Source organism: Papaver somniferum, chromosome 3 (assembly GCF_003573695.1).
Source record: "Papaver somniferum cultivar HN1 chromosome 3, ASM357369v1, whole genome shotgun sequence".
NCBI classification, from domain to species: Eukaryota; Viridiplantae; Streptophyta; class Magnoliopsida; order Ranunculales; family Papaveraceae; genus Papaver; species Papaver somniferum.
This window is the reverse complement of record NC_039360.1, coordinates 25,003,270-25,075,358: the sequence shown is the minus strand read 5'-3', so window position 1 is coordinate 25,075,358 and position 72,089 is coordinate 25,003,270. Positions and strand designations below refer to the sequence as shown.

Below are 72,089 nucleotides of genomic sequence, written 5' to 3'. Positions count from 1 at the left end.
TCCGCGACTAACCAAGACGAGATCTATACAACGATGCTTCATGAGCATTTATTATTTTGAGATGCTTGCTTAAAAGCGATGCTTTATATGCGTCGACTACAAACGATATTCAATAAATATCGGTTTGATGAATAGTTTTTCATTCAACTTAAGAGCATTACATTATATTTCTTGCGACAAGTCTCACAACTCGACTGTCACATATAACTGCCCGCCATCTAGTTTGCACGTGATTGGTCATAATAATTAGGTCTTGCAGGCAAGACCCACTCAGCATCGTGCTGCATATTTCTCTATAAAATACTCGAGACATCAAACATGTCACAAACTGGGGGATGTTCATCAGGGTATTGGTCTGGAGGTTTACAGCGTGCGTCGTGCAACACGCCCATTATGAGAGAGTGTCAGGAAAGGAGAACAGTTAGTGGCAGTAGAGAAGTAGTGGGTGTAACCTACTGTTCTTCCCCTCATAGTAGGGACGTGGTTTTCAACATTACAAGATCCCCACTTCTCTATTACTCAACTACTTCCACTTCCTATGAGATCAAGGTGCGTTCAATCATGACTTGTATAAATAGGTTTTCAACCTATTTCAACAGGGACAAGTGTTTTCAACCAAGAACTGATAGCTTACATTATGCAAGCAAGTTCCACATTCTGATACAAGTCATAAACATCCACACTTTCATAGTTCATCACTCTGATTTCAACACTTTATTCGCTTCCCTCCCTAAGATCAACCCTTGTCCTTTCTTTGTGACCGAATTGAATCTAGAACGGCCATTTCTTGGTTTAGTCCAGAGTCTTACAGATTGATCTCTCGAATCTAAAGGACTCTGATGCAGTAAATTTGTGTAGGTTTAGATTGGTTTCTCGACGGCACACCCAAATTTACTATTTTCAGCAGAATCAGCTTTTACCCTACCATAAGTATATATCAGTATGTACTCTGGGATCATACACAACATTCGGAATAAGGGTTTTAAGCAGTACATACTGATACGTACGATCGTGTAAGGAAGTTGGTATCAAAAATCAACAAAAAAAAATGAGTAAAACATTACATACTCCCTCCGTTCTTTTTTAATAGGCTGGTTTTGTTTTTAGAGAAATTTAAGGAAATTAAGAGAACTAATCATTGAAAGTGGTCCTCATGACACTAGTTAATAAAAGAAGTGAAGTGAAATGGTCCCCATGACACTTGTCAGAAAACGAAGTAAAGTAAAATGGTCCACACGGCACTTGTCATCAAAAGAAGTTAAGAAAAAAATGGTCCCAGAAAATTAAAGTAACATTTAACTTTGCCAATTAGGAAACCGACATATTATTTTGAAACATTTATTTATAGAAACCAACCTATTAAAAAAGAGCCGAGGGAGTATATTTTATTGAATTTATTTAAATCAGAAGTAGTACCTTTATTTGTTGTTGGTTAAGCATCACCAGTCTTCTTCTTCTTCGATGATGTTTCGGAAACAACAAATTTATTCTTTCTCTTTTTTATTGATGTTTTTTCAGAATCCGGAATACTTTGTTTTTCTACTACTCTTTCTTTAATTCTTCTTTCAATTTGTCTCATTGTAACCATTTTCGTTTATAGTTAGTTAGTTTAGATTTCAGTAGAAATCAGTTCAGAGTAAATCTACGCGGTTGAGTCACGATTTCGTTTGATACGTTTTTGTAGATGATCTCTTTTATTTACTATTTATTTTCATCGATATGCGGATTTGATTTTCAATTATTTGGTTTGCAGTTTTGATCGGTGCCCTAATATTAATTTTTTTGTTTTTGATATCAGTTCCAGGTGAGAACCGAAAACTGATAAAAAATAACATTGGTTTCTCCGAGGAATGGCGGGCTCACACGTGAAAACTGATGGGCAATGAAATAAGTTTCATTTTCTTTTTGGTCTTTCGGATAAATGATTTTCCTGGTGGGGTTCTAAATTCATACGTCTACCCGCTTACATACAGAACAAGGCAAAATCTCAGGAAAGGAAATCGAAACGAAACCCTGATTTTTCTAAGAGCTCCAAGAAACCAAAACTCTCTCCGTCAAAAATGAATGTGAAGAAACCATTTCAGCGTTTAACTCAACTTGAAAAGCTTGTTATAGAGGAATGCAAAGCAGGTCGGATTAAACAGCCTAGTGATGCAACTACACACTTCAATCAGTTAATTAATTAGCGTATTCAATCACTTAATTGGATCACTATTGTGAGCACACAAACCTGCGAGGGGGTCCGAACGCTCACAATCAATCATTATCATCTAAAGAGATTGTGATGATGATATCCTGGTGTTGATTCATTGGCTCAAAACCTTCGGGTTTATCATGGCCTCATCTAACAACTCCATGCGAGCCGTTTGCGCATGGGATATCAGTATTAAGGAAAACAAAATGTATAAGTAAACATCCATGGAGCTAAATAAATGTAAAGTGCTGAAATATAAAGAAGACCAAGGTTTACGTGGTTCAGCACTAAGGCCTACATCCACGGGGTTTGTTGTTTTACTATGTTCTTCACGGTTACATGAATAGTCGAATGACTTTTGGATTTACATGTTTCTCTCTTCTAAGTGATTAACTTACCCTTGGAATCTCTCTCTCTCTCTCTCCTTCTCTCCCTGATTTTTCCGATCCCCTTTCCTCTTGGTGGCGATTGGGTATTTATAAGGTTAGAACGTGGGATCCATCTCTGAAGACCGTTGGAACCTTATCTTCTTGTGTCCTTGCGTCCATCCCGCGGAGGTCTGCGTTTGCCCCTTGATCCCGCAGAAGCATCCTCGCTCGTTCCACAGGTTGGTCGACACGTACACTGCTTAGAGTGTTTAATGCGGGTAGTTGAGGGGTCTGCTCGTGTCAGACAAGTGTCTTCTGCCCCTGTCAGTCCGTGTCAGCTAACTTTCTCTCCACCGTTGATCTTAGCTTCTCTTTTGGGGATGAGATAAAGTAACTCCTCGGGGTTTATTTGGTGTTTCGTGACGCATCATGTTTTGATGTTTTGGCCTGCATGCTTTCCACGTATCTTTTTATATACACGTGTCTGATAGTGAGATATATGTGTACACAATTTGCCCCTTTTCTTCGGGCTTGAATGACTAATGGGTGCCTTGAAGAAAAACTATCGTCGCATATTCTTCTCACTCCTAATAACTTCTCCTAGATACTTGGGCACGTCTTTTATTCGTGCATTAACTGCTTATGTAACGGGCACGTTTCCCATTCCTCCCTTAATTTCCTTCTCTTTCTTTCGGGTATTTTAAGGATAGAAAGAAAATTTAATTTCATTCTTCCTAAACGCTCTCTCAGTTTTCATTCTTTTTTCAGCCCTTAAATTTTCTGTCTGTCTTCATTGAACCTGTGACCTTAAATTCTCTGTCAGTCTTCATTGCACCTGTGATCTTAAATTCTCTGTCAGTCTTCATTGGACCTGTGATCTTAAATTCTCTGTCAGTCTTCATTGGACCTGTGATCTTAAATTCTCTCCACCTTAGCATTAATCACGCCCGCTTCCCCTGTTTGTTTCTTCTACTGCTGTTTTTGCCGGTAAGTTTTTCTTTTCTTTATTTCCACTGTTTTACGCTGTGTTGATTTGTGAATTCTCTGCTACTGTTGTTCCTTGTTTGTGATGAAGAACTTCTTCTGATGCTTGCATACTAGTTTGCCCCTGTTCTTCATCTTAAATTAAGGAAGCCACTACTTCGAGGGTGTGAATTTTATGAAATTTTGAGCATGTATACTAATTTTAGGGTTTCTGCGTTATCGTGTGTGTATTGCTATGGATGTGGTTTTTTGATCTTTGGTAATGTTTTTTGATTGTGTGTAACTTGTTCTTGATTTTATTTTTTTCGCAGCCATGTCTGACCGTCCGCGGCTTACTTATCAGACTCCTGATTCTGGGATATCGAGATCTCCTCCGCGTCGAGAGTCTCAAGATGATGTTCTTCGGAGTCGAGTTTCTTCTGGAGCGAAAGCCTCGTCCTCTAGGGAAGAGATTCCTCCGATAATTCCGTCTGGTTCCCGAAGAGTCTTCGATCGCTCAGCGGCTCGTCCTCGTGATGATACTAGGAGTACGCAGGCTCCGCCCCGCGCTGTTGCTTTTGACATTCCTCCTCTACGTTCGTTAGTGCCCGAGCATCATCTGCGGTCTTCTCCAACTTTTAAAGGGAAGAATACGAAGGGTGTAGCTCCTAGGGCTGAATCTTCAAAGAATCCCCCCGTGAAGAGAAAAGCTTCGGAAGCGTTCGTTAGTTCATCCGGCCCCGCCGAGGAGGATGAGGCTGCTCCCTTGATACGCAGTGTCTCTGTTAGTAGGAAAAAAGTAACCTTCAAGCATATCGATCTCGAAATATTCAAGGAAAAGCATGAGCTTCAAGCCTTCGGGGTTCGTTTCTATGCCCCTGAGGATGATATTACGTATGAGCTTATCTCCAAGTATGAGTTCGATGAATTTCATTTGTTAACGACGGTTGGAGCATTCGAAGCTGGTCTTATGCTGCCGTTGTACAAATCAGGTGATTCCTTCTACTACGTGCTCGCTAGTCGTGAGGCTCTTCCACCAATACTCACAGCCGTTCCGTATCCCAACTATCGGGGAATTATCTCCGCGCCCTGAAGGAATGCTATCTGCGGAGTAAGGGGGAAACGTCGATGACTTGTTACGTCCCCAATCCCATGGAGAAGGAATGGTATACTCCTGAGAATTTCAATAACTCCTTCGGTGATTACGTCAATAGTAGGAATCGCAAGCCGTGGAGTGTCAGCCTTCGGAATCTCCCTGCTCCTCGGGGAGATTCGTCTGTTAAATGAGGTCAGCGATGCCAAGCTGAAGTATGTTCCTGGCACGGAGGCGTCCAGTCGTCGGAAACTCTTCCCCGCGCGAGAGAGGATCAAGCGCGATCATGACTACGAGTGGCACGCCACCGTTATCGAGATAGTTGGTCCGTGGGCTTACGGTTGGATTCCTGGTCCCCGCGGTTGGCGGCCTACCGAGAATAGTAAGCCGCGCGAGTCTCCTCCTGTTCGCTATGGAGATTTCTGTCCCTGGCGTCTGAACTTTGCGGGTATGAATTTTCCTTATGCCCTGACGTCGTAGAGGGAGACGAGGAAGGTTCCGGTGCTATACTCCCACCGAAGAATACCTCAGCTGCTCAGGTACGCGATTCTAGCTGCGCTTCTTTTTTAGAACTTCCATCAGTCGGGAAAAATAATTCTTTTTGTGGTGTTGGTTTCAGGTGTTGAAGAAGAAAAAGATTAGGCCGAAGCAGTCTTCTACTACTGTGATGGGCGAGGTTGAAGCCCAAGAAGAGTTACTAGTCCAGTGAACGAAGAGTTTGCTGAGGATGAGATTACAGATGGGGAGGAACGTACTGGTACCTCCCCTATCAATGTCGAAGAAGAGGTCTTCGCTGGTCATGCTGGTGATGAAGGAAGGAACAAAGCGTGGTGGCTGATGACGTTGTTATCGGGGATGTTTCCGTCCCTGCTGGTGATGCGCGGATACCCTTCCCGCTTCTCAAGAATTTTCTTTTGATCGGATGTATCCACGGGGGAGTTCTTTGACGAAGCCCTCGATTTTCCCGAGGACTTCTCTTTACTTTCCCCCAATGATGATTGGGATGTTCTTGGTGGTGATGGTAATGGAGACGCTACTGTAGAAGATGTTGGTGCGGAGGAGCCTGCTGTGCATGTAGGCGCGGAGGAGCATGCCAACATTTGTGCTGAGGGGGTCGTGTCAGAGAAGGAAAATCTGTCATTGATGCGCCTGCTGATAATCTTCCCCAGTCGCCGACGTCTGAGGGTGAGGACGCCATCATGGATTGGTTCAAGGAAAAGAATCTTCTATTTGTCTCTCATCCCGCTCCTGTTGTTGCTGGGGAAAAGGAATCAACCGCGTATACCCGTCGCATGATGGAGATGTCTTCTAAGGCGCGGGTGTCTGAAGCCTGGGGAAAAAGGTTGACTGTTCCCGAAGCTACCCTTGTGCCGGAGCCTCCTACTTCCGTTGCCGATATGATGGCCATCGCCGACGGGTATCAATATGGCTTTCCGCAGCAGCGTGTGCTGGAGGTAAATTTTCGTACATACTTTACGTGACGATCATGCTTCGGTGAAATAATGTTTTGTCATCTTGATGTGTAGATGATGAGGAGAGCATTGTAACCACGTGCTGTATCAGTTCTTCAAAGCGAAATCTCTGAAGCTCGAGGCTAAGCTTCGTCACCGAGAAAAGGAATTATCTGCGGCTGAGGTGGAAATAGAAGAGCTGAAGAAAAGCCTTAAGGAGAAAGAAAAGCTGGGTGAAGCAGAGGCCGTCTTCGTTCAGAACTTGTTGCTGTGCGCGCTGAGTTAGAGCAAACTCGTAGCCAAGTTTCCACTTTCACAGGTTTGGTTCTTTTCCCTCGCCGTATGTCGTCATTCTTTATTTCTTAGTTGTTCTGTCTGAGTCTCCCCACCCTATCTCCAGTGGGTGGCGTCCCCGAGCTGATATGGCTTCGAAACGAAAGAGCTCGGCAAAAATCTCGTATTAGAGATTTGGTTGAGAAAATTAAGAGTGAAGCTAAGAAATGGGATGCTCGGGCTGAGGTATGGCGCGCGCGGCATGTTCAGATGGTCGACATGCAAAATCTGTACAACCATGATCGTGCTTTATTTAATGGCACACTGCTGTGGACCCGTGATAATCTGCGGGAAGCCCGTGAGCGTACTTCCTTGTTGGAATCTAGGATTCAGCTGCTGGAAGAAGAATTACAGACGGCTCGATCCATTCCTCTTTCAGGGGTCCAGGATAATATGCTCTGTCTTGCCAGAGAAAGAGATGATGCTCGTGCTGAAGTCTACGCTCTCAGCAATGCTCTTTCCGCGTCCGTGCCGACGTAGCTCGTCATGCTGAGTCTGAGAGGAATCTTGAAGTGTGCATGTACAGACTCAGCAAAGGGGTCTCAGAGATAAATAAAGAGGTCGACCACCTTCGTCATATGGACTCGATGAAGCAGGTAGAATTAGATGCCTGTCAATTTACTCTCACCAACCTTCAACTAGACTATAAGAAATTATCCGCGGAATATGACATCTTGATGAAGCGCGAGATGCGGTTGTTAATGAGTATGAAGAGGCTTCGGCTTGTGTCGAAGGTATAATCCCATTTCATCGAGTGTGACCTGTTTTTTTTCTACGCTAACTCCGTGGTGTTGTCTTTTTCAGAGCTCGAGGGACGCCTTCGCGTCACAAATGAAAAACTTGAAAAGGCTCAATCTTCCTTAGCGCAGCAGGAAGAACAGACCAATCACTTCAAGAATTTAGCAGCAACCCGCGAGGAGGCCGTTGGTGCTGCTTCTAGAGAAGTGAATCGGCTATCTTCGTTATTATCCCAAGCCCAACAGCGGACAACAGTTATTAAGCACAAGGCTCGTTGTCAATTGGCTGAGGAGACGAACAAGATGCTGGAGAGGATAGAACTTGGCCTAAGGAACGAACATGGTCTCGTGAAGAACTATCCTCGTCGTCCCGTTCCTTCTGCCTTGCCCAGCTCCTCGGGCCCTCTTCTGGTGGGAGCGTCCCATCAAGTCTTCGGAATAATCCTGCCGATGGGGCCGCCATCTAGGTAGAGACCGCAGCATTCTGTAGGGTCCGCGGCATCATTATCCTTTCACCTTTTGTAATCATGTAACAAGGATATTTTTTTGCTGATAATCCTGTAAAAGGAATATTTTTTGATTGTGTATATTTGAATTTGGCCTTTCACTTCTTGTAATCATCCTTTATGAAATGAATCCTCTTCTTGATATACCTTCGTGATCGTCTTGAGACCTGTCACCCCGCTGGCGAATCCTGGGCCAGAGGATTCCCAGACGGTGGGGGCCGGGGCAACGTTCTAGGATATGGGATTAAAATATTCACACACCCATTCCGTCGACCCGTTGCCTTAAGATTGGTTGGGTATCTCTTTCTGCTGGGTGCCTTCCCCCTGGTCCTACACTTATGGACACTGATGGGGGAGCCCTGAGAGATTGTAGATTAACTACTTTCCCCAATATTGTCGGTAGATTCCACTGACTTGATAATTTGAAAGCTTGTTTGATTGATAAGTTGAGGCCTGCAATTCCTCTTCCAGAGATAGAAACATGTGGAGCGGTCAGGCTCCCTTCTTCTTCTGGTACACTCCAAGCAGATTCAAATCTGCGTTGCTCCTATGGGAAGTATGGTTTGAGCCACTTAGCATTCCAGGATGCCGGAGGACCTCGTCCTTTTAGATTACGAAGGTAGTAGGAACCGTTACCCCCGCAACGTCGTGGTATAAAAGGTCCTCCCCATGTAGGTGCTAACTTTCCCCATTTCTTTTCTTGCTGATACCGTGGGATTGTTCTCAACACATACTGTCCTTCTACAAATTCCGTAGCTTTACCTTTTTGTTTTACTCCCTTGCTAGTCTTCGTTGATAATTTTCCATCTTTGCAATGCTACTTCCCTTCTTCCTTCCAAGTCGTCCAACCTTTCTAACATCATATCTGTTGTGAGGTTTTTCTCCAAGCTTCGGTCTTCGTGTTGGCATGAGTATTTCCGTAGGTATGACTGCTTTCAGCTCCATAAGTTAGAAGAAACGGGGATTCCCCGTGGCGGATCTTCGTGTTGTCCTGTATGCCCATAACACATTGTGCAGTTGTTCGCACCATCTTCCCTTATGCTCGTCTAATTGTTTTTTGAGTATAAGGGCGAGGGTCTTGTTGGTAGCTTCCGCTTGTCCGTTGCTTTGAGGGTATATGGGGGTGGACTTGTTTTCTTCTTATTTTGAAAGTATCGAAGAGCATGTCTATATTTTTCCCTGTAATTGCTTGCCGTTATCAGATACAATTTCAGCAGGTATACCAAATCTGCAAATGATGTTCTGGAATATGAAAGTGAACACATCCGCGTCTCTGATCCTGGCCAAGGCCTTAGCCTCCACCCATTTACTGAAGTAGTCCGTGGCTACTATCAAAAATCGTCTCTTCCCTGATCCTTCGATGAAAGGCCCGACGATGTCTACGCCCCATTTTGCAAATGGCCACGGGCTATCGACGGAGTTTAACATTGTTGCCGGCGCGTGGATCTTTTTGCGAAGCGCTGACATTCTTCACATCGTCGGGACATCCTCGCGGCATCTTGTATCATTGTCGGCCAGTAATATCCTTGCGTTTTTGCTTTGTCAGCTAGTGATCTCATGCCGCTATGATTCCCCGCGTCACCATAATGGATATCATTTAGAATTCGATGCCCCTCTTTCCGGGACAAGCAGCGTAGTAATGGTCCAAGGAAGGATTTCCTATACAGGACCATCCCGAAGATCATATCTTCCCACTTTGGAGAGTATCTTCCTAGCTTGTTTCTGATCCGCAGGTAAGCTTCCTTTTTCGAGAAAGGCATGTATTGTCACCCTCCAGTCATCTTCGTTGCTGAAGTCTTCGTCTTGATTTGCTCTTGACAGGATATCCTCTTCGTCAAAGTCATTATGGATGTCTTCTCCTACCTGGTCTTCGATATTTTCTTCCACCGTATCTGATTGGTAGAGAAGGAGAATTGAGATGCAATCGAAGGCTCGTATACCCTTGCTATTTTAATAGCTTCGGCTTTTTATCCCTCAGCATGGATATATATGCTAGGGCATCCGCGTGCCTGAGTCCCTTCTGCATAAGTGCCGGAACTTAATGTTCGGGATTTGATGCCAATGTTTGGACCAAGGCCATGTAAGCTGAAGGTGTCATCGTACACATTATACTCGAGCCCTATTTGCCGTATGACAATCTGCGAATCACTTGTCAGCCTTACATCGGTTACCCCCATCTCTATTATTATACGTAGGGCATGTACGACAGCTTCGTATTCAACAATGTTGTTGGTATGCTCTTTGAATTCCAATCTAAGTGCCTGTATATCCTTTCTCCAGTTGGGGTGATAATGACAATGACTATTCCTGCTCCTTCCTTATTTTTAGATCCGTCGACGAAGACTTCCCATTGTCTTGACTCGCAGGTTCGAGGATATCCATTGGATCCTTGTTTCTTCCTCGGCTTCTGGTATTCCCTTAATCTCTTCGTCGTTGTCAAGGGGGAGGTCTGCTAAGAAATCCCAGAACTTGGGACTTCTGAGAATGTTGAATTTCATGAATGATGTTGAATTGGTCCAGATGGGTGTTCCATTTGGCTATTCGGCCCACTTTTCCCGTGCTTTTGAGGACTGCTTCCAATGGTGCTTTGCATGGTACCCTGACGAGGTGAGTTAGGAAGTAGGTTCTCAGTTTTTGGGTAGCCCATACCAGTGCGAGGATGAGTTGTTCAATCTTAGTATAATTTCTTTCCGCAGAATTGAGTGTCTTGCTGACGTAATAGATAGGTTGTTCTACCTTTGTATTGGTTTTGACTAATACCGCGCTGACTGCGTCCTCCGTTGCTGCTATGTACAGTGCCAAAACCTCATCAGGGTCTGGCTTCTGCAGGATCGGGATTGAAGCTAGATGTTCTTTGATTTTTTGGAATGCTTCCTCGCATTCAGCGGTCCATTCGAACCTGCTCCCTTTTTTGAGAATATTGAAGAAATGTTTGCATTTGTCCGAAGACCGTGCAATAAATCTGCCCAACGCTGCTATAGACCCATTGAGCTTCTGCACTTCCTTTAGATTCTTTGGGGACGGCATCTCTACTATGGCTTGAATCTTTGCTGGGTCTACCTCGATGCCCCTTTTTGTCACCAGATACCCGAGGAACTTCCCCGAGGTGACACCGAAAGTACATTTCTCCGGATTCACTTTCATGTGATGCTGTCTCATTGCTTCGAAGATATTCCTCAGGTCCTGGTGGTGATTTTTACGCAGCTTGCTTTTGACGAGCATGTCGTCCACGTAGACTTCTAGGGTTCCTCCAATCCATGGCTTGAAGATAGCATCGACCATCCTTTGGTATGTTGCCCCTGCGTTTCGAAGTCCGAAAGGCATTCTGGTATAGCAATAAAGGCCATGTGGGGTATAGAACGCTGTGTGTGGCTGATCTTCTTCTGCCAGGGCCTGGTTGTAACCAGAATGTCCATCCATGAATGATAGTTCTTCGTACCTTCTACTCTACTACTCACTGCTTCTACCAGCTGGTCTATGCTCGGTAGGGGATAGCTGTCCTTTGGACATGCCTTGTTGAGATTAGTAAAGTCGATGCATATTCTAACCCCTCCATTTTTCTTAGGAACAATGACCATGTTGGAGATCCAGGTAGGGTACTTGACTTCCTTGATAAATCCTGCGTCTAGTAGCTTCCGAAGTTCTGTTTCTACCGCCTCATGATATTCTGGAGCCACTTTTCGTATTTTCTGCCTGAACGGGGGCGTGCCCGGTTTGATGCGTAGTTCATGTTGGATTACTTTTGGGTCAATCCCCGGCATATCTCCTAACTTCCAGGCGAACACATCCGCATATTCCTTAAGTAATTTGGTTAAGGAATGTTCTCTTCCTTCGTCCATGATGGTCCCATTTTGACCATCTTCGGGTCTTCTTCCGTTCCTATGTTGATTTCCTTTACGGGTTCTACTGGTGTGAACACAGGCTTCGGGTTTCCGAGGACTGGGGCGCTCTTTAATTGCTATTTAGCGTGTTTCTGTCTTCGCTGGTTGTTGAGGTACTTGTTTCCGAGCCTTGGACATTACCATCTTTCGTCAAGCCTTTTCCTGTAGTTTCCTTAAGGAATAGGTCTACGGCTTCTCTTTCGCGGTTTCTTGATTTCTTACTCTTCGGATTTTTCGCTGCTCTTCTTGCTCATTGTTGATATGATCCTGAGTGGCCTGGCACTCGCGTAGATCGATCTCCCTTGATCTCCATTATTCCCTCAGGTGTTGGAAATCTGAGGTATTGGTGGTATGTTGCCGCAACTCCTTTGAGCTTGTACCCATTTCGTCCAATAATGGCGTTGTAGGGGGAAGGGGTGTCCACCACACTGAATCGGGTATCCAGTTTCATGGGCCCTGCGTTAACCTGTAACACGATGTCTCCCAAGGGCTTCGTGGCTGCTCCATTGAATCCGTAGATGGTGTGATAAGAGGTCATCAACTGTTCATCATGGAGCTTCATCCGTTTGAATGCATCATAGAATAGGACATTTACAGAGCTTCCCCCGTCTATGAGGATCTTTTTGAGGTTACATCCAGCTACTGGTAATGTTAGGACCAAGGGATCGTTATGGTCTTCCATATCTTCTTCGATATCCTCGGCATCGAAGATGATAGGAGATTCCATCCATTCTTCGTGTTCGTCCACCGCTATCCCATCGACCTTATATAACTCGCAGCGGTCTTCGAATTGCTTCCGTAACCTTTTTCCAATCTGCGCTGTGAGTGAGGGTCCTGTGGCTTCGGAACACGAGATGGTGTTGATTGTTCGGTTTTCTTCCGGAAGTTGGACTGGTTTGGTTCGTTTGGATCTGTCCTCGGTAACCTCCTTTCGTATGTAATGTTTGAGCTCTCCCGCATCAATTAATTTTTGGATCATTATTTTAAGGTTCTTGCATTTTTCGGTCTGGTGTCCGTTGAAACAGTGATACTCACAGTAATCTTTAGACTTCTCGGATCTCGGGGGCTGCTTTCCCTTAGACCATGGCCACTCTAAGTTTTCCCTCCCTTTGATCTCTCGTAGGATACGAGCATAGCTAGCGTTGAGTTTCGTGTAAACTTGATCTTCGAATTTTCGGTCGCCTGTTCTTCGTTCATCCCTCCGTTCCTTCCTATCTTCGTGAGGTCTCTCATCTGAGCAACCCTTTTGGCCCCATTGGTTTGTTCCGCTGAATTGGTGCGGTGAGACCTCTGCGGATATGCCCTCGGGTTTTCCCGTTGAATTTCTTCAAGTCGAGCGTGCTTTCGATAATTATTCGGAGATCTCCTTCTGTCTTGGGCACGCTCCCTGAATTTCAACAAATAGGGGACTCATTCGGTCTAAGCCCCATTTAGCAGTTGATGCTTACCACTGGGTCCACGCTCCCTATGGCTTGGCAGATCTTGCCATCTGTTTGTGTACTCCCTCGTGGTTTCCTTGTAGCCAATTGCTAGTGAAAAGAGCTTATCCATCCCGGTGTTTACAGTCTTGTTGTACATGTATGTTCTTAAGAATTTCTCTGCGAGTTGGTCGTATGAGTGGATGGAGTTTGGTGGCAGATTATCAAACCATGATAACGCCGATCCCTTCAAGCTTGACGGGAAGTATCTACAGAGTACGGCGTCGTTCTGACCCCATCTAGCTAAGACACGGTTGTAGTACCGAATGTGCAGCAGGGTCGCTGGATCCATCATAGCATTCGAACGTCGGGACAGGGCATTTCAGTGGAATAGGGGTGTTGGCCAAGCGATGCGTTAGGGCGTGGAGTTAGCTTCTCTCATGACCTCTTCTAACCTTCCCCCCTTGTTTATTTTTTAATTGCCTGATCTCGCCATCATCTCATCTCGTAGTTCCTCCATTGCGCGTTGGTGCTCTAAATTCTTCAGCTCATTACCGTCTGACTCTCCATCGTCATAATCCGGGTCGGATACGCTACGTCTCCTTGTCGCGTCTTCATTAGCCGCTAGGACGACTCTACAGTCTTGGTTTGGCTCTGGTGCTTTGGAGCTTGCTTCATCAAGTTGTTGGCTGGTCTTCGTGCTTAGAGCAATCCGCTCCTTTAAATCTTGATTTTCTCTGGCCAACAGAGCTACAGCTTCTGCGTAAACCTGCTGGTTCTTCCTCAGTTCCTCAAGCTCAGCCATTAGTCGGTGTGATTGGTTGGACCCCTGATTGGGAGTCCCAGCGCGTGCCGCTACAGCCGTGGTGCCGCCCTCCTCCATGGTCTGTACTAAAGGTGGCAGGGGTTCAGCTTCGGTTGCTGGTGTTTCCAAATTGGAGTGAGCGCCCCTCTGCGGTGCCAGAGCCGCCGGTATGGTTTGATTCTGATTATTTGTTAGCGGCATTCCAAAGGTTAGAGGTGCGCGGGTTGGAATGTTCTGGATTCATCCACCCTTTCTTGGTTGATTAAGTTGACTCATGGCGAAGGTATTGCTAGCCTCCGCAGCCTTCGGACTACCGCAGCCTCCCCGTACTTTTCGTTGCTGCTCTGAGAGCCGCCGCTGCAACTGAATTAGCGTTCATAGGTGAAGTGATTTCCGCAGTATCTTGCCTTCGATTGGTCATTTTAGTTTTATCTCCTTTCTGCTTGCTTCGGGTGATGATCGGGGTTTTCCTGGGTGTTTCTTTTGACAAAGCTTTGGATTTTCCTGCTTCCTGCGTCTTTTCCATCACGTGCCCTTTTGTTGATAATGAAATCTCGCCGAAACTTGCCTTCTTTACTCACAATGCGTTCTCTCTGCATAAGTTATTTCAAACAACAAAAACAGGAATATCCGCGTGAAGCGGGTTAGTTGGCGAAATACAATCTTCCAAGAGAGAATTAATACACGCAGGCTATAATATACGGGTTAAAGTTTTATTAAAGGAGATCCTTAGTATAAAAACTACGAAAATTGTAAATCCGACGGATTAGAACAATAACTCTTATCGAAGATAAAAGGTGGGTTTTTGAACATAATACAGTTAACGAATGATCTATACGGTCCGAGCTGATAAATCAGAGCAATCATATGCCAATTTAAAATGAAATCACAGGACAAGATAAATCTTTTACCGGGACGAAGTCCCTGTTTCTAGCGCCAAATTGTGAGCACACAAACCTGCGAGGGGGTCCGAACGCTCACAATCAATCATTATCATCTAAAGAGATTGTGATGATGATATCCTGGTGTTGATTCATTGGCTCAAAACCTTCGGGTTTATCATGGCCTCATCTAACAACTCCATGCGAGGCGTTTGCGCATGGGACATCAGTATTAAGGAAAACAAAACGTATAAGTAAACATCCATGGAGCTAAATAAATGTAAAGTGCTGAAATATAAATAAGACCAAGGTTTACGTGGTTCAACACTAAGGCCTACATCCACGGGGTTTGTTGTTTTACTATGTTCTTCACGGTTACATGAATAGTCGAATGACTTTTGGATTTACATGTTTCTCTCTTCTAAGTGATTAACTTACCCTTGCAATCTCTCTATCTATCTCTCTCCTTCTCTCCCTGATTTTTCCGATCCCCTTTCCTCTTGGTGGAGATTGGGTATTTATAAGGTTAGAACGTGGGACCCATCTCTGAAGACCGTTGGAACCTTATCTTCTTGTGTCCTTGCGTCCATCCCGCGGAGGTCTGCGTTTGCCCCTTGATCCCGCAGAAGCATCCTCGCTCGTTCCACAGGTTGGTCGACACGTACACTGCTCAGAGTGTTTAATGCAGGTAGTTGAGGGGTCTGCTCGTGTCAGACAAGTGTCTTCTACCCCTGTCAGTCCGTGTCAGCTAACTTTCTCTCCACCGTTGATCTTAGCTTCTCTTTTGGGGATGAGATAAAGTAACTCCTCGGGGTTTATTTGGTGTTTCGTGACGCATCATGTTTTGATGTTTTGGCATGCATGCTTTCCACGTATCTTTTTATATACACGTGTCTGATAGTGAGATATATGTGTACACAACTATGGAAGATCAATCGTTATACAGAAGCAATTGAGTTGTTTAAGAAGATGTGTAGAGTGTCCGTTAAACCTGACTTAATCACGTTTACACGGTGATTAATTGTTCCGTGAAGTTAGGTGAAGTTGATTCTGGGTTTCCGTTGCTGGCTTGTATCATTAAAACTGGAAACAATCCCAGTGTCGTGACGTTCACCACTCTGATCAATGGGCTTGTTGGTAGAGGAGATTTCGAGTTGGTATTTAAACTGTTCGACAAAATGTCTCATATGGGCACTCCTCCTAATACATACACATGTTCAACAGTCATCAATGGGTTGTGCAAAGATGGACAGGTAGATCGTGCTCTTCAATTAAAAGACATTATGATCAATAAATGGAACTCCAAGCCTGATGCTGTTGCATACAGTACAATAATGGATGCTTTCTTCAAAAGAGGTATGGTTGACAAAGCTTTGCATGTATTCTCTGAAATGCAGAAGGATTCCAATGTTATTGTGGATATAGTTGTGCTCAACACCATACTCAGTGGCCTTTGCAATGCACAGCGATTTAATGAAGCCGACAGAGTCTTCGAGGAGATGGCTATCCCTCCGAGTGTAAGAAGTTTCAACATTATGATTTATGGGTACTGTTTGCATGGCCATCATGAGAAATCAAGAAGTTACTTTGATCGAATGATGGATCGAGGTCTTGTACCTGATACAATCACTTTCAACATATTGATTGATTCCCATTGTAAGGATGGGATGGTAAATGATTCATGGAAACTGTTCAGGCTGATGGAAAAATTGAAAGTTAAGCAAGATGAAATCACTTATGGATCCATGATTGATGGGCTGTGTCTGGTGGGAAGAGTGCAAGATGCAGCAAAGCTCTTCGAATCAATGAAGGAAAAAGGTATCAAACCGAATGTGGTCATTTGTAACATCCTAATAGATGGCTACTGTAAGCACGGTGGAGTCGGTGATGCTTAAAAACTCAGAAATTACATGCTCCAAAACAGATTGACGCCCACAATCGTTACACACAATATGATACTAAGAGGATTGTTCCGCGAAGGGAGAGTAAACACAGCACTTAACTTGTTCTCTGAATTAGAAGCTCTTGGTACATCACCTAACGAATACACTTATACCACGGTCTTGGATGGTATGTGCAAGAATGGAAGATTGGAGGAGGCGGTTAATCTTGTAGAGTCCATGAAGGAGCGGATCGCACCTGACTTATCCATGTACACTGCTCTTCTTAATGGCTTTTTTAGAAATGGCAAGCTAGAAGAGGCGCAAAGACTGTTTGCTGACTTACGGACCAAAGGGCTGGAACCTGATGTGGTGGCTTATACCTCCATGGCCCAAGGTTTGATTGGAAACAAGATGCTCTTAGATGCCAGGAGATTGGTGACGGAAATGGAAGAAAAGGGTTGCCAGCTAAATGCTCAGTTCTACAATGTGCTAATTCAAGGCTTCCTTGAAGCTAAGGATATTGAAAACGGGTTATTGTTTCTTAATAAGATGAGGAAAGAAGGTTTTGTTCCAAGGGATTCCTTGGTTTCCCTGTTATGTCGCACTCTATCAGGGGATGAGCTAAGATGTTGGTTGGATTCCGACAAAGCCTGATGAATACCACTTCATCAGGAGTTTCGCACAATTTAGATAGGAAGTATTGGAACTGTCCGAATAGAATACTATTACCTGAAACTGTTATGTATATCCGTAAAAGTATCTGTTCTTTTTGTTTTCTTCATGAGCTGTTTGGTTTTGGCTTTCCTTTTTTCATGTTACAGAATTAATGGAAATTGGAACTGCTTAGTGATTGTGCTTCCTAGTTGAAACTGGTTAAATTTGTCATCTCTAAAAATTCCAAGGGAACTTTGTTCCATTTCTGATGTCTAATACATGTTAACTTGTTTTGATGTCTAAACAGCTGCAGGTCTGTTAACCATCATTCTGGAGTAACTTTCACAGTGTGACGAACCAAGAAAGGAAATATGATACAATGCGTATCCGGTAGTCGTCCCAGGAGATGAATACATCTCAGCTGTTACTTAAATGTTTTAAAGTTTTTACGTAGTAATGTTCATATGCAGAGAGAGGCACATGTTATCCCTTTAGTAGAGTTAAAATGAGGAAACACACGTATCTACAGTTTATTAATTAACCGAAGAAAGGAAACATGGAACCAGTATATGCAGAGAGAGGCGCTGAATCTGAAATACAGAAAAGCATACCACCACCAACAACACGCATAGCGGAGTACAAATTGCAGCAACAAGGAGAAGGAGATCAGTTCTTGGTTGTGGACAACCAACTAATCTGCAGTTTCACGAAGTTTCCTTGTTTTTGTATTCTGTAGGGAATGATCCATGAGAGACAGTCTCATCGCACCCAAAAAATGATCCATGAGAGACAGTCTCATCGCACCCAAAAAATCTGCAGCTCAACTGCTCTTCCAGGCTTCCACTTTTTGTGTTAAATCAAAAATCACCCTCATTATATATTATATATATGTATGGATATCTGATATTAGAAACACTAAAAAAAACATGATATTAATATAAAATATATTTCCAACTTTAATTAGTGGAAATCATATGAAGTGCTTCTCGTTAAGAAGATGTAATCAATCAGAAATCATATACTTGCATTAAGAATCAAGCGGCCAACTAAAATGCTTTTCAAGGCTCTAATTTCCCGTTGTTAAATAAAAATCAAACTCACTATATAATTGTATTCATATTTGCTATTATAGACACTAAAAGTCACAATATATCTTTCTTCAAAAATCAAACATGTTTTCTGACTGCTTAATATGTAGTTCCTCGCTGCAAGAGACTCCCTTAGACTGATGTGCGTAATGTAGTGAAATAGACAAAAGTAAAAAAAAAACAAGAAAAAAAAAACACAAAAGTACATAGTATTATAAAATGATTGTGCAAATTTTTTATTTTGTAACTCCAAGTCTAAGTTACCAATCTTTCATGTTGGTTATGTAAGGTCTTACAACCCTAAAAAAGGAACATTCTCTTTAGGTTTTTACGAATGATATTATAGCGTGACCAAGAAAATAGGGATTATAGCATAATCTTAGTTTTGACGAATGATTAAGCAATTTTCAATAGGAAAGATAAATGTATTAAAAAATGCATGATTACATATCGTTCTTATCCTGTTGAATAAGAGCAGTTGCCCATTCAGGACTATTATTATGCCAACTAAAACAAATAGCTTGAATTCTTTCAAATTTTGCTAAAGTGTCAGCCAAGTGATTTGCATCTCTGTGCACGTAACTGCATTTCCAAAAAACTACTAAACTAAGAAATAAAATAGCATCGTTCGCTTCATTTTGTGTAGTCCACTTCACAGCTCCAAGCCTTCCATTAACTGTTCTTATTACGTTTTGACAATCCCCTTCTAATTTTCTTTATTTTGCGACCTTGTTCATTCTGGATCCTATTAACAATAATCTTGAATTCACCAAGAGTTTCATCCTTATGAGCAAGGAATGCTACCCAAGTGAATCTGGTATAATCGTCTACCATAACTAAAGCATACTTCTTTCCTGTAACAGTAGGTTGTTGATTAGGTCCAAAGAGGTCCTTATGAATTAAATCAAGTGGTGCTTTAGTGAGAATATCTCGAGATGATTTATGGTGAACATTCGTTTGTTTACCCTTTTGACAAGCACTACATCCACCTTCACTATTTGCATTGATTTTGGGAACGCCTCTAACAAGTTAATGATCTTAGTTAGAAGACGGTAATTGATGTGACCAAAATGCTCATGCCAAGATGTGTACATTCCACCTTAGTCAAATTGCAACAATTACTAAACTGAGTATCAAGAAGATAACTGTTATTTTTACCACGAGTCCCCTGAAAAATTGCTTTCCCAGTTTTGTATATAATGTCACATCTATTTGCACCGAAGACAACTCTATGGCCTTTGCCACAAATTTGACTAATAGAAAGAAGTTTTGCAGTCATACCTTTAACGCATACTACATCATGGATTTCAGGAACGTCTGGAAGTTTGATCGCTCCCTTCTTTCTTATGTAGCAACACCTCCTATCTCCGAAAGTTACCGGTCCTCCTTCAAAGTCGCTCGAAGATACAAACCACGAGAGATCACCAGTTGTATGTCGGGTACACCCACTGTCTAGAAACCATTGAAAGGGTGATGTTGATTTTAAAGCAAAAGCTCTCACACTAACACTACTTTCCTTTTTTAGGATTTCTTGTTAGTTTTGTACACCTTTTTAGATTAGTAAACCGTTGTTCAGCTTTCTTATGAAGATTACTTGCAACCTTCAAACTTTTCCGGAAAGATGTACATGTATGTTGAAAGTGATTGTGAGAGTCACATAACATACATGGACCAACATCTATAATCTTATTTGAGAAGTTCTTAGTCCCATCCGGTTTCACAAAGCCTAGACCTTGTTTATTACCTGACTTACGATAATTATTCAGAGAAGAATCAAGGGAGTTATTCCAATCCATTGAAGTTATTTTGACAGGCTTCAAATCCTTATACATTACAATTTCTGCAATAAGATCAGAGTTGATCCGGATTTGTTCATCCAACTTTTTCTAGAGAATAACAAGTTTTTTAGAACATTCTCTAAGATTAAAATTCAATCCTTGTGAAGCGTTTATAGAGACTTTACTGTCCAAAGATTCAAATCGCTACAAACACAGACCGGTTAAGTATTTAAACGTGTTTTCCTTCTCTGATACCAATTGAAAAAGTGGGGTTCTAACAACCACACCCAATATTTCACTTAGCAATATGTATGGACTAACTCCAATATACTTTCAAGAGAATCAACTAGACAGTTAGACTCAATCTAAAGAAAGATATATCAAAGAGTTAATATCTCTACTTATTAATTGAATCCGCAATCAGCAAATAGAAATTTGCGATCCTGATTGAATATAAGAGATGAAAACTTGAGTGGTACTAAATACCAATCTTCAAGGATCAATCAATTTCAATCAACAACCAAAGGTTGGATTTCACAATTGGTCGATATAATGCACAACCTGTAATATTTCAATCATATAAAAAAACATAATGCAGAAAAGAAATAACACATACACTGGAAGTTTTGCTAATGAGGAAACCACAAATGCAGAAAAACCCCGGGACCTAGTCCAGATTGAACACACACTGTATTAAGCGGCTACAGACACTAGCCTACTACAAACTAACTTCGGTCTAGACTGTGATTGAACCCAAATCAATCTCACACTGATGCAAGGTACAGTTGCGGTCCTTACGTCTCTAATCCCAGCAGAATACTACGCACTTGACTCCCCTAGATGATCTCACCCACAACTAAGAGCTACTGCGCCCCAAATTCGAAGATTTTAATAACCAAATCAGTATCACACAAAAAAGTCTACAGTAATAGATAAATTTGTCTCCCATAGAAATACCTATGAGTTTTGTTTCCTCTTTTTATAAATCAAGGTGAACAGGAACCAATCGATAACCCGGACTTATATTCCTGAAGAACGGCCTACAATTATCAATCACCTCACAATAATCCTAATCGATTAACGAAAGAGGATATTTCGGAATCACAAACGATGAGACGAAGATGTTTGTGACTTCTTTTATATCTTTCATATCGGAGATATTAATCTCAAGCCAATTATACAATTGTACTTGTACGATAGATACAACAAGATCAGATCACTCAGCTACAAAGAAGTAGTCCGTTCTGGCTTCACAATCCCAATGAAGTCTTTAAATCGTTAACCTACAGGGTCTCAAGATAAACCTAAGGTTAAAGAAGAATCGACTCTATCTAGCACAACTAGTATCACACAGGAGATGTGGGGATTAGGTTTCCCAGTTGTTAGAGTTCTCCTTTATATAGATTTCAAATCAGGGTTTGCAATCAATGTTAGCTTAGTGACAAAGCATTCAATATTTACCGTTAGATCAAAACCTGATTAGATTCAAGCTAGTATCTTTCAACTGTTAGATCGAAGTTAGCTTGTCATTCACAAATGAAATGTATTTCATTTAGGTTCGGGCAACCATACCTAAACTTGTACACTTAGTTGGTTCAACAGTACTTATCCAAATGGTTAGCCATATGAACACTTTAATATCAACCATATTCATCTTCACAACTGTAAAAACGGGGGTATAACAACCTCACCCAACATTTCGATTAGCAATCTGTATGGTCTAATTCCAATATACTTTCAAGAGAATCAACTACACAGTTAGACTCAGTATAAAGAAATATATATCAAAGAGTTAATATCTCTACATATTAATTCAATCCGCAATCAGCAAATAGAAATCTTCGAGCCCGATTGAATATAAAAGATGAAAACTTAAATGGTACCAAAGACCAATGTTCAAGTATCAATCAATTTCAATCAACTACCGAATGTTGGATTTCACAATTGATCGATACAACGCACAACCTGTGATATTTCAATTATATAACAAAATATAATGCGGAAAAGAAATAACACAGATACCAGAAGTTTTGTTAACGAGGAAACCGCAAATGCAGAAAAACCCCAAGACATAGTCCAGATTGAACACACACTGTATTAAGAAGCTGCATACACTAGCCTACTGCAAACTAACTTCGGTCTGGGTTGTATTTGAACCCCAATCAATCTCACAATGATCCAAGGTACAGTTGCTCTCCTTACGTCTCTGATCCCAGCAGGATACTACACATTTGATTCCCTTAGCTGATATCACCCACAACTAAGAGTTGTTACGACCCAAAGTCAAAGACTTCAATAAACAAATTTGTATCATACAGAAAAGTCTATAGTAATAGATAAATCTGTCACCCACAGAAATACCTACAAGTTTTGTTCCGTCTATTGATAATCAAGCTCATTCAAATGTTATTCACCCACAACTAAGAGTTGCGAAGACTTACTGCTATTTCCGAGTAATCCACATAATAGAACAAGGGTACAGATATTCACGCTCATTCAAATGTTAAAAATCTAAAGAAACTTTAATTTGGTCGACTGATGTCATTCTCTTCTGAACATCTGGGATGTATTGATCAAGACCCATTTGTCGAGATGCTCTATCATGTTATATTCCTCCACCAGAGACTTACCATGAATTACTGATAGTAAGTAACTAGGAGTACAAATCAGTATGAATTATCTCTCACCATCACTCAGAGGTCCCAAAAGTACCATTTCTTGAAGTTGCACCCGTAGAGATGTCATCCCCGGAAGCATCATCTTTGGAGGAGCCATCATGAGAATCAGTCATCTTTGCAAGGTTGTTGTGACAACTATACAATATTCTTACTTCAGAACATCATTCAACAAAACAATGGATCATGGAATGAAAGTGCACATCTATAAGAACGGTAACAATGCAACTCTTACCTGTTTACAGTTTCACTAGACTATGACACAAAAATTTCGAGAACTTGTTCGCTTCTCTAGCCTGGAAAGAAGAATAAAAAATGTCATTATTCAAAATCATAACTGGATTTTCATTGTGAAGGATTCACAAAATTTCCATCATGTGAGCAATTCACGTAATTTTCACCGTGTGAGAAATTTCCACCGAGTGAATACTCATTGATTTTTTGCATACACTGTTAAATCACAAAGTTCATAGAAACATTATTTCATCAATAATTGTTTGATTCTATTAATTGCTCAAAACTAAAACTTGATTTTACAAAGTTTTAATAAAATGTGAATAACTCACGCAAATAAAAACAAAATTCGCTCGAACGAGCATCTGTCTATGGAACGAGAGTCTTTCAATTTGGTGAAAATCCGCATATTCACGTGTTAAAATTTTGTTTTCATGAAAGCTCATAGACAAAAAAATTATCATTAGATGTAGGTCTATTTAAAAAAAAAACACACAGTTTTTTCTCTCGAACAAGCGTTCACCTCTGAGAAAAGAGATCATTCAATTTTCGTGAAAGCTCACGTATTAAAATTTTGTTTTCATTAAAGCTCATAGACAAAAAATTTATCATTAGACGCAGGTATACTAAAAAAAATCTCTTTTATGCTAGGAATCATTGTTTGTTTCTTAAACTAACGAACGAACATCTGTTCCTAAAACATGGATTTCCCTTTTGGGCCTGGGCCCACAAACACTAAACCGACCAAAAACGGACGTCTGATTGTCCAAATCAACAGTGCCTCATCTCTTCGTGCTCACGAGATGACACTCTATCATACTGTTAGGGTCCTTACCTATGGTTTGATCGTACATGACATCATTGGAGCAAATTGGGGATTCTGAAAATGCATTTGTATGACTAAGTCCGATTGCTTATCTCGTGTACTGGAAATCACCATCTTATGATTACTGCGAAACATGACTGTCCCTCACTAAGCAGGGGACTTAAAGTTGATGGTGGATTTTCAACAAGGGCTAAAATCGTAAAATCATGATACTGCATGTTTCTGACCCGGCTTCAGGAACGCATGTGACGATTCTTGTTTTACGATCCGTGAACCGTTTCACGATCGCTGACTGAGTGATAATTCCTCTCAGAACCATGATGAATATGTTTCTCGAAAGGCTACCCAGCTGAGCGTTCGATGCTGCGCATTTCATCGTTCCCTCTATATAGAATAATGATTGGGCGGTTCTCTAGACATAATTGTTTGCTGGAGGGCTTAACGCCTTCAGGACGTCGACGCTGCACGTTGTTCCCTGACTACATAGAGAGACCCCCCTATACATAAAAGAATGATTGGCGGTCCTATGGACATAATTGTTTGTTGGAGGGTTTAACGCCTTCAGGATGTCGACGATACTCGTTGTTCCCTAATTATGTAGAGAGACCATGTATAGATTCAAGCGGCTCTCTAGACATAATTGTTTGCTAGAGGGCTTAACGCCTTCAGAACGTCGACGTTGCACGTTGTTCCCTGACTATGCACTCTTCAAAACGAGTATGATGCTTCAACTATCTCATATCTCTTCTACAACAGATTAATTCTATCGTGACATTCACCGACTGAATTCCTAGAAGATAATCTATTTTATCTCATTACTCCGTTCCATGGCTGATCCCCGGCTAATCCCATTGGTTAGTAATAGATAACCATTTTATCTCATTACTTCGTTCCCTGAGTCCCCCGGTTGGATTTCATGGATTAGTAATAGATACTCAACTCAATTTATTACTCCGTTTGATGAATCACTCCCAGCTGAATTTCATGAATTAGTAATAAATATTCAACAATCGGGCATCAGGGCCACCACCGAGTAAGCCCCGAGAAAGTGGTGCGAGTTTACTTAACAATAATGCACGAACGAGCACCCAAACACACGAATGATCAAAGTATGGACAAACGAGCGACTTATAGAGAAAATAATATTAAATAAAATAAACAAGATGCGCAGGACTGGGCCCACCGGCCGCCCGATCATGCCGTCGTGGTCGGTCCCCTATCCATTATTTTATTTCACTATTAATTTATTTTCTCCCTCATCTCATAGAGGTTCCATCATTTGACCAAACTCCCTTGTTTGAGAGAAACTCTTAGTTTTCCATACTTTTATCAAACAAAAATAGGGAAAGGTGTCACGAGATCGTGCCACCTAGCCGGCTGACCATGCCCTAGACGTGGCCAGTCCCACATCTCACAATTTCTTATTTTTTCATATAATTATTTCCATCATCTCATGGAACTCCGTCGTTTGATCAAAAACCCGTTTTTCAATATTTTCTCAAATATTGCTCAAACCATGAAAAGGCCAAAAAGTTAAACGATCACTCGGCCGACCGGGCTTCTCACGTAAAAAATTAAAATATATTTATTTTAATATTCTCAAAGTATCTTTCGCATGAGCAAAGTTTTTCTTGCTCATTGGAGCAATATTGAGAGTTTCAGTCAAGATCAAACTCTTCTGAAAATCCAAAATATTGGTCGAACGCTCTTCAGAGAATACCAAAACTCTCAGGACTGAGACACGAACACCGTGTATGATTCCTTGACCGAACAAGACCTTCTCTAAGGCTCGCAAGGATCCGATCCCACACATATTCACAAATTTGACCTAATTTTGCTGTCAATTGCTCATATTGGGTCCAAACTCTCTCCAACCAACTTAGGACCCGCTCAAACGACTGGAAGCTGGTCCCACGACCACCAAGGGCTATCTCCATGCCCTCTTGGTCGGTACCTCATCTCTCCATAATTAGGTTTTGCTACCTAACGCTCGCATGAGCGCTATTCTAATAAATTATCGACACCCACATTTGATTATTCTTTCACCAACTGGTCAACCGAGGACTTTGGTGCATGCTCGCTCGAGTACTTGGGAACCACATGGTCGTCCATCATCCCATGTGGTCGGTCCCTCTTTCATGAACAAACGCTCTACAAATCATAATTCTGAGCAAGTTTAAACACTTATAATTTTATGGTTGATCCAGAAATCAAAAATCTATATTAATTATACAAAATTCAGTCCAGTTACCAATATTTTAATTAATATTTTATTCGGTCGTGTTACCAGTAATTCATTGAATGAGCAATACTTGCTCATCTGCTCGAATATTGATCTAACTATCAATATTCAGTAATTCATCGAATGAGAAATACTTTCTCAAATGCTCGAATATTGACCCAACTATCAATATTCAGTAACTCATTGAATGAGCAATACTTGCTCACCTACTCGAATATTGATCCAACTATCAATATTCAGTAACTCACCGAATGAGCAATTGCTTAATATTTGCTCATAGCATAATTCATTCGAAAATCACATCCTAACAGACACTTGATACATGAATCATAGAGCATCCGACTACCGTGCTCCACTAAACAAAATTTAGATCCATCGTTTAATCAAGTCAACGACTGAATAATCAATTACACATCTTCCTTGCAGACTCCACGTTCGTGAGACATCAATCACGTCACATGGGGGATATCAATTAGGGTTTTGGTATGGCGGCCTACAACACGTGTGTTCATCCACGATGAGAAATGTGAGTAACTCATGCAAGCAGTTGAGGGAGTTAGCAAAGTAATGGGTGGACAATCAACCAACCCTCTCACGTACGAGGAACTGGTGAAACCATGATTTCCTACTTTCCCACTCTTTCACTCGAGCAACCGTCACACTTACTGCTGAGTGGGTCTTGCAGGATTATTATGACCAATTACGCGCAAGCTAGGCGGCGAGCAGTTATATGTGACAAGTCGAGTTGTGAGACTTGCCGCAACAAATAGCATGTAATGATCTTAAGTTGAGTAAAAAATTTATAAATGTAATTGATATTTGTTTAATATCGCTTGTAGTCGATGCATGTAAAACATCGCTTTTAAGAAAGCAACTCAAAATAATAGATGGTCATGAAGCATCGTTGTATAGACCTCGTTTTGGTTGGTCGCGGAACTTAATATCTTAAATGGAGTGTGGTTAGCGATCTTCGAGAAGCCGTCAGGGATCGCTTGGGCAAGATGAGGGAAGGTCGATCGGCTCTCATGAAAGGGTGGTGTCCAGTGAGCCCGACTGTGCATTATTGGACGCCCATAATTAAATCAAAAATGGTCAATTGGATGGCTGAGATGATTTGCGATAGTTGCATACTGCAGTGGATTCAATATAGGGTTTTTAAAGCCGTGTGACTGGCGCACTTTGGCTGATCGGTTTGTGGCATTGGTGACGTACTGGAATCAATGCTATCGGTCGGGCTATTTTTGAGCCACCCATGAACATGACCGTGCCTTGCCAGTTGCTTGAAATTAGATCTTGGCCGGTCGATTCGGCTAGCGAAGTTGGACGGTCGAAATTGCTTTGCGGCGGTTGTATACTGTCGTTGGTCGACCTTGCGGTTTTGAAGATTTGTGGCTAGCCTACTTTAAGCTAACGGTGGGAGGTGTTAGTTTTTGGATGTGATCAATTCGATTAGCCAGGGATGAAGGCAGGCCGCTGGCGAGCATACTTGCATTTCATTAGCCGGATAAAATTGGATCCGGGCTGGTAGATTTGGCTAGCCAAGTTGGACGGTCGAAATCGTTTTGCGACAGTAATATGCTGTCGTTAACACAAATTATGGCTTTAAAAGTTATACAACCAACCTTATTTGAGCAATCGGTTTGAGACTCTTCTTGCAGGTTAGGAGGGCTCTGATGGGCCGAAGTATTAGTGGGCCCACCAAGGCTAACCCTCTTAAGGTTTTGCACTCGTTCATGAATCATACTAGGACTAGAGCTCACGCTAATCTTACCACGGGTTGGTAAGTTAGGGTCGGGTTGACCCTAACCATAGCTCGTCGAGAGCTCTAGGTGGCCACTTATATGTGTGTTGGTACTTATTACTTGGGAAGATTCGAAACACTATAAAACCAACAAACCTTTGGTGCCCTGAATATAGGAGCTCTCTGGCACTTGCACTAGCCTTATATGGTTATTTGAAATTAACCTTCAAATGTCATCTTGGATTGGGGTATGGTTCTTTAGACTCTTGAAACAGAACATGAAACAAATTAGGGCTTCTACGAGAAACATCATTAAGCAAGATAAAAATGGGGGAAAACATTTCCCCCATTTTAAAATTTGAATAAGCACCTCCATCATATTTCGGTTATTAAGATGCGATCATTAACTTTTAGACATAAATGTAGTTATACTTCCTAGATTTATAAATATTTTTGTTTTTCAAACATGATACATGCATGGATTTTTTTTATTTTACAAATACCAATATCAGTATAACTTAAGGCGTAAAAATCTCTGCAATCAAGGAACAATGACAAATACGAAGATTCAATCATTCAAACAATTTTACATTTAGTCAATGACACCTAAAATTATTGTGAAGTTTTTTTTTTTAATCAGTCAAAGAGGATAGTTTAAAAGGCACATAAGCCATGCATAGGCCAGCACAACGATAGTGATTAAAAATCCCAAAGAAGAAAAAAAAAACAAAGCAAGAACTAAAGGGAAAGAAATTCAAAGTACACAAAGAGGATCAACAAAATAAGACATATCTTGTCATACTTGAAATTCAAAATGCAAACTACAAACTAGAATGAAGAACACATATCAAATGGAATATTCTTTAACATCCCTTATTAAAACCGTCATGATTATTTGCAAGATGGCTAAACATGTCATGACGATCTCTTTTCAAAGGAGGAAAGTCTAAACCCCATGAGGCATGAAGAACCGATTCCATATGTTTCCTGTTGTTGATACCTTATCAGAATTGAATATTGAAATTCCCTAACGCTTGCCAATACATTAGTTTTATACGGGTTTTTAAAGGGAAAACAAGGGTTTAGTCCAAAAACACGTTCAAAGGTACAGTTTAGTCCAGCCCGAGTCAAATAAACACAGGTTCGTCCATTAGTTTATTTGAAAAGATGCAAAGATATTGTTAAATGTCGCACGATTTTCATAATGCACACGTACACAAGTTAAAACAATGCTCTAACGGTCATGGTGTATGAGGAGGCGCCATGTTTGTCATTTTGTTAACTTGAATAAAAATTAAAAAAGTAACTTAAAAAATTATAAAATAATTTAAAACAAGAGAAATAGAAAATGAAATCAGTGAGAAAGAAATGGACACCCTAACTAAGAAAAAACCAAAAACATCTTCTGTAACAAAAATCTTCATCTTCATAATGCAACTGATGAAAAATACAGTAGCAGTACCATCATGGTGAAGAAGAAACAACAAAAAAATGGTCCAGAATCATCATCATCTAAAATGAAATCAGTGATTGAAAACAAGATAAGTTCCTCAAAGAGAACAAAACAACAACAAGCAACAAGTTTAACATTTATTCAAATAGCACTAAGTCCAAAATCATCATTATCTACAACATAATCAAAGATTGTAAAGAAATCAAGATCTTCAAGAAAAACAAAACAACAACTAACAGAAGATTTCACATCTATTCAACTAGCAAAAGGTATGATCATCTACTACTTTTATATATTATCCTTTTTTGCATGTGTTGATGGTGTTTCTCTCAGATTTTTTGTGGTAGTATATAGATATATACACTTGTATTCTATTTATTAGATATATTGCCCTTCTCTATGTATATGAAAGTTGTTTCACTCATATTTTTTATGCAAGTATACAAAGTTACACACAGGTATTCTATTTCTTGTATATATTAGCCTTCTTTATATATATGGATGTTATTTTCTCGGATTTATTGTAAAAGTGTGCAACTTTATACACCCAATTATTGTTTCATGGATACATTAACTTTCTTCGTGTAGATAGATGTTCTTTTTCTTAGATTTTGTGTAGTTTTTTTGTGTGGATAAAAACGGTTTGTAGGTTTTCTGGTAAAAAGTGGTGGAGTGGGCAAGTGCTCGATGAAGCAAATCGTCTTCCCCTTTAAAAAAAATTATTGCACGAGAGTACTTTGAGTTCAAGAGACTAATATGTGAGACTCTGGTCTAAACCAAAATAATGGTCGTTTCAGTTTCAATTCAGTCACAAGTGGAGGAGAAGGGTCGGTTTTTAGGGTGGAAAGCTGGGAATATGTGAAGATCAAGTGAGATTGATCAGTTGATGATGTGATGTTGGGTTTCTTTGAATATGATTCTTATGTGTACACGAGAGAAACTTTTTGTAACTCTTTGATAATATATTGTTGTAGTTTTGCTTACGTTGAGTATCTGTTGAAAAATCATAGATTGAGGAAACTATTTATTGCATCACATCAATCTCCTATAAATGGTGATAGTTCAAGAGGATTTGAAGAATGGGGAAGTGGGAGAACGCGCATACACCACTTCCACTTTGTGTATAATACTTGGTTGACTGAACATCCACTATTCTATTTACTCCCTCAACTTCCAGCATGACTTACCATATTTATCACCACGAATGTATTTCACATTGCACGTGTTATAGACCGCCAAATCAAAACCTTAGTGATATCCCCCTATGTGACATGAATTGACGTCTCATGGGCAAGCCTACTTTGCAGACTTATTTTATGTAGTCAATCTTTCACCTATTTAAACCATGAGTCTTAACTGATGAATTGAACAAAGTTCGTTAATGATTATGATGGATGAAGCATGAAGTGTTTGGTAAAAAAACAACATGCTTTGTGGACCATGTATGTTGAATTAGGTCAATGATGACCATGACATATCATTATGCTAGTTTAATAAATAACGATAGATCAATGACTTGGATTTATTAGCATATATAGGTCAATGAGATTGATGAATCGATCATGAACCATTATGTTGATGCGACAAGCATTTGACAAAAACTGTATAAAAATAATCATTACTGAATGACCACAGAAAGTTATCTTCGATACACAAATCATGAGTCAGCCGAATGACGAGCAGAGAAATTATAATGTTAAAATATTGGTAGAAAACCTAATTGAATCTTCAAGCTATAGGATTCGACGAAAGAAAAAAACATGTTGTCCCGCTAGGCTGTGAGTTTATTATTATTAATAATTTTATTCATAATAATATTTATAGTTTTATTCAAAATAGACCTTATACAAAAAGTATCGAAAAAAATCAATACATTGATGTCTATTTTTCTTGATCAAGCATTACAGCATATAGCTTAATCTTGAGAGGTGCTCTGATTGTTCATTGAGGTTTCTTCAGTGTTCAAGTTCTTGAGTTTCATCTTTTCTTTCAGATGATTGAGTCGCCTCTTTAAAAGATTCAGTTCCATAATCATCTTCAAAAGATTTTAGTTGAGACATTCATCATTCTTTACAGAAGCTTCCAATTGTTCACGGGCAATTTCAAAATCTCATATTAGCATAAACGTGAGCTCCATAGATAGTTGATTCCTCTTATGTTCCTTTGAGAAATATCCCTTAATCTCATAAGGGATATAAATCTCAAGCTTCTGCAATTGAGAATCAATATCAATAGTATTTTCACCCAGTCTGATTGTGCAAAAAAAATCGGTTCTTAAGATCGATGTTTGATATATCAAATAAAACTTATTTTACAAGTTTGAAATACCAAACAAGGTATTTTTATTTGATTAAAACAGGTGTGAATATACAAAAGTTCGGAAATAGAATCAAGGAAGATTTTCCGAAATATTATTGTCAAGAGAGTCTGAATATATCTTGTACCAATTTATCATGAACTTTTCTTTGGATGAACTGAAAATATTACTCTAAAAAGTGAAGGATTCCATTTTTTAGAAAAATACTTAAGCTGTTCATGATGCAGATAGATCAAGTATAGATTTTTATACATCTCACATGTTCCCCGGTGCTCTTTTAAGAATTTCCCATTTATTTAAATCGAGCACAAATTTTAGGAAGTTCCGATCAACAAACTTAGTTGTTGAAGTGATCTCTCAATGCCTTAATATTACACATGGAACAAGATCTATATTGATGTTTTCAGACATCTTTTTTTCTGGAACAATTCCAAGAATAGGTTTCACACATCTGTAAGTGTGGCGGACCAGAAAATTATGCATGGCGCGCCTGGGCGCTCAAGCCATAACTCCCTCGATGCGCCATGAGGAAGCTACAGTTTAGGACATAAGGCTGGGAAAATGCACGTCCATCTTCCCTTGCAAGCATGCTCGAGGAGCATGATGCATCTAAATTATCTCCCACACTGTTACGAACTCACCCCTTTCCGCAAAAGGGTATAAGGCCATAAGGCCAAGGCCAATGCATATTGCATGCATCACTGGTTTTACCTCAACATAGGAATTTCATCACTGAATTTCCTATCTAGCTGAGTAACCGTCAAACTGTCGAGTCTTGTCCAGGTATAAACCTTGGACTTAGACATAGGACGTTCTACGCCTTTTTGCCATTCCCTATCTTACCTCGTTTTACCACTCTATGTAGCTTGATAGGAAGTATGAGCATCCACTTGCTAGCATGCAACTAAGCCTCATCAAGCTTGGCCACAATCATCTCTTGGATCGAGCTACCAATCTTAGATAATATGAGGCTCCAAAGTGACGCAATCATCTCGCTTTAGATGATATGAGAGACAAAGTGATGGACCAGAAATGCTGCAACTCATTGCGGTTGCTCACGTACCATTCCCTACTTTAAAGGGATCAAGCACAGATCGTAGTTCATCCTCGAAGGGATAGAAACTTAAACCAACTCGTTTGAAAGGTCGTGGCCTTGCGATAATGGTAATGTCCTTGTCCGTATAGGACGTTTCATCAAAATGCACAAAATGTGCATTATCGGGTCCACGACATGGCATCGTGATGCCTAAGCATCAAATTCCCTCTTCGCAAGACTACGCAGTTACAAATGAGTCTTATGCATCATTTATACTCTTTTGGATAAGCTATGAAGCTTACTTGGTGCATGGTCCGCATATGCACCTTCAACACACTACCCCTCCCTATACATGTTAACTTGCAAATTCTACAACTTAGAATTAGGGAGCAGATTGACATGCTTGCTTCACTATTCACATGTAATGATTGCGCACAATGATTATGCAAAATGATTACGCAATACTTGTTCTGTCTTTTGCTATTCACTCGGTCAGCCCTGTCTGGCCTGATGCACAATGATTGTGGAAATATTGTCTTTTGGTCAATCGTCCTCACAACGAAACAAAATATTTTGAGATGAAGCTTCATCTGAAGCCGTGGAAACTAAATAATTATAGTGTTATTAGTTTTTGATTTGATTTGATTGACTAACGGTTGTTGAAAATTTAATTACACCTAGTTTATTTATTCTTGAGAATCTTCTTTTCTGATATAATATTCACTCAGACTAGATTAGTATCGAAAGGATCTTTAAGAATGTTGTTAGATCTAAAGACATCTTGTGATAATCTATTGTTAACAGACTTGGTTCTGTGTGTGATTGATCACAAGAGATTCAAGTGGTGTTGTGCAGGTATTTGAAGGCAATGGAAGATTTGAAGACGAAAAGGAATTCTTATTTGTTTTCATATCTTGTGGATTTAGTACACAAACCTTGATCAAATGGTATCCAACTAGAATCAATTTATATTTTAAATAATAAAGTAAGATTAAGTAAGATTCTGGTCAAATACTTACCTGTTCTTCGTACACCATCCCATGATTGAGTATGTTGTCCTCAGCATGGATCGTGATAAAAAATTTCACCTCCCTGTCAATGTAATTGGACCTATTTTGAAACCTTTTTAATCTCTATCCCTTTCATTACCGGTTATTGTATCGAAATTTTTAAAAATGTTTGATCCAAAAATGACTACGGGGTTAATCCGCAGAATCTGGATCAGTTGTAACCATTACCCATGCTTACACAAGAACAACATCTTTTTCTATGATAAATTTCTTCAAAAAAAAAATCAAAAAATAAGATACCATTTCAGATAATTTCATTGAGAGAACGATTTCCTTTATATAAAAAAATCAACAAAGCATCTCGAGTTCAAAAAACTATCTGTTGAACAGTAAAAATGGTCGTTATACATTAAACTAGTCGTTACAAAAAAAAATAGTCGTTGGTACTTGATTAAAGTGATTGTAATAAAATTCAAATGAGGAAAATTCAAACACTATGAAATCATAGATCATTTTAAGGATATGAAGGAGTATACCGTGATAAACATGGACCGTCTCCCGCATTGTAATTTGCTTGATAACTTGGATATGTTGCGTCATATGCATAACCATGTTCTTCATATGTTGTCCTTCTTTGATTTTGATGTTGAGACTCGTTGCGTGGGTGTTAGAACGGCTCATATTGACTGTTTGGTAAAAATTAACCCGACGACGCACCTAAATGTTAGAACGGCTCATCTTGACTGTTTAATTTTTACTGTTTGTTAGAACGGCTCTTGTGATTTAGGTGCGTCGTCGTCATCTTGACTGTTTGTTAGAACAACTCATCTGGACTGTTTGGTAATAATAACAACAAAGTTAGGTATGAGTGGGTATGAATAGTTTTCCATTATCAGATGCCAAAAGAAAGGAGCTCACCTGTTCGTTTTAAACTCCCTATATAAATTCCATAAAATATGAATATAAATGGCCGATCCCCAATATTAAGTACGAAGTATAGTTAAACCCCTAAATATTGGTAACCCAACTTTCATAACAACATACATGAATTTAAAACAACATAATTCTATGAATCCTTGAAATTTTGAATAAGTTACCAAGTACACGAGGGATTTACATGTATCCCACAGTCTGTAATCTTATGAGATTATAAATTCTAAGAATCGTGAATTCTGCAAAAAAAATCACTTGCCAACTTGCCAGTATCCAACTCGACCCTTATTTGGCAAGGCCGAATTGAACCCGTGCTTTGCCGATTCCTAGGAAATGACTGCCGAAAAATACTTGATGCGAGACTGCACGTGGACTCTGTCGACTGGATAAATAAATATTTTTATATTATAGAGAGGTGAAAAAATACTGGCATCATTAGGGGCGACTCTGAAAGAATTAGGGGCGACTGAATAAGACAAACTAGGTTGAAAATACTTATATGTCCCTTCATAATCGGTAGTTTAGTACAGGTTTTAGAACATCGGTAGATAAAGAACGTGACGAAACTTCCAATTATAATCGGTAGATAATAAACGTCGGGAAATTACCGATTATGGAAATAGAGAAATTCGAAATTCCATTGGTTTTTGAACATTTTGAATTGGGCCATTACCACAACCGGTAGATAAAGTACATCATGAGACTACCGATTGTACGATCGATAGATAATAAACATCATGAGACTACCGATTGTGAAAATAGAGAAATTCAAAATTCCATAGATTTTGGAAAATTTTAAATTTGGGGCTACTACCACAATCGGTAGAAAAAGAACATCACGAGACTACCGATTGTACAATCAGTAGATAATAAATATCACGAGACTACCTATTGTGAAAATAGAGAAATTCAAAATTTCATTGGTTTTTGAAAAATTTGAATTTGGGGCTACTACCACAATCTGTAGAAAATTAACATCACGAGACTACCGATTGTACAATCGGTAGGTAATAAACATCACGATACTACTGATTGTGTAAATGGAGAAATTCAAAATTGCATTGGTTTTTGAAAATTTTGAGTTTGGGGCTACTACCACAAGCGGTAGAAAGCTAACATCACGAGATTACCATTTTAACTACAGATTATAATTTCCGTAACACAAATCAACATACACCGATATAAACTATCGGTTGTAATATTATCTACCGATTATGGAGGGCATTTTGGCCATTTCAAAAAATTTGAGATAAGGAGTGATTTTGTTTTATTTTGGGGTGTCTTTTTAATCGCCCCTAATTCTTTCAGGTCGCCTCTAATGACGCAAGGAAAAAAATGAGTTGAATAGCCCTGCAGTCTGCAGGAAAAAAAAAGAATGAAAGTAATAAAATAAGGTCAAAACGAAAACTCTGGAAACATCAAAATTCAGTCTGCCAAAAACAAACAAGCTTTAATAAGAAAATTTTGACTTCTTATAGCTTGTCTCTGTCACTCTCTCAGTACATGAATTATTAATTTGATAAGCAGGCATGGCACACTTGTGAAGAGGGTCAAGTATCTGTGGCTGATAATCGCAGATTGCGATTTCCCTCATTGTTTTTCACGGGATACAGGCAATAGTCAGATTTCTATCTTTCTTTGCCTATTGCCTTGGAGCTTCTTTTCAAAATCTCCCATTTTTTAACACCAGCGGTCTCACCTTTTTCTATTTTCCATGGATTCTTCATCAATGGGTTCTATGATTTTCAAAGATTGAATTCACCTGATAAAACTGTCACATCTAAGTCAATATCTAAACATTCTCTGAATGTAGAAACTGTTGATTGGAAAACACACCTAGAAGAACAGTTGGATGAACTTTCCGATGAAGGTGATTCAGATATTGATAGAGATGTTGATAAGGAAGTCTCTGAGTATGTTAAGTTTTTGGATTCATTGAAAATTAATAAGATTACAACTTCTCATGTCACACCTCTTCTGACTCCTCTCTGTCGAGAAAAAAATAAATTGAAAAGGATCTACATAGGTCTTTATGGTTGGAATCGCTCTTGCAAATCGATCCTCAAAGATACCTAGGAAAACCTGAGTAGAAAGTCACTTGAATGTGATCGTGTTTATCAAGAATACTTCTTGTTAGAAGAGAAACTTACAAAAATTGAATCAAGGATTAACTCCCAGCAAGCAAGTTTTGATGACAGAGAAGGCGTGTATCTCGCTCGAGAAAAACGTCTTGAGGATGATTTAGCTGCTGCTCTTGATAAAATCAAGATGTTGGAAGATGACTTAAAAAGGTTCAATACTGGTTCAAGCAAATTAACCGATATGCTAGGAGCAAGTAAAAATCATCATGATACACGAGGATTGGGCTATAAGGTAATAAATGCTACAAGTATTAGCAAAGAGGTAAACATTTTCAAGGTTACTGATTCTTCTCCACAAAAGGTTTCCACTGATGGAAAAAGTGAAATACCTTCACCGGAAGTTAAGGTTCAAAGGAGCAAAGTGTATCAACCTCCAAAGTCAGCACACACATATCGAGGTAAGAACGTTCCTTATGTTTGCCACTATTGCGGAAATAAAGGTCACCTGGAAAGGAGATGTCGTTTCCGTATAAGGAATGAGAAACTTCATGATGTTTTTGTTTGGATATCACAAGAAGTTGCGAAACCAAGATCATATGTTAAGACTAATCCCCTTAACGTTACAGGTTGTAACTGTCCAACCTTTAGGAAAAGGAATCAACACTGTGATAAACCTATATTTGCCTATGAACATCATACGAATCATTTTCACAATCGTAATGTACCAAAAGGATAACTTCTAAAATACGAAGACAAGATCCGATGTTCCTAGTTGGAGAAAGACTAACTTGCAAAAGAACAATCAATCCAATCCTCTTTCGAGAAATCTTGAAGAGAGTAACAGGAAGAAGGTTCCGGTTCTTTCTAAAAGCACTCATAAGTGGGTTCCAAAGAAATTCAATGACGCTTTGAGTGTGAAATGGAATGATTTCCCAGAAAACTCCATGACTATGGAGAAGGCAGTATCCATTATGTTGGAACTTAAAGAGTTCTTTGGAAATATGGATTTGGATGTGAATGTTTATAAAAGCGATCTCTTTCATGATAATCCAAAAGTCACTTGTGGTGAGCAAGACATTGTTCACCTAAACACAACTTGAGTGTGTTGTAAATGCATCCTCACCAAGGAATACCCAGTTATGTATAAGGTGAGGGAAGCACGAAAATTGTGGCGCACATATTATGTTTGGTAAGGCTGTAGAATTCGATTGGATTCATCTAAAAAGGTATGTCTATAAACTTGAGAAAGATTTGTGCTTTTATTTATTTGGTTAGAGTACTTATAATGATCCACATACCTTTCTTATCGTTCATTTCTACCTAACTTGATATGTGTTTAACGTTCTTAAATGTTTAGGTTTGAAATACTAGTTTGGGATGTTTAGACTACATGGTACACATACCATGTATGCATACCATCATTTAAAATCAAAATCCAGGGGTTTTAGTACGTATACCCGTTTGCATACTTCTCCAGGACACGAAATTTTGTTTGCAAACCTGTATGCATAGTGGCATGTAGATGTCTTTTTTCGGTAAATTTGTTTTGCCTGTAACTTCTTCGTCCGAAATCAGAATGACCTCATTCTTTTTGCATCATATTCCTCTTTGAATTCTATTCACAATGGTGATGACAAATCTTAAATTTGGATGAGTGGAGGTTGGTATTTGTCCCGTATATTTTTTTTGAGTGTTTTGCTCAATTTCGTTGCACTTGTTCCACTTCTGTTGGACTTGGGAACTTGTATTCTTGGAGTAATTATACTCTAAGCTCATTTGTAGATTTTACAAGAATGATGTTGGTGAATCACAAAGAAGGAAGTTCAAGAATGGGCAATAGTACGCATTGTTATGGGATTCTTGAATATTCACAATCTTTTTATGTGAACTATGTATGTTCTTCTTTGTTAAGAAAATATTTATATACGCCTTTGGTAACCACTCTTGGTGTAAATCCGTGCGAAAAAGATTGATTCTACCTTCAAAGGGCAAAGATTGTTTTTGCAATATTAAGCTTTATGGTTTCATATATTGTGAATTGTTATGGGATATGTTTTTTACATCCGTGAACCTTGAATATCCATATGTGCTCAAAATTTATCTCTATTAGATGTCGGTATGCAAATATTGTTAAAAGATAGAATGAACTTTTGACAACAAAAGTTAAGCCTATTATGTCATGATGCAAATATTGATGAAAAATAGGATGAACTTTTCTTTACAAAGATTAACTCTATTAAATGGTGATGAAAAATAGAATGAATCTTTGTTTATTTCGCAGTATTGGTTTTCCCTGATCCACATCTTGTGTATATATTGTGTTGCTCCGTAAGTTTTCTTATGTTGAGCATGACCAATTGAATTGATCACTTTCCGTGTGGTTAATTCAATTGTTGCTTTGGATTTCAATTTCGTGCTTGCATGATTGATTTTTTATGTCCAAAGAAATCCTTCTTTTCATGGAAAAGTACGGTCGCTCTTGTTGTTCTTTCGGGAATGACATTTCATGGGGGAGAGTTCTGAATTGAACTTGTGCTTAATTGCCATATCTTTGTGGGGGGTGCGGATGTAGAATCTTATAGGGGTTACCTTGTATCTTTATAAACTCCTTGATGGATGCATATAGTTTCTACTATATGATTGCATCTAAAAGGATAATATGTGCTTTTTTTTTTCATGAAGTATCTGTATGGAAATTTCATTAGGATCCCACTAGTTTTCGTACCTTTGCCAATTTTATTGAAAAAAGGGGAAGAGTTAATGTGTAGTTCACACTACAAATACATATAGTTTTCGGATAATTATGTAAGGAGGAGTGGTTTTCATGTGAGATGAAGTATTGACTAAGGGGGTGTGATAAATATCACCATAGTATAGTTGTCGAAGTTGTGATACAATTGAACTTTGATGCTGTGTAATAATACTATGACATTGTATAACAATGTACGAGAGATATTATTTTCTCATTGTTATGGCTACAGATCTTCAACAACTATGATGCTGAATTGAACATCTATGGAATCATGGGAGTACTCGGAAGTGATGAAGATTTATAGTAATGTTGAAGAACCAAGGAGATCAAGCATGTGGACGAGAAGCTACAAAGTTTATTTATTTTGTATTCCATATGTATTGATAGTTTTGTGAGTAAAACTGACAAAGGGGGAGATTGTTAGAGCACTGCTCGGTCGAAATCGCAAGTGTTGCTATCTCAAGCTTGTTTGTCAAGTTTAGTTTCCAAAACTATAAGTTTTGATTTCTAGTCTACTTATAGCTAAGTCTCAGACTAGGATATTAAAGTGTAGTTGATCTTTAGACTCCACGACGTTTATTATATGAATAAGAAGAACTACTCAAGGAACTGGTGGAACTTCATCGACAAAAGGTATGTGGAGACTTGAACTTATCTATCACTCAAAAGTCTATCTATTTTATCTCTTATTTTGAGACAAAAGTTGTATTGCTATATAGACTTCGATTATACACATTTGCTATTTTGAGCCGAGTTTATCTCTCTTATCTATTTCTCGAAATATGTGTTGGTAAGCTTTCGCTTTAGCCAAGTTCATCTTTACTGATGAAGAAAGTCATGTTGATTATTTCAATAACTTGAAAATCGCGTTGATGAAAAATAGTTTGTGACTAATAACTATATAACATCCTCTAAGAAAGTTTTAATGATTCAAATGAGAGTTTAGAACATGTAACCATCTTTGGATATAAGCATAGTGTATTCTCACATTTGTGTAAAAGTCCAAAACCGGGAACCCAAAGTATGCGTATCCGTACGCGTACTGGCGGTTGTTGGAAATCCGGGTAAGTGTGCGTACCCGTATGCATACTGGAGGAAAGTTCACATCCGTGAATTTCCGCTGGAGTTTGAAAGTGAAAAACTTAAATCTGGTTACTTAAGTACGAATACCCTTTCACATACTTAAGTAGGTTACTTTCTAAAATCGGTCTGTTCATGAATTAAAACATTTATATATAATAAGGAATGCAATCTTTGTAAACCGTGGCTATAATGTTCATGAATCAATTCAAGTGAATCAAAACCGATTTTGCTTCGATTGTGTCTTGTATACTTCTATAATATCTACGCAATTTAACAACTCTCTAACTAGTTCATTAGAAGTCATTTCAACTAGTTGTAGTGAAGATGAATAAGGTTGATATGAAAGTGCTCATATGGATAACCATTGGTTAACTATTGTTGAACTGACTAAGTGTACACGTTTAGGTACGGTTACTCAAATCTAAATGAAGTTACATTTCATTTGTGTATGACAAGATAAGTTCGATCTAACGGTTGAAAGATATTAGCTTGAATCTAGTCACGTTTTCATCTAACGGTGAATATTAAATGCTTTGTTACTAAGCTAACATTGATTGCAAACCCTGATTTCAATTCTATATAAAGGAGAAATCTAGCAACCGGGAAGACTAATCCCCTCACTCCATGTGTGATACTAGTTGCGACTAGAGTCGATTCTCCTTTAACCTTAGGTTTTTCATGAAACCATGTAGGTTAACGACTTGAAGACTTCATTGGGATTGTGAATCCAGACCCAACTATTTTCTTTGTAGTTGCGTGATCTAATCTTGCTGTTTCTATTTTGATTGAGTACAATCGTAAGCTTGGCTTGAAATTTATATCTCTGATAGGCAAGATAGAAAAGAAGTCACAAAAATCTTCGTCTCATTGTTTGTGATTCCGCAATATCTTGTTTCGTTAATCAATGAAGATTGTTGTGAGGTGATTGATAATTCTAGGTTGTTCTTCGGAATATAAGTATGGGTTATCGATTGGTTCTTGTTCACCTTGATTTATCAAAAGACAGAACAAAAACTCGTAGGTATTTTTGTGGGAGACAGATTTATCTATTCATATAGACTTTTCTATGTGATACATATTTCTTTATCAAGTCTTCGACTTTGGGTCGTAGCAACTGTTAGTTATGGGTGAGATCAGCTAAGGGAATTAAGTGCGTAGTATCCTGCTGGGATCAGAGGCGTAAGGAACGCAACTCTACCTTGAATCAGTGTAAGATTTATTAGGGTTCAACTACAGTCTGGTCCGAAGTTCATTGGTAGTAGGATAGTGTTTGTAGCAGCTTAATACAGTGTGGTGTTCAAAACTGGACTAGGTTCCGGGGCTTTTCTGCATTTGCGGTTTTCCTCATTAACAAAATTCTGGTGTCTGTGTTATTTCTTTTCCGCATTATATTTTTTTTTATATAATTGAAATATCACAGGTTGTGCGTTGAATCGATCAATTGGGAAATCCAACCTTTGGTTTTTGATTGAGATTGATTGATCCTTGGACATTCGTCTTTGGTACCGTTCAAGTTATAAATCTTATATTCAACCGGGCTCTCGGATTCCTATTTGCTGATTGCAGATTGATTTAAAGAGATAGAGATATTGACTCTTTGATATACTTTTCTTAGATTGAGTCTAACTGTCTAGTTTATTCTCTTGAAAGTATATTGGAGTTTGTCTATTCAGATTGCCGAGCGAAATATTGGATATGGTTGTTTTCATTATGGATGGTGCCGGAATTGGTATTTCACACGAAGATATTTTAAGTTTAATAACTTTTGATATTATTGCTAAAGCAGAGTCTAGAGTTATTTGAGTGAGTGTTTAGTTCTTCTAGCATGATGGCATTATATCAATAAAAAAAGGGACCTCATAAAAATCCTTCTCTGCGAATTTAAACAATGACGAAAAACATAAATTTATGATTGTTATATATAAAATGTACCTACATAAATCTCTAAAGTAAATTGTCCAAACTTACTAATATTTGACTCAGACATAAAACTGGTGCAAGTATTTTTCCCCAAGGCTATATCATGTTCCGATTCCAGAAACGTAAATCATAAGAAAAATGTTTACTTTTTAACTTCTAGGAGTTATTGATAAGCACGTAAACGCTACATTTTATATCCATATTTATATTAGTTAGGACTCGAAATTTTTATTAATAACACTATTTTAGTGCTTTTGTAGAAAGTACAAATGAATTCGATCATTGGGTCGAAAATGGCTAATTAAGAAGCTAAATGGCGTTGCCGACAAAAATATCAAAAGTACTACTCAACATGCCAATGAACCAGGGCTTCATTAATCGATATATGCCTAGGATGGTCGCACCACCAAAGCCTCATCAAGGCCTGAAGTAAATATGGTGAAAGAAATGCTTTTGTGTGCCAAGCACGTGAAACCCCATTAAGGAGTAGGCAATGAGTAGCACATGACTCATCACTACCACATTTCTAACGTGAAGTGTTAATTTCTTAAGCAAGCAGGTGAAGTTCTTATCCAGAGATGAAGTTGGTGCTGGCAAGATATGTAAGAAGATGAAGAAGTAACAGTGGCATGAACGGATTCCAAGGGTCTTGTTTGGCGTTATTTGATCGAGGAGATAAAAGGAGTTGCTGCCAAGTTTGTTGTTCTTAACGATGGAGGATAATGCAAGATGGTCAGAGAAGTAATGTGTTGGGTGATCGAGAGTTTACTGCCATGGTGTTCGATGGTGCAGTCAAGGGAGCTCAGAGAAATGTCACATGAGAAGGGTTCTATCTGTGGAGGTTATGATGGCAATGATGAAAGGAGCTGTGGTGTTCGGAATGGCATCCGCCCTCTGCAATCAGTTGAAGAATATATAGATGGCGAAAACGCAGCGAGCACCAGTAGATGGGAGATTTGCAGACGCGAATGCGGATGGATTATCCACGGCCTCTAGTGGAATTTGAGAGCTTGTGCTGTGGCTATGTACAATACATAGCCGATATGGAGTATGGCTGGGTCTGTACTCGGCATATATGGGAGTTTTTGAGGGGTTAGTTTGGCAGCGACAACACCAGGAGCTGGCGAGCACTCTCAACTGTTTACACAGTCGAAGGAACAAGAGTTTCTGCTTTGGATTCTCGACTGATGGTGGTTGTCGATAGCTGAAAGCGTTGCAGTCAGTTGAGGCCGTGCTGGTATCGAATGGTGGTTGTCTGTCTACAGTTCCGCAATCAAATGAAGATGGTTAGTGGCTCGATATTCTGCGGGGTATTGATTGTTAATGGGAGCGTCAGTACGGGAGGGTACTGTTGTGTTCAAGCTATTGGTGTTGTGCGACTATTTAGCTGAAGCTAGACGGACAGAATGGAGTTGTAGTTGGACCGAGGAAATAAGGGAGTATTTTCTCGTTGGTGGTAGTGCTGGTGACAGCAACATATGAGATTCAAGAGCGATTAGGAAGCAGAAACGAATACAAGGAATTGGTAGAATTTTGCTTGGTAGGTTTCGAGATTTAGAAGGCTGGAGAATAGAAGTTGCGTTCAGGTTAGAATTGCTTGTCAGGTGACGAGATTAGAAGACCACGGTATTGTGGTCGAACTGGCAATTGGCATTTGGTGTTAGAATTGGGCTGGGCCTTGGAAACTACTTGGTAGGTCCAGATTGGACTTCTGGCAACACATATAAACCTACAGAAAGAGAGGAGAACAGGGAGGTCGGCTGGAGTTTCATTTTTAGGGTGGTTGCGGCTGCAAGCCAAAACCGGAGGAAACGAGTAGAGGTTTGGCAGGGACGACGGCGATATAAAGGATTACGGTTTGAAGTTTCGTCATTTCGCATCCGTTTGGATTTTTTTTGTCATTTTCTTTAATATATTTATGGCTTTTGAGAAAGCCATGTGTTGCTAGGCTTTTGTAACTAGCGTTTATTATTGAAACCACATGGAGTTTTAGGTTAATTGAATTGATTTATATAACAACAGACTATGATGATTTGAATAAATGATTTTATATATTGATTCAACGATGATATTAGTTGTTGCTTCACCGGTTCTGTACAATACAGTAACCCATGTGCTTAATTTTTATGATTGCAAATATATTCGTCTACTTATTTGATATTTCATGCTGGGTTAAATCTTTTGATGGGATATGCTTAGAATAGTCGGGTATTATTTGTGAACCTATAATTAGTTTCGTATAACTTTCTCGCTAACGCAATTTGATGTTGCATGCTTTGGTTTAATCTTTTGATGTGTCATGCTTAGGGTGTCCCAGTGATATTTGTGATTCTAATACGTATAATAGGTGATGTCGATAGAACGGACGATAAATAATTCATGGATTATGTTTCATTTCAGTAATTGAATAGAAGTTGTGGTGGATACTATAAACCCTGGCTACCGACTTTTCCATTGGATTCGTTTAATTAATTTGATTTATTTTCTTTGTTTTTATTCTTTCAAAAATCCCAAAAACATCATCTCTGGTTAGTCAATCAGGATTATTGGTTACAATATTTCCACCGCTTCTCGTGGAAACGACCCGTACTTGCCTCTGTCTACTAGTTAGACACCGTGCGATTGCGGTTATTATATATAGGGTTCTTCCAGAATCCTATCAGTTATTCTCAAATTTTAAATCTAACATGTAGTAATTTCGGACTTTCTTTTTTATACACTAGTAAAGACACATGTGTGATGCACATGCTTGAATTTTTACTCATCCAACAATACTAAATTTGAAAGCCATGATATTTTTTTCCTAATACAAAGTCTTACCATTCTAATTTATGCTCGTTACGTAGATAATTGACAGAGCTTTTCAAATATATAAATTTTAAAAAAATCCATTGTATATTTTGAAATATATCAAGTTTTTTGATCTATTTTTAAAACAATGGTATCTATGTAAATATGTAAGAAATGAGGACAACTAAGTAATTTAGGAGATTTCCTACCAAAAAGAGCTCTTTTATTTATATTAGTAAGATAAATAAAAAAACAATTTCTGAGTGGCTATCCAAACCTACCACAACGATTTTCACCAAATGACTGCCGAAAATTACTTGACGCGAGACCATGTGGACTGCGGTAAATAAAATGAAAAATATTCCATTCTCTGAAAAAAAAAAAAAAAAAAAATTGAAATAAGGGAAAAAGGAAACTTTAGAAAGATCACAAAATCCAGTCTGCCAAAAAGAAACAAGCTTTACAAAGAAGTTTTCGACTCCTTATAGTTTGTCTCTGTCACTTTCTCTGTACATGAATTATTAATTTGATAAGCAGGCAGGGCACACTTGTGAAGAGGGTCAAATATCTGTGGTTGAAAATCGCAGATTGCGATTTCCCTCATTGTTTTTCACGGGATACAGTCGATAGTTAGATTTCTATCTTTCTTTGCCTATTGTCTTGGAGCTTCTTTTCAAAATCTCCATTTTTAACACCAAGGGTCTCAGCTTTATTCTGTTTTCTCATGGCTTCTTCATCAATGGGTTCTATGTCTAGATTTCTTCATAAAGATTGTAGTTTACAGTCCAATACTACTACCCTTTGCAAATCGGCATCTCTTTTATCTCCTAGAAGGGTTCAAATCAATTTTGGTAAGTGGGTTTTGTTTTAATTTTATAATTGGTTTTTACAATTTTGTTATTTGTATTGATTGAAATTTCCTTGTCTGTTGTATCTGTGTAGAAAGTGGGAGAAGAGGGGTTTCATTATCAAGTGAAGGAAGGAGTTCAGTGAAATGCAGTGTTCAGAGACCCATTTCTCCTTTCTCAATAACAAGCCCTTCATTGATTGCTAAAACTTCAGGGTATGTTTGAAAAGAATTGTTTTAAGCTTTCAATTTGTACTTTGTTCTATGAAGCATCTTAGATTATGCGAATTCAAATCAATCGATATGTTTCATTACGTGTATCCTAGAATTTTGAATGGAATGAGACCATTTATGGGTTTCTTGGTTTATGTTACCTGCTAACCAGTACGTCTCAAATTATTCATGTACTCTTTTCGAGTATATAGTAGTCTTTTGGTCAGTGTTGCACTGTTATTCCACCAACCAAAACGTTCAGTCAAAAACAAGATTTGAAACATTGAATGATAGTTATGTGATTTGCTGTGTTCTATTGTAGGCGTCAGCAAGTATTATGTCAAGCTGAAGCATCTGGCAGTGTTCCTGGTAGCACTCCTGAATTAACTACATATGAACTTGTAGTTGAGAGGTTAACAACTCTTTTTCCCGTATGGGTATGTTGCTTCTCAATTCTTCTGTTGATGGAATTCGGTTCGCTTTTTTCTTTGTTTAATTCAATATTCCAATCAAATGTTTGGTGATGATATATTTCTTGATTCTTTGTAATTCGTTTGGCAGGTAATACTAGGCACAGTTATCGGTATTTACAAGCCATCAGCGGTAATTTTATTTTTCTCCTGCTGTTAACCCAAGAGATGAATTTTACCATGATTTGCCATGTATATTGATGCCCCCCTTTTGCCAAACACCCTTGTTGTCCTGCAGGTTACTTGGCTACAAACAGACCTTTTCACTGTTGGCTTGGGTTTTCTTATGCTTTCGATGGGATTGACATTGAAATTTGATGATTTCAGGCGGTGTTTGAGGAACCCGTGGACAGTAAGAAGCAAATATCTATGCACTTAGGTCTTTTAGTTTGGAAGTTCAATTATTCCATCTCAATTGCTGTAAGATTTATTGTACTGTTCTGTTTGCAGGTAGGTGTAGGATTTCTTGCACAGTACATGATTAAGCCCTTGTTAGGCTTCTTTATTGCCATGGTATAGTTTTGTCTTAGCATTTTGTATTTCTTCGGTTTTGTGTTTGCTCCATTTTTCCTATTATTGAGATGTTGATTGTTCCACACAAAGCATTTTTCGTTAATCTGGATCACTGGGTTGCAGTATTTGAAATAGTTGTTTTCCGTTGCCGCCATAGACAGTGGCTGGTTAGTGATGTGCGTGAGAAGATCAAACTTTATTCTTTATTTCGGACTTGAGATTTTATTGATAATACTGCCTTATTATAATTGCATTCGTCAATCTGCAGACTCTGAAACTTTCTGCTCCTCTAGCCACTGGTCTTATTCTGGTTTCTTGCTGCCCTGGAGGACAAGCATCAAATGTGGCAACCTATATTTCCAAGGGAAATGTGGCACTCTCAGTTCTTATGACCACGTAAGTCTAACTTATAACCAGTATCTCTTTTTTATCTGTATCACGAGAGATTGTCTTGAAGAATGCTATTTGAGAGATAGGGTAATAACTGGCAAGATCTTGTTAGTTGGAATTCATGTTAAGGCAGTGTGAGTCGGGATTTCTTGCTGAGACAATGAGCCCTTTTCATCTGGCTATAATTTTTTATTTTTTTTGGATTAGTCGTATTTTACAGTAAACAGGCCACATAAGTTTACTGTAGTGCAAGCTCCTAGGAGATTAGTGTAATAATGAGCTCCATTAACCTCAGTTTTGCGTCTTGTAAACATTTTTAACTTCTACCGTATTTCAGATATAGTCCTTCTATGAATTGATGATTGGAGTTCACTGTACTCATAGTTAGTTGTGGATCAGATTTGGGTGTATCACATAACAGTTTACTGTTATCTACATTGGATTCTAGCTTCTTAATCAACTGCAATGATTTTACATAATTGTTTTTTGCGCTTAAGTTTCATTTCATCCATAGACTGGTACTTCAGTATTTGAAGTTTTCTTGGTGTTGAAAGTCGTCGTTTGGTACTCACGTTTTAGACTTCACTGTTTGGGTTTTGTAGTTGTTCAACAGTTGGTGCTATCATGATGACACCACTTCTTACTAAAGTTCTTGCTGGTCAGCTTGTTCCAGTAGATGCAGCCGTAAGTACAGTTCATTTGTGTGATTAGACAATCATTCTTTTGTAGTCATATTCAATCATTTGTCTTGACTTTTTTGTTATTTTTGTGAAGCCTAGAATGTAAAGAATCTCTGGTACTCGAACATCCCTATAAATGTGTAGTGGATAATGTTTAGGAGGCTTCAAATTACTGTAGTCACCATTGTAAAATTACAGCCATCCAACATAATGGCTAACAGATGAAGTTTCCAAAAAAACAAGAACATTAAAACCATGATTTGTTTAGATCTTGTGGGGATGCTAGAATATTTAAAACCGTGGAATGGTTTACTAATGCCAGATGTCAATTAGAAGTTCTGAAATCTGAAGTTTACCTAATAAAACAGTAATTTCCAAACAGGGTGACTGAAACTAAATTTTGTTTTTGCAGGGTCTTGCAATCAGCACTTTTCAGGTTGTTTTAGTGCCAACTATTCTTGGAGGTAATAATCTAGAAGATTGGGCGCATATATAATTTTTGTAAAATGGAAGCAAAATTCTCCATTTGGACCTGGACAATCAGTTCCATCATCCTTATATTTACTGCTTTTGATTTCTATGTTTCAGTGTTGCTGAATGAGTATTTCCACAGCTTCACTCAGAAAATTATCACAATCACACCACTAATTGGGGTTATCTTAACAACTTTACTATGTGCGAGCCCGGTAAGTTTACAGAAAACACTGTAGTTGATGTCCTGAGACCTAAAAGGTTTACGAATTTCATATTGATAGCTCTTTATAAGTTGAGTTAAACATCATTTCCATCGAGAATAAGTCTAACTTTGGGTTATATGTATCTGCTAGATTGGTCAAGTTGCAGAAGTCTTGAAGACTCAAGGGGCACAACTTATAGCTCCCGTGGCTCTCCTTCATGCTGCTGCATTTGCTATTGGTTATTGGATTTCTAAAATAAACTTTGGTGAATCCACTTCTCGTACAATCTCCATAGAATGTGGAATGCAGGTATTTAAACGTAGTGCAATCTTGGTAAATGTGCTTAACATTTTCTAGATCCATTTAAACGTAGTGCTTTATATATTGGCTTTCTGGGTAATATGGAGTAGCGGTCACACAGTAGGCTTGTTCATATATTGCCATTTAACAGGACGATACAAATGATTTCTGACACTGAACTAAGAGTCTAAGACTGCAATCTTGGTAAATTTGCTTAACCTTTTACGAATTTCTTGTTTTGCAGAGCTCAGCACTTGGGTTTTTACTTGCACAAAAGCACTTTACAAATCCCCTTGTTGCTGTTCCTTCTGCTGTCAGTGTTGTTTGCATGGCGGTATAACAATCTAAACCTTAAATTCACCAAACCCATTACCTTCTCTACGTTGCTTATATTCATGCTAATTAGAAAAACCACTGATAAGTTTTTCTCATAAATCCTATTCTTCAGCTTGGTGGAAGCGCACTTGCTGTCTACTGGAGGAACCAACCAATTCCAGCTGACGACAAGGATGATTTCAAGGAGTGAACCTGTCCACCGTTAACCTCTAAAACCAACTAATTTAGGGTGTGTTAAATCTCTTTTTTATTTCGTTTCGTTTTATAGGGGAGACGTAAAATAGTAAGCTACTAGAAGTTTTTAGGAGAATTTTGTGTGATTGTCTCATTTCTTGTTTCCTTCCCATTTGAGTATGCAGCATCAAAATTGTATCATCTTCGAAATAAAGAGTAGTACTATTAGAATTAGTGATTGCTATATTAAGGGGTTATAAAAAGGTAGGTACTCTTCGAGTAAATCTTTGATTCAACTGAATCCAAGTTTCAAAACAGCCAATCTGTTGTACTGGATTTGTTTGCAATGGAACATCAAACACAAACACCAGTTATGCGGACAAGGAGGGTGTCCGGTTACTCAATGCAGGATCCTATGAAACCCATCACTCTGATTTGTAATCCACTCTATCGACAGTCCCGGTGATAGTATCACAGATTCTCAATGACATGAAACTTGCTCCTCCAAAAACTGATATGTCATGTCTTATGCTCTGGCTGGATTCCAAACCATAAGACTTTGCTCCCACTACATAGAGAGATCATGCAAGATGTGAATGGCATCATGCAAAATCATGAAAGGACCAGAAATAAGATTGCAAATGCAGACTGAAGTATCTATTTGAGTGTTTCATGTAAAAAGAGACTACAACTGCAGATTTTCTTGTGCATTGTAGGGCCTCTTTTTGTTTTGCAAAATTATTTGCTGCCTTTGATAGTGTTTTCATTACTTGTCATTGACACTTTTACAGGTTTTCTAGTACCACTTAATCACATCAGAATTGAGCTTGAACCCTCTACTCATTACCTTGTCATCTCATGCAACCCCTAAAATCACATATATACAGGAGCTTAGATATGTTCCCAGTATACTTGTCATTATCATGTTTCCCTCTATCTTAGGTATGTTTGCATACAGCTGCTTAGATCTCTTCTATTCTTCACCTGCCATCATGATTCATGTCTACCCCAGCATGAAGGGTTCCAAATGTTTTGGATAGTTTCTTTTAGTTATATTCTTCTTCTTGGTAACTACTGTTTCAAAGTTTCTAGTACTATGACAACTGGGACATCTTTTTCCAGACCGTTTTCATCTTGCTTTTTCTCTTGACTTAATTCTAGAGAAATTGACCAGGTAAGTACTTTTTTTTTAACCATTCAATTGGAAAAATTCATCATTGTGTTGGTTAGAGGGCTTAAACGAACACCACAGTCGTTACTTGTTTTGATTTAGACCATACACATACATTTGGAATTTAAGGCTGCCAATAAAACGAAATAGCAACATGTCCATGAATAAATTTTGTTCTCGCGCTATTCGAATATTTTTTACCCAATAGATTATAAGGACAATTTATATTTTGTTCTCGCGCTGTTCGAGTATTTTTTATCCAATAGATTATAAGGATAATTTATATGGAGTGAAAAAAATAAAAAATTTGTTCATTTTGTTTCCACTATGGACCCAACAAACATGGTTGGTTGTAACTTGTAATGCTGCTATGTCAAAAATACTTGATCAGCGCGAGCAAAATTTTCATGAGTTGATAAGAACATAATTTGTTACCTTGGCAATTATCCTATGAGGAAGTTGAAAATATACCCTCTATTTTTCAACATATTTCAAAAATATACGAGTCAAAGGGTTTTATAGTCCGATTTTTATTTCCTACACAACATTATATTAAGTCAACTCAAACTCCAAAAAAATTAGATTAATGTTTTCTATGCGTTATAAAATTACCAATTAGATTTTAGAGTTTTTTACAAAAATAGGCCTGTTTTTTTTATGGTTTACAAAACTAAGCCTGTTTTTTTACTTCTTACAAAACTAGGCAAGTATTGACCAAAACTGATGGATGGAAAATTAGCCCCGTTAACTGTACCTAAAAAGACCTAATAGTTCTTTGAACCGGTATGTGAGCCAACCAGACGTGTTGACTCTGTATACGTCACCACACACTGCATACGTAGCCGCCTATTCCAACCGAGCCAAATACCTCCCCAAAATCCAGAATCCAACAGCCTCACCACCACAAGAAACCCATTGCAGTCGCTTCCTCTAGCTAACAAACTCGTACAAAATTCAGTCAATTCTGCCAACACACAAACCAAATTTGATCTTCATTCACATCTAAGCCATCATTCATGGAGTAGCATGTTTCAAGAACCGATTATACGACCGCCACCACCATTAGCAACCATTCTTCGACTACTTGATTTGTTAAGTAAATATCACAAAATTCAGTTCATAGATACTGCAGCTACATCAATCACATACAAATTAAATCCGTGGCTAATCGAGAAACCACCTTCTGTATGTCCTACTGGTGATAGCTTTCACAGATAAAACTGAGCCCTCGGGCATCTCCACGAACACCTTCTGTACGTCCTGCTGGTGATACAGACTTGAGCTTCCCATTGTTTCCTAAGCCAATTTATACATCCTTCCCCGCAACAATTTCATATTCAAAGGAAGTCCAATATTCCTGAACATATGCAAACTTTAATTTCTACAACATCCACACCTTACAATCACATAAAATTAACGAAGTAGCATCACTTGGATGATTTATGGCAGCAAACACATTTCTAAACTTGCTTTGTTTCGTTGATTTCTCATCTTGGAAATCTATCAATACAAAACACATTTATCCTAGACTCAATATCCCTCATTCATTTTCATAAAACCAACAGCAAAAAACAAAGTTTGGAAAGTAGACAAATGCAACAAAATATCATCCATCCAAAAATCAATAAGACCAAAAAATTAAAAATGAGTTCACAAATTAAAATTAAAATTAAAATTAACAATAATATTCTCTTAGCCATTTCCACAAACAACTAGTGTTCACAAACGTAATCTTTCAATAATACAACTAAAAATGAAATTCAACTCATACCCAAAACTAAAAATCAGGGATTTGAATTTATAAGTTTCAACTGAAATGGAAATTCGGGAAAACATATATACCTATTTCATCAGATCTGGGTGGAGGTCTTTATGGTGTTGTTGATGATGTTAGTAGCGGTGGTAGTGGTGGACGACTCACTGATTACAATTATGGTTGATTTGGTGGTGGTGGTGGTGGTGCTTGTTGCGGTAGGGGTAGTGATGTTGAATTGATTTGGTGGTGGTAATTTTGTCTCTGAAGATTGAAATCAAAATTAAATCGAGATTCCAATTTAAATCAGTTGAATTTGAGTTGGGTCGATGTAAATCGTCGGTGTTCGTCGGAGACGAACAAGAAATTTATGAAATCGGAATACCCATTTAATTCGAGCATCAAAACATTATCCAAACTCTCCAGATCAATCATAACCCTCCTTTAGTTTCTTCTTATCCATCGTAAATCGAAATACCCATTTAATTCATAGAAACCCTAAATTTTTCTTTCTGTAATTCACTTATTCTTCTGAATTTGTATAATTACATGACAATCTTTACCACCTACAACCCTTCCTTCATCTAACTCCTCTTAGTTTGATATCAAAATATTCATTTCTCATTCTCAAATCAATGGCAGACGAAGAATATGAAAAGAGAGGAAGAAGAAAACGAGAAAAAGAAAAATTTTCTCTGTCAAACCGATTCATAACTCAGCAGCAAAATCCATCTCCAACTTCGCTACATAACTCAAATTCGAGATGGTTAGATATTGGAAATCACAGCCGTTTAAAATCACCGTGATTTCCACATCTTATATGGACACTGCAGAAGCCCGCACGTGCATAAAGGGCATAATTGTAATCTCCATCTATCTACGAGATATCACTTAATGAGATTTTGGCGAGATATTGACTGAGATAACAGATTTGGATGGAATCCGTTCAATAGGCTTAGATTTGTAAGAAATAACAAGAAAAGGCTTAGATTTGAAAACGAGGGTCCAGAACAGGCCTATATCTGTATATAATCCTAGATTTTACGCATCAACAAAGTATTAGTCAAGTTTCACTAGAACTTATTGTTTAACTGGTAAAATTTATTTTGCAAAAAACAAAAAAATGTTAAGATGTAACAATATTTGTTGGATTGTGGTATACCCAAATTAATTAAGGTTTAGTTTAGGTAATGTAGCAAAATAGGGTCATTCGAAAATAAAATCTAAAGCCTCGTATCCATATAATTGAACACGATTTTATCTTACACAATTAAACACGGGAAAAACAAATGTGTTGCAGTTATTGATCGCTATGGTCGACTTAACAAAGCTTGGTCGTCATGATCGTATAATAACAAAATGACGATCAATAACAAAAATTTACTAGGAAAATTCAGATTTTGGAATCGTTGATCGTCAGGGCTGAAAATGTATCAAAGTGACGATCATTATCTAGACAGCAAGTTATGTTTTCAAAATCTTGACGATTAATTACAAACTTGTACGCAGGAAAACTCGTTTTTGGTAGTTATTAGTAGGCATCATTTAGATTTTCATAACCCGACGACTAATCATAACCGAACTAGTCAGTTTAAGATGAATATCATGTAGACCTTGTAGATATTACTGTTAAAGATGAAAAGTCATTAGGCTATTTCACCACAAGAAGATGACGACTAAAAGTACACATGAATAGTCGTCAATGTATATGAAGATATACACTGACGACCACATAACTGCAATTCAATAATTTTGATTTTTTTTTTTTGCCCTAATTTGGCATTAAAGTTTTTCGGTTTCTTCACTTAAATTTTCTTTCCCCTAATTTGACCACATAACTTCATCGTCTATTAATCTTTCTCAATCTCGTAACTTTTTTCGGTTTCTTCACTTCCAGGGATTTCTTATTTACCTTTTTTTTTTTTCAGTTTCTACTGTTCCAATGATTTTTCAATTCCATGGTCACGAAGTTAAGGGTTCCTAGTAGTTTGTTTGAAGCGGTTCATGTTTGAAAAATTAATCGACAATGAATTTGCGACGAATTGATCGAAAAAAAATTCAACCACCGAAATGGCGGAGAAGAAAAAGACAACAATATAGAGGGAGCAGTACTGGTCGTTAGGTCGAATAAGTGGAATGAAATAAAATGAGTTTGATAAAAGTAAGGGTAATTTAATTAGGATTTGACAAGAATAATTTTGTACCCTTAACCTTGTTTCTAAGTCCACTTAAATTTGGATACGCCCCAAACTAGTTTGGATATAAACCCAGCCCGGCCCTAATATTAATTAGTTGGGTATACCCCAATCCGGCCCTAGTAACAATACTGCTCCCCTTTCACAAGGGTATTGCCGCACCGACTAGAAGATGGCTTCTGTTTGTGAATAACATGTCGTCAGAGTCCCAATCTTTAGTAATGGAAATGTTAGTGTCAGTGACCCTCCCCAGTGCTCACTGCTCAGGGAGGCACGAGCGGATTATTTTCTTTTTCTGGATTTTGCCCTGCAGATAAACAACCCATGCAGTCTTCAACCATGTGGTAGTTGTCATGATTACCTTAAACAGTAAATTTGGTGAAAACAATTGACAGTCAAATGGCCGTGTGCAGCTGTAATGTATTTTACCAAATACTGCGACTACTATCATGCATTATTAATATATAAAGAAAATGTCACTTGATTGGACATGCCCTAGTAATTAACGTTCATATGTGTAGCCTTCTTCTCCTTCTTCCCTTCATAAATGTTTTGACCATTACCTTTCACTGAACCAACACTCAACCATTAAGTTAGACCTGATTGATGAATTTAATTTTTAGATTGAGGGGCATTTATTATTTTGCATCCAAATTCTACAAATTACAGTTCTGAAATCGGTGTGAAAATATTCAATGTTCAATTTTGTTTTTAATTTTAGTCAACCAAGATTGGAGTAGTGTTTTTTTTGGTCCTTTGATTTTGAATAAATTAGGTTCCCTTTGCATGTTGTTTGAGGACAAAAACCAAATCTATTCAAGATTTTTGGAAGATTTTACTAGTTTTTTCTGGCCTAAGCAAAATGTTTGATTGAAAACTCTTGATGGTTACGATGTGACGCATTTTTAATTATTCATTTCCTTAATTATTCAGAATTAACCTGGATTTTTTTTTACTAAAAGGTGATTAAAATGTCTTGTAGTGGCGTGCATTAGGTGTGTGATTCGAGAGATAATACGGGCTAGTTATATGATCTCCCGAGGGATATACCTGAGTGTATTTGGTCCATATCCGAGAGATAATAACAGTGATAAATATTGAACAGAAGCTCCATTTTTTTCTAATTTTTTTTCCGTTTTTGACTATACTTGAAATCATATTTATACAGAAAAGAAAAAAAAAATGGAATTGAAAAACAAGTTGGGGGAGAAGAAGATGAAGGATGAGACAATAAGAGGATAATCCCCCCCCCCCCCCCTTACAAAATTGAGTTATTTACAAGAAAAAGGGGCACATGAATTCCTCCTCTTGTGTTATGATGTTTGACTTAGTCAAAGGCAGTTGAAAATTAGGGGCTTGTTTCTAATTAACAAGCTCTCCGAAGGATGATTTGCGAATTACAAGAATTCCTCGGGTCTTTCATCGTCCTCCATTGTTCACCAATATCACTTGCAATTTTAACAGCGTCAGAAGCCGTTCCTAACAGCCCTCTCCTTGTAAACCCAACAGTATACAACCCATTAGCTCCTAATTTCCAACCGTTGGGGAACGGCGTCCTCGGCATGCCCTCTTCCGTAAATAGATCACAACTCTGCATACCAAAAACAAAAAATTTACTATTATTTTCACATCCTTGTAAAAAAAAATACTGTAATTTCCACCATGATAGTAACATTACCATACAAAATGAAACAAGATCCAAAAAACCCATTTTGTCTCTAGTTTTGTATAATAATAAAACCCTTTTGTAGGGGTTGTTTGTACAAGTGTGTGTAAGGCTAAAGCAATTGCTAAAATGCAGGACATTTCAGAATTTTTGCATATACTACCAAGAGTTGCTACAATCACTCACAACTCATGCTCATTGCCTTCCAAATAAAAACATTCCCCACATTACCCAATGCTCCCTAATTTGATAGCTACTCATCATATAAAACTACAAATTCTTGCATTTTTTTGAAAGAAAGGTTTTGTACTTATGTAAACTTGAAGCTAATTAGGATTAAGGTGTATGTGTGCTGCTAACCTTGAGCCAAGAAGGGACATTGCTCTTATAACCAGTTGCTAAGATGATTGAATCAAATTCTTTTTCTTGCCCATCAATGAATTTTGCACCTTTTCTTGTTATCTCTCTCACACCTGCCATAACCTACAACAATTGACCACTAAGTGTTAGCAAGGTGGGTGGTAATCCAATTTCAGTCCACAGTGGTAATAAATTGAAAGATAGTAAATTACCTTGATATGGCCGGATTTGATTCTTGAAAGAGCACCAACATCAAGAACAGGAGTTTTACCAGTAGCATTTTTGAGTTCAATTGGACCTATCTTAGGTCTATGAAGTCCTAATTGCTCAGTATTGCCTAGACTGAAGTAAGCTGCAAGTAATAAAACCTTGTCAACTATTCTTAATGGTAACCATTTCATTAGACCCATTGCTATGCCAAATGTTGATATCCCACACATTTCTCTCGGCAAAACATGTACCTGAAAAACACAAACCAACAAAGATCAATCTACATGTCATGAAATTTGATACTAGGAATGAATTAAGGTATGATGGAGTGTACTTACAGTGTTTCTGACCACCATATGAGGACTGGCATTGTGACTGCAAAGATCTAAGCTCACTTCCATGCCAGAATTCCCACAACCCACAACTAAAACCTTCTGATTCTTGAAATCAGAACCGGATTTATAAACACTGGTATGAATAACAGCACCATGAAATTTCTCAACACCAGAGATTTCAGGAATTACAGGCTCAGCATTTTCACCAGTAGCACTAATTAACCATTTAGAAATGTACTCTGTGTCTTGAGTTCTAACTCTCCATACCCCAGAACCGGAATCAAACTCAGCACTCACAACAGACTGATTAAACTTTGGTTTGATACCGAAATTTGAAGCATAAGATTCTAAGTAAGAAATGAACTGATGTTTAGTTGGGTACTTAGGAAAGTGTTTAGGAAAACTCATCAATGGTAGTTCACAAAACTGTTTAGGTAAATGAAGGTTTAATCTATCATAACTTCTGTATTGCCATAGTGAAGCTATCCGATCACTTTTTTCAAGAACTAGAGATGGAATTCCTTTATCAGAAAGACAAGCAGCTACTGCTAAACCTGATGGACCTCCACCTACAATTATAGGTCCATGAACCCAACTACATTTCATCACCCCTACTGCTTCATCTTCTTGATTCCCCATCTCTGTTTTTGAAAAATGAGAGGTTTGTGTTTGGTTTTGGAAGGATATTTGTATTGGGTAAGACTGTGAGAGTGAGTGAGGAAGTGAAGGAGGGAGGGAGGGGGAGGGATTTAAAGGGTTGGGGGTGGGGTGTGGAGAATTAATAAGAGATGTCAGAAAAATTTAACTTAGAGAGAGTTAATTAAGAAGAAGAGAAATGGTTGAGTTTAAATTTTGTTTCTTTTAAAAAAAAAATGCTGAGGTGCTTTGAGCAGAGAGAAGTTTTTATGAGCAAGTAAGGGAGAGAAAGAGAGGCGTGAAGGTTAAGGAAAGGATTCGGCTCTCTTTCTCAAGGTTTCTTTCTGCTTCTACTACTTCTCTGCTGCAGTGAAGTGAAGGATATTGGAGGAGAAGAGAGAGCCAGCTATAAATACATTTCACCAACTTGAAGGGGAATTTAATGGTCAACGTGGTCAACGGAAAAGTCAAACACTTTTTGTAATGCTTTTGAGGTACTTTTTTCCTTTTTAATGGCACCCTTTTTCTAATTGTTCTGTTCTTGACGCGTCCACAGATTGGCAGTCATCGGAGGCATCTCGTCCTTTTTTGGTTGGCAGAAAGATATTGTAACAGGTTCCCCGAAGTGTAGAGAAATTTAGTGCTTTGGGTGTACTTTTAATTGTTTAGTTCCATTCTTCACTGTTCTGATTCTTCATAAAGTGTCTACCAAAAAAAAAATGGCGGAAAGAAAGTGTGTTACAGTGCAAGTTTTCCGACGAGTAGGAAAAAAGTTGATGGTCAAACAAAGTCAAGAAGTCTATTAAAAAATAAATGTTACTAGTACTTTCTTTTTTTTTTGCAATAGTTACTATTTTACTTTTCAGACAACAGCTTAATTATGCTTGGGGCGCATTTCTACCTGTGAGTATAGCCTTATAGGTAATTGTACAAAAGAATTTTATTATCTTGTGCATGAATATACAAATAAAAGCCGATCATCAAGTAAAAATTTCTTTTTTCATTCCTGGTTCTTGGAAAATCCTCTAGAGGTGAAGCGCTAAGTTTTGCTGTTAATTTATGTTGTTCAATATTTTTATTTTTATTTTTATTTTTATTTTTTTTTTTATTTTTTTTTTGATAAAAGAAGAAATGACCTAAGTCATTTTCTTTTTGCTCTTTCAAAGGCTGGTGTTAAAGAATGTGACACGTTAGATAGCCATGTATTGTAATAGGGAAGGGAAAGGGGGTGCTTGAATTGTTTTGTTTGTTGGTAGGAAACATCCTATGCATATGAGTCTATGACAGAGATTTTTTGGAGATATTGAGAATGGACATCCCTTAATAATAATCTTCCCTTATAAACAGACATCATATATGAAGACCAGAGAAAGGTGTCTATTCTTGATAATAATCCATCCATTTTGTCATACCAAAGTACTAGAGAGAGATGTAACAACAACATAGTATCTAAATGAATCACAAGGAACTCGTATTTTCTTGAGACCATTATAAGACAAATAAAATCCTAGCAACTAGCAACATGTGAGGCTTGGACAAATTTTGGAGGATGCCAATGGAGCTTTGCTCAATTCGTGTGTAACTTCAAAGTTATGGGCGAATTATGGAGATTTAAACAGCTTGTATCTGAAATCTTACCCAAATTCTGAAATTTTTCTCGTGAAATTAGTTTAGAGTGTGACTTTAAATTGGCTATGAACGTCTAACAACTTAAACTACCCACGAGATAAATTTTGAGATTTCTGCATAGCGTTTTCTAAGTCGTGGTGGCTTAATAAACTTCTGCATAGTGATTTTTTCTGCATAAAAGTAATCAGTTACTCTTCTCCAAGATGATTGTTTTGCATTTGTCAGGGGAAATTTAATTTGATTGAAATATTCACTTTGCATTGTGGGCACAAAATTGAATCTCAACGTCCCTTTCTATTCATTTGATGCAATGAAAAGAAATTGCGATATGGAATGACTTTATGAGTGTCTATAAACTTGAGTTTCAAAAGGGATTATTAGGCAGGTTTACCCTGTGACTAAAGTGCAAACACGATTCTCCACCATAATCTAATATTTTTGCTCCCTACAACTAAAATCCAAATATTGGCCTCTAATTTTCACACTAGAAATTGTTTGGCCAAAATACTATCTCTTTAACCGAATTCATTGAACCCTTTGTTTTAACTTTTAAGTGAACTTTTTTGTTTTGATAAAACTTTCTTTTAAGTGAACATTAACAATTTTATATTCATAATACAGAAGATGCATGCAATGCACTTATAGGTTTCCAAAAATGGCCCGGGAAATACATAAGATTTGTTATCCAAATAAAACTTTATAAGAGAAAAATAATGACTAAAAAAAAAATTCTGCGTTAAGAAACATCGATATAATGATAATATGAAGTTAGTTCGGGATATGATTTTGAAAGCATATAATGAGTTTTCTTTATACGACAGAACGAGAGGATTACTTTAAATTAGAGAAATCATATTATCATCCATGATTCATCCACCCTTGAGCTCAAAGGTTAATACACCGAGTCACGAAGTGAATATGATAATACTATCTTTATTTTATTGTGAATTAGTATTTTTACACTTTTTCGATGCAATGATTGAGATCATTGGGTGTTATTTCGTGCATGATAAAACATAAAAAAAAATTTAGACCGAAAAAATCAATAGATATTAACATTTAAATTTAAGATATAAAATTCATCGGCATTTTAATTATACTAAATTTTTTTTAGCTCATTGGGAACTTTCGTTATATGATTCCTAAAGATTCCTATCCTACAAATGTACATGAGTCATGAGTGATAGGTACCCAAAAAAACTTACAATTGTGAACATTCACCCTCACCCAAAAACTCCAAATTAAATGCATCATCAAGAAAACTGATAATTCATTAAGACAAATGAAGCTACTATCATTAATGCATGGAAATTTCAGGGAATGCGCGTGAAGATAGAAGAAGGAAAGCCCTCTACTGTCTTGTCATTTTTTTTTCTTTCTTGATCAAAACGATTGTTTGTTAGTGGGGAAAATTTCAGGGTCCCCCTCCCCACCCCCACCCCACCCTCTTATTTTCTCTGTAACAACGTTGTTTCCTCATGACAAATTTTGAAAATAAATAGTTTTTGGTGGTCGACAATGGGATTGGCAGGGGGCACTATGAAAGATTCTAAAAACCCTGCTACCAAATATTCTTCCTCCAACCAACTTGGGGGGTCATTACATGTCTCTCTATTTTTATAGAATCCAAAGGTTAAGATCATGTCCCTGTTTACTGGTTATAGTTTATTTGGTCTTGTCTATTTAGTTTATTTGTTAATTAGGTTGCTTTGATGCAAGAAACATTTAGGTTGAACATGATCGGGCAGGGATATATGTTCTTTTATGGAGGCTGAACTGCTTTAGCATTTGCCGTTCACATATGACATATCTCGGCAAGACATGTCTGCAGGAATTATTATGTCCGTAATGCTGAGAACATGGAATTTCCGTATGCATATCTGTCTAATATTTTTTCTTTTAATTTTTGTTTCACGAAACTTTCTATTTAAATTGACCTATCAGTTGCGGCGCCAACAGCCTTTTCTGTTACCGGTGATTACTAATTAGCTAGTCAAGATGCAAAACAACAACGAACAAAATTGTTCAGGACCAATAAATTAGCTAGTACGGTATCTTTGAACGGTAGAAAAATATTCGCATACAAACAACTTTCAGTAAGTTTCTTAATTGGAAAGTAGTGTGGAAAATTAATCATTATATGTTAAAAATGCTCCATCAACGTATGAACGTTTTGTTATTTCAAACAGAATTACATAACGTTTTCTTCTCACAAAAATGAAAGAAAAAAAATGAACGGATAATGATTTTACCATGCATGCATAACCACGTCAATACGATATTCACAAGTTCATATGTAGGCCCGCACGGGCTGATCATCGCCTAATTTTTGAACCGGAATGCGGCATGCCAATGGCAGCAGCTATGTGGGTGTGGCATGCGCATCTAGCTATGTCATTTTCAGCACACGTGCAAAACCCGTTTCCGTTAGTTGTTATTCAAAAGTAACAAAACAACTTCTTCTGTTTGTCTATTTGCATAGCATTACAGTTAATTTACTGATAATCCTAATTCTATTTCTTCCAATCATACGGGGATAAGGAATGGTCCACAATACTACTGTGTATATATATATATATACCCCCACGACCACACACACTATGATGAAACCAAAATTATGCATCATCACCATCATCATTTACTTTGCAGCAGATTACACTATTATTATTAGAATCCACTGTGTGTAGTGAATCATCAATTCATCATCATATCTCATTCTCTTCTTCTTCTATCCCCTTTTTCTCCTTCCTTCCAATCTGTTCCTCATCATGCACATATTACTATCTCTGTACAGTAAAAAACAATTTTTTTAATGCATATCCCACTCCTTATATATATATATATATATTAAGAGCAACTAGCTAGATTTTAAATGCATGCTGCTGAGCTAAAGCTTTCGCATCGATATCCATCCCTTCCATCTCTCTCTCTCTGCTGCAATCCTGCATGCAGCTTGCTTCTGCTGTCATCATAAAATCTTTCTAAACCCCGAAAGAAGCCAAAGTAAAAGATCTTTTCGTTTCTTGAGCTTCTTCTCTCTGAGTCTTATACCTATCTATCTATAATATATAACCCTCTAGGAGCTCCTACCTCCTACAATGACAACTCTCTCTTACGTACTCACGAGATTAAATTCTTTCTTGCTCTAAACCCCAAGTTGTCTAGATAGAAACAAACAAAATCGAATGAGAGCTCACTTTACATGTATACCCTTGTTCTCAAACATATCATTAGGTCATTACAGCTCCATTGCAGTACAGATGAAGAGAGTGATTGATCGAAATTACGATACCCCTATACGTATGGTAGTACGAGTACTCTTCACTGGTAAAAGGGAAAAAAGGAAGTCAGATAATAAGGGACCTTATTCTTCTCTTTCTTATGTCAATGTGATGTCAGGTGCCTGAAAATCACGTGGCACTGACGTTTGTTTATTAGAGTTACATTCTATTGCATGTCCTTCCCCTTTCTTATATATTATCCAAATTCTGGAGAGCTAGGGGGAAATAGTGATTTTCATTCATTTTCACTTACTTCTAGTAAGCCCTAGTCCTTTTCAACCAGGTGTGAGTACGTACGGGTTTTAAAACCCCAGCTTTATTGCACCACGTAATCCTATAATTTGATTCTAAATCTTTGCTATTATTCCTCATCAACAGCTTCACTTACACTGCTAGCTAGCTAGCTAGCTAGGTTGTAAAATGGAGTAATCTTTTTACTTTATGATTCTCATCATGGAAGAATGATTTACAGTCAACGGAATGGCGATGCCAGCCATCCCTTACTTAACCAAATGGGATATATTTAATCTAATCAAATGGTTTAAGATGAAAGGAAAAAGTAATGATGCTAATTATATATTGATTTTTGTAAAGGACCCTGACAGGAATGCAGATTTCTCTTTTTGATAAGAGAACGTTGATTGATTAGCAATTAAGTACTGTACGTAGACCCGAGTGAGTGAAACGATGCCAGTCAAACTCACTCATGCATTGCTATAACGACACAGAACTTCATTACCCAATTATAGGAGGGTTTCAGGGTCTTGAGAAGTCCCATTGATTTTCCCTTCACTATTTTGATTTGATGCTGCGAACAGTTATCTTTTTAAACTTTCTCGATGCCCCATGCATGTAAATGTATTTACTACGAGAAAATATTTACAGGTAATTTACAGGCAGATAATTTCTTTTACCTTTTGTGTCGAAGGGAGTACTTCTAAATAACACGATCGGTATTATAATTATAGTATACAGGAATGACTGGTGTACCGAAGCAATGTACCCAGCGGGACACCGTGTGAGAGAAGAAAAGGTGGTGGATCCCATTTTTAACCCCACCTTCTACAAATTTATCCGGGATCAGAGGTGTAAAACGTGTCGGCCGGGCACAACCCGACACATGAAGTCAAACGTGTTGTGCCTTGCTGTGCTTTACTAGTCAAAAACTAGGCACAACACAGTCCACGGGCACATCACACGAATAAATGTGTGATGTGCCGTGCCGGCACACGTGTTATAAATAATTTAAAATCACTTAATGTATACATTAAGTCGGACATTATCACGAGAATTTAAATAGACAACATTTCATTTGAAATTATTTCAAGTAAAACTAACAAGTTTATTCAATAAAAACAAATATACCATCAAATATAAAATTTGATCATTGCCATGTAAACTAATGTTATAGTCAAATATAGGTAACGACATTATAACAACGATATTGAAATATATTTTCCAGATATTAAGGTATTATATGTGTTGTTATAAAAATAAGTCAGCATAAAATGTCAAAAATTAGTTAGAATAGTGACTCTTTTGTGAAATATACACAAAATGTGATGTATTATGCCATGTTTTGTAGTATTTTATACATATTATGACGTGCTTTCTTAACGTGTTGTGCTGTGTCATGCCACGTGCTAATCCGTGTCACGTGCTGTGCTGGGCCACTGTGCCAATTAGTCAAACCCAGCACGTCCCATTTAACTAACGTGTTGGGCTGAGTTGTGCTCAAATTTTAACGTGCTGGGCTGTGCTGGGCTATGCTCGTGCTGACACAACCCAATTTACACCTCTACCCGAGGCTGCCCTAATGACCCTTAGATCTGATCACGGTGCATTGCTTCGGTGCGTGTATCATTTCGGTATGGTATATGGGATACCAGTACTCGAGGGAGGTTATTATCAGGCATTATAAGCATCTTTCCCTAAATAAGATTAGGGACTACTGAATTTCTGGATTGATAAATTATAGTGCATAGGTATTTCATGCATGGCTGCATAAATTGTGATAAAGAAAATGTACTACAATTATTGTTGAGATGGTGGCAGTGGTTTGCTGCTAGAAAAATATAGTGAAACTTGTAAACTACCAACATACACTAAGTGGTGACAGTTAGTAGCTAGCTGCTATACGCTGCTGCATAATTTTGTTAAAGCTAGATATTCCATTGAAATACCAATTAAGGTTCTCACTAAATATAGGAATCTAGGCCTTACCCATAGGAGCTAGCTATCACTGAAATACCAGTCTATAATTATACTGACATGGGTTATTGCACTAAGAGTTTTCAGTTTCTAAAATGATACAATAAATCTTAACTTCAACAGGTATTGACTTATAGATCATCTTGCATTTTCTTTTCTGATTGAGTTTGACTGATTTTGATTTTATCAAATCCATAATCAATCAAAATTATGATGATATGATCTCGGCCAGAATTCGTATGTTGTACCGTGGTTATTTATAACATCAAAAGGTACACATATATCTTGCACCAAAATCTTGGTTTTGAGGAAAACCATATGTAAGTATAGAGAGTTTAATGTACATACCAGTTGACAAGTAACCGATGATTTTCAAACATTTAATATCCTACCAACACAAAATGTTGCACTTCGTATATATCTACAAATTTAAATGCTTAAAAAAAAATCTATAAATTTAGTCAGTTTAATGCTCTCAAAGAAGATACATATATCAACCATGGCAACATGATTTCTTAGGCTCATCTTCGTGGATGATGCATAATGATGCATGCATTTGATCGGATTGAAGAGCGCATGCTCATTTCTTTGTCAAAATCTAAGTTGGTTGTATCAAATTGTCTGGATGAAAATTCGGTTTTCAATGATATTTAACTTCTTCTTTTTTTCCGAAGCATGACAAACCGCAACAAAAAAACCTATAGAGTTATTACACGTGGGTATCTTTTACCCACTGAGTCGTGCATAAGTGGTTGGCTAATAAAATGTGGGGTTGCCCAATCCCATATTGATGTTGATAAGTTTCCTACCTGGTTTCCGTCTGCCGCAAAGTTTGTCAGACCATCTGCTGCCTCATTCTCTTCCCTATAGTTGTGTTGTATAGTACAATGAGGAATTTGTCGCATTCTCTGTTTCATTTCGGTAATCATCTCTGCACCATATCACGGAGACTCAACCTCCTTTTTAATGAAGTGCATTAGATTTTCTGAATCTGTCTTAAAGATAACTTTAGGCCATTGTCTCTCCGTTGTTGTCCTTGATGCTAGCAGAGTTGACCACATTTCGACAATTAACGTCGTAGTTATTCCTAAAGGCTGCGCTAGAGACATTCCATGATGTCCCCTAGCATCCCCATCTGTGTTGATCTTTATCCAATCTGGTTCCAATGATATTTAACTTATACGGGGCTATACATTTTTTCCCCGAAAAAGGAGGAAATACCTCATTGATAAGAGAGTTGGTTGTATTGGTATTTCATTCGAGTTTTGTTATCTTGTGCATCCATACACAAGATAAGAGCCAATAATTGGCATGAGAAAGTGTAAGAAATTATAAAATACAAAAGAGAGAATGATTCTTTGCATCGGAGAATGCAAATATTCATGGGTTTTTGAACTTCTCTCTACAAATGCACTCTCCAATGCAAAGAACCATTCCCTCTCTTGTAAATAACTCTAAAATTTTCACCAGTCCAGTGATTTTTTATAACATATCGGTTACAATAAGTTGATACATGAGATCCTTAGTGATACCAAATGTACCTTTTAAAATAAAAACTTGAACTTTAAAATTTGTGCAAGTATTTTCCCTGATTCTGAAATTTTCGGTAAGTTTGTATCTTTTTTCAAGAGTTTTCGCATACATTCCCATTAACAACATGAGAGTAGGTTCAGAATCATTTTGAAATATGATGTTGTGTCTATTTCTTTATATTTCCATTGGAAAGCAGTTCTCGCCCCTCTCATTTCTAGCTCCTTTCTTGTGCTACAATTAGCATGCAATTCTTTCGCTTTATTTGTCCATGCGTAGTCATTAAGGGTCAAACCAATCCCGTAAGTAATAGTTTGGTTTGACATAGATAAAGCAATATTAATTTTGACAAACATGAACACCTTATTTCTATCATGAACTATTTCTAAAGTTTCATCATTTAATGGGTTGTAATAAGGAGTCTGCATAATGTCAAAATCGGTTTTTCTAGTATTCATGAAACTATTGATGTATTTTACTATTATTCTAATTGTTTCATCACTATTCAGTATTGTCATCCTAAAGCTTGGTTTCATGTTGCTTTCTAGACATGCTAACTTAATATAACGTAAGTCTGGTCATTCTATTGCAAAGTCGTTTCTTTTATTGTTGTCAAACCAAGAATTCAAACATTCATGAAAATTAGTATTACAATTAGCAACATAATTCATATTAAAGTTCAAATGCATCCATACCTGAGACACACACTGAAGAGATATATGAGTGAGGGACTCTTCACCAAGTGATATTACAATTAACAACATAATTCATATTACAGTTTTAGACTCTATGCGCTTTCTAAGCCTAACTCTTATGGTCATTTTAAGTTCGATATTTAACTTGTATAATCGTTGCCAAAACCTAATTTCTATGTCGTGGATCGAGAGTTTAATCAAGCCTGACGCGCCTAATGGTTTCACGAAAACAAAATCCACTTTTTCGCCAAGTGATTCGTTTTTTTTTTTGTTTTTTTTTTTGTTGCTAAATCAAATAGTTTATTAAAGCAAAAAAAACGTAATTAGAAGGAGGTCTCGAGGCCCCCCCACCCCCACAAACCAAAGAGATTAAAAAAATAACTGTAAAGATAACTCAAAAGGCTCCAAAAAAGCTAACACAAAGTAAATAACATCAAGAGAAAACTCAAGGAAATTAATAACGTCTATATCCTACTCCTCTCAAGCGTCCCTTATTTCTAATTCTAAAGTTTCTCCTCCTGGACTGTAAACCCGAAAGAGTTTCGGCCAAAAGCTTCGAGTCTCCATAATCTTCATACTCTTCATAAATATCATCGTACTCATCTTCATCTGAAGCGTAATCATCAGGAATAAGTTTAATAGGAGATTGAACTTTTTTCTTAGTTAAAACTCTATCCATTAGCTCATTTTTTTATTTAAAATAATCTTTCCTAATAGGTTGGATTTCTAATGAAATTAGCACAAACCTCATCATTCTTAATATTGTTTGCTTCATCTAGCTCCTCCTTGGTGAGAAGATTTTCATTTTTGTCTGAGTCACGATGTTTCCTTAGGGCCTCCATTTTTGCACGAAAGCTATTTTCTTCCCTTCATCCATTGTGTCCAACTCATCTAAAAAATTTAGCCATTTATCATTAATTGTTGCACTAGCGGAAATCTCACTAACCATACCCTGATCATCCAAACTACCTTGTGCTTCCGTGACCCCAGGATCATTTAATGGAGCCTTAAAGTTATCCCTCTTATCATCCAAAAGAGTACCCCACTCTGTTGAGTTTCTTACTTCAGCTTCCATGTTTACTGCGTTAATTACAGGAACAAAACCATCAATTTCCTCACTGGCACTTGCCTGAAAATCCTCCTCCACATATCCCACCTCCTCATCATTTCTAAAGCCCAGTTATGAGCTAAGAGCTTCATAAGAGTTATTGCTTACTATTTTCGACCTGAGTAACTCATTCACCAATGGAGTAAAAGTGAAAGAGGTACCTTTACTCTTATTTATTCCTGCCGAGTGTTTATACTTAATCGGCTGCCAGTCATCTGTAGAATTATCTTGCTTAGAATTATCATTCCCATTACCATCAGCAATAGCAGTGTTAACCTCTACATCACCAGTAAATATCACCAGCTTGTTTTCACTAGTTACCTGATTTGCATGGGATGCATGGGAAGCTGCAGCCTTTTTAGCGTTTTCTAAAACATCAGAAGCCTTGCGCATAGCTTCTGATTTCGCAATATTATCTTCAGATTGTTTGGAATTCACCAAACTCGCATGATTCCCTTCAACCCCTTCATTAACTTCTGGTAACACAGGTGCAGAATTATCCTTTTTTCCCGCTTCTTACCAGCATTTGGCTCATACCTTCCTTTGATAATAGTCTTCTCTCCCATGACCTGATGTTGTTGTTTTTCCTTGTTCCCTTCAGTTCTAGCCAGCTGCTTTTTGCATTCAACATCAGGGTATCCAATAATGTTACACTTTGAACAGAACTTAAGGTATTTGTGGATATCAATGTACTACCAAAACTCATTTCCGCCTGCAGTTAGATGTATTCTTTCTGGAATTTGTTTAGAAAAATCAATATCTATTAGGACTGAAGAAAAAAACCATAACAAGTTGTAAAGTTTTTCATCCACGAAAATTGGATTTCCCAGAATTTTCCCAATTGCAAGCAAATACTTTTCAGTCCAAAGCTCAACAGGTAATTCCGGAAACATAACTCAAAGAACAACATGGGATGTACGCTGTTTGTTAGGGTTAAAAACCGGATACCAATCCTGAAGCTTCAACAAGTGATTTTTAACAGTTGCAGTTGGTCCATTACGAATCTTCTCTTTATCCTTAGCACACGAAAGCAATAACAATGAAACAACCCTTAACCATTAGAAGGAATTTAACACGTTAAAGTTTCCATTGTTCCAAAAGTTTCTTTGTAACTTCAGAAAATTTCAATCCCGTGAAATCTAACCTAGCAATGAAGATGTGCTGAAATCTTTTGCAACCCTCTTGAAAGTATTCCAATGGGATTTCTAACGCATATTCTCCCTCCTTTAGAGTTGGGTTAGGTAACTTGGAAATATTTACAGATGTTGGTATTAGGGTTTTCTTTCCCTTGAGTATATCAGCGAACGAACCTTGACCACCAATTGATTTGGCAGTCCCAAATGATGTAGCAACTACAAGAGATGATTCAATCATCTTAAACCAACCGTAGTTGATTAAGATGATCAAAAACGTGAAAATAATAAAACCAACGGACATCAAGTGATTCGGTCGTTCGGTACATATAAATAATAATCTATTGATTGTTTTCAGTGGTTCACCCATCGCTAAAGATCAACGGACATCAAGTGTTGCACCCAATCATTTGGCGAAGGTGCGCCCAACTATCTGACGAAATTGTATTGATTCAAATAAAAACACAACATTAGTTTTCACGTCAGACTTACGTCTCAAGCAAGTTTGATACTTGGATTCGATGACTATAATACTGTGTTTGATAGGAGTTAATTCCATGGATTAAGCCGTCTTCCCATCGAAATAGCGTGTTTTCCATCGTTTGATCAAAAACTTACTTCCGTGGAATTGTAAATACATTGTGGTTTAAAAGTATGTTTTAAACTCAATTTCATGGAATTTCATGGAAAGTCTTTCGTTACGCCAACACATCCTAATGATTAAATTAGCCTTGAGTATCTTCTCATGGATTTTAGTTTATGGTACAAACGAGTTTTTAGTTGATATTAGGCTAACCCCTATGGGCTAGATTGAACTGCTTGATTGGCCAAAAAGTGTTGCAAATCATGAAAAAAGTGTGGGAAAAAAGTTAACACTAGCATTGGATAGTTCTCTCTCCTAACAAGTGCTCGCAGTTCAACTATCAGCGAGATTGAAACGCTGAATGGTTCAACGCTCAAAAAGTGTTTTTAACGCTGCACGGTTCAGCGCTGGGAGATAAATTTTATGATCTAACGACTGAGATTTCAAACACTGAACCAAACAGCGCTCAGCGCTGAACCAAACAGCGTTCTATAGTGGTCCCAGATGACATGGATGACCAATCTAGCTGCTAGATATCTAACCCATACGACTTAGGAGGTTGCCCATGCTAACGTGGATGGCCAATCTAGCAGCTAAATATATCTAGCCCATAGGACTTAGCCTTACAAAATAAAATAAAAATAGTACACCCTAAAACCTTTCCCCCCTCCTGCTATATATTGTTATAAAGGGATCTTGGAAAATGGAGGGTGTTTTCTTTTTCAAATTCCTCCAAAGAAAAAGGCCGTTGGGAAATGGTTCGTTTTATTCGAGTTACCCTCTTGCCACCACCAATCCATCTTAAGACATTAGTAAGGACTGGGCTTGGGCTGGGGTTTTGGAACAAAGATGGAAAAAAAGGATTTTAATTGTCAGTTCCCGGAAACTGACAGTTCTTGTTGGAACTAGGCTTGATATAAGGAGAGAGAGATTGTTTGGCTACAATCTAAGAATAGAGAGGAGTGTGTTTCCGTTTAAATGAGTGGGAATTGAATTTGATCATGATTTTTTAATCATGTGCACATGCATACAGAAAGCAAACACGTCCCGTATATACAAACCATAAGCCCTAGCTGATAGCATATCTCTCCCTCCCGCATGCAGATTGTATCTCCTGGGTATTTGCAGAATATCGCAGAAAGTGATATAGCGAGAGAGAATTTAACATCTATATGCGTGCTGTCATGACGTCAAGTTAAGGTAAAGGCGTGCTGTAGATTTGTCCATTTGGAATTTCTGTCGAGGCCGGTGTGGTGACCACTATTTCAATTTTTCACAGTCTCTACGTCGTTGGATTCTTAACTCACTCTTTGTTGCTATTCCTAACTCACTCTTTGGACTTTTTCTTTCAGTAATTCTCTGTTCTATACACAGAGAAATATATAGAGCTGGCCAGCGAATTAAAAGATTCTTAGCCTTAGGAGAGAAAAAAGGGTCATGTACGTGGTACTACTATAGCTAGCTTGCAGGCTGCATGCATATATGAATGGTGATATCATGAATTTGTTTCTGAAATTTGTTCGTACAATTAATCAGTCAGTGGAAGTATTCGACACAGTGATGATGTAGCTGCTATTTTGGACGTCGCAGTGATGATATGGATGCAGTACTGGGTGCAGTTTTCTGTATGTGAAGGAAAGAGAGATAACAACACAATGGGTTTTGTTTTGGTGGTGATATATATAATCAAATCAAATCTTAGAAAGTGAGAAGACAAACAGAATTCTTTGTTATATATCCTTCACTGACATTAATTAGTAATTCACTAACTTGCGCTCTTTACAGAAGAATTCTGTTTACATTCTGTTGTGGTCCAAGACTCCAAGGGGTGACTGCAGCGGCTGCACAGCCCGTTTTTCACAAAGGA

The 72,089-nt window shown here is 38.0% G+C and overlaps 4 protein-coding genes across 4 annotated transcripts; 3 read left to right on the top strand and 1 right to left on the bottom strand.

Moving 5' to 3' along the window:
• The first annotated feature begins 15,808 nt into the window (after positions 1-15,808).
• Positions 15,809-16,525, top strand: LOC113359181 (pentatricopeptide repeat-containing protein At1g12775, mitochondrial-like). Its single transcript, XM_026602855.1, has one exon. The coding sequence runs from the start codon at positions 15,809-15,811 to the stop codon at positions 16,523-16,525; it is 717 nt and encodes a 238-aa protein (XP_026458640.1).
• Positions 16,526-16,582: 57 nt separating this feature from the next.
• Positions 16,583-17,167, top strand: LOC113359179 (pentatricopeptide repeat-containing protein At1g62680, mitochondrial-like). The gene has a single exon (XM_026602854.1). The coding sequence runs from the start codon at positions 16,583-16,585 to the stop codon at positions 17,165-17,167; it is 585 nt and encodes a 194-aa protein (XP_026458639.1).
• A 28,388-nt stretch (positions 17,168-45,555) lies between these two features.
• On the top strand, positions 45,556-50,043 carry LOC113355608 (sodium/pyruvate cotransporter BASS2, chloroplastic-like). Its single transcript, XM_026598510.1, has 13 exons — positions 45,556-45,977; positions 46,069-46,189; positions 46,509-46,623; positions 46,748-46,789; positions 46,895-47,008; positions 47,107-47,169; positions 47,438-47,565; positions 48,162-48,243; positions 48,652-48,703; positions 48,828-48,925; positions 49,067-49,225; positions 49,461-49,550; positions 49,665-50,043. Exons 1-13 carry the CDS (start codon positions 45,851-45,853, stop codon positions 49,740-49,742), a joined length of 1,269 nt encoding a protein of 422 aa, XP_026454295.1. The 5' UTR covers positions 45,556-45,850; the 3' UTR covers positions 49,743-50,043.
• Positions 50,044-56,124: 6,081 nt separating this feature from the next.
• On the bottom strand, positions 56,125-58,055 carry LOC113361043 (probable indole-3-pyruvate monooxygenase YUCCA4). Its single transcript, XM_026604426.1, has 4 exons — positions 57,420-58,055; positions 57,084-57,332; positions 56,872-56,994; positions 56,125-56,436 (listed from the first exon to the last, which is right to left on the bottom strand). Exons 1-4 carry the CDS (start codon positions 58,053-58,055, stop codon positions 56,212-56,214), a joined length of 1,233 nt encoding a protein of 410 aa, XP_026460211.1. The 3' UTR covers positions 56,125-56,211.
• Positions 58,056-72,089: the final 14,034 nt, after the last annotated feature.

What these genes read in the sequence shown, in the direction of transcription:
- LOC113355608 (XM_026598510.1), top strand. Translation starts at nt 45,851, where the DNA reads ATGGCTTCTTCATCAATGGGTTCTATGTCTAGATTTCTTCATAAAGAT. An exon ending in TTGATTGCTAAAACTTCAGG is followed by an intron (nt 46,190 to 46,508) that starts GTATGTTTGAAA and finishes GTTCTATTGTAG; the next exon opens with GCGTCAGCAAGTATTATGTC. An exon ending in CTTTACTATGTGCGAGCCCG is followed by an intron (nt 48,926 to 49,066) that starts GTAAGTTTACAG and finishes TGTATCTGCTAG; the next exon opens with ATTGGTCAAGTTGCAGAAGT.
- LOC113359181 (XM_026602855.1), top strand. Translation starts at nt 15,809, where the DNA reads ATGTCTCATATGGGCACTCCTCCTAATACATACACATGTTCAACAGTC.
- LOC113359179 (XM_026602854.1), top strand. Translation starts at nt 16,583, where the DNA reads ATGATACTAAGAGGATTGTTCCGCGAAGGGAGAGTAAACACAGCACTT.
- LOC113361043 (XM_026604426.1), bottom strand. Translation starts at nt 58,055, where the DNA reads ATGGGGAATCAAGAAGATGAAGCAGTAGGGGTGATGAAATGTAGTTGG. An exon ending in ATATGGTGGTCAGAAACACT is followed by an intron (nt 57,333 to 57,419) that starts GTAAGTACACTC and finishes TGTGTTTTTCAG; the next exon opens with GTACATGTTTTGCCGAGAGA. An exon ending in ATGTCCCTTCTTGGCTCAAG is followed by an intron (nt 56,437 to 56,871) that starts GTTAGCAGCACA and finishes TTTGGTATGCAG; the next exon opens with AGTTGTGATCTATTTACGGA.